The 70,207-nt window shown below is 55.6% G+C and overlaps 1 protein-coding gene across 2 annotated transcripts; it reads left to right on the top strand.

Annotated features, from left to right (window-relative positions):
• The first annotated feature begins 25,868 nt into the window (after positions 1-25,868).
• On the top strand, positions 25,869-68,262 carry AGPAT3 (1-acylglycerol-3-phosphate O-acyltransferase 3). Of its 2 annotated transcripts, none has more exons than XM_068271036.1 (9): positions 25,869-26,113; positions 45,195-45,426; positions 51,400-51,569; positions 55,349-55,510; positions 56,390-56,543; positions 60,290-60,392; positions 60,474-60,549; positions 63,831-64,029; positions 64,118-68,262. In XM_068271036.1, exons 2-9 carry the CDS (start codon positions 45,249-45,251, stop codon positions 64,204-64,206), a joined length of 1,131 nt encoding a protein of 376 aa, XP_068127137.1. In that variant the 5' UTR covers positions 25,869-26,113; positions 45,195-45,248; the 3' UTR covers positions 64,207-68,262. The 2 variants fall into 2 exon arrangements, with proteins under 2 accessions (XP_068127137.1, XP_068127138.1); XM_068271037.1 differs by lacking the exon at positions 25,869-26,113 and adding an exon at positions 39,547-40,232.
• The last annotated feature ends 1,945 nt before the right edge of the window (positions 68,263-70,207 follow it).

Here is a 70,207-nt window from a genome sequence, read left to right as displayed (position 1 = left end):
GACTATTAATGCTGTAGGAGTCCTGCACATACACTACCTGGGACTATTAATGCTGTAGGAGCCCTGCACATACACTGCCTGGGACTATTAATGCTGTAGGGGCCCTGCACATACACTGCCTGGGACTATTAATGCTGTAGGGGCCCTGCACATACACTGTCTGGGACTAATAATGCTGTAGGAGTCCTGCACATACACTGCCTGGGACTATTAATGCTGTAGGGGCCCTGCACATACACTTCCTGGGACTATTAATGCTGTAGGAGTCCTGCACATACACTGTCTGGGACTAATAATGCTGTAGGGGCCCTGCACATACACTGTCTGGGACTATTAATGCTGTAGGGGCCCTGCACATACACTGCCTGGGACTATTAATGCTGTAGGGGCCCTGCACATACACTGCCTGGGACTATTAATGCTGTAGGAGTCCTGCACATACACTGCCTGGGACTATTAATGCTGTAGGAGTCCTGCACATACACTGCCTGGGACTATTAATGCTGTAGGGGCCCTGCACATACACTGCCTGGGACTATTAATGCTGTAGGGGCCCTGCACATACACTGCCTGGGACTATTAATGCTGTAGGAGTCCTGCACATACACTGCCTAAGAGTATTAAGGCTGTAGGAGTCCTGCACATACACTGCCTGGGACTATTAATGCTGTAGGGGCCCTGCACATACACTGTCTGGGACTAATAATGCTGTAGGAGTCCTGCACATACACTGCCTGGGACTATTAATGCTGTAGGGGCCCTGCACATACACTGCCTGGGACTATTAATGCTGTAGGGGCCCTGCACATACACTGTCTGGGACTAATAATGCTGTAGGGGCCCTGCACATACACTGCCTGGGACTATTAATGCTGTAGGGGCCCTGCACATACACTGCCTGGGACTATTAATGCTGTAGGAGTCCTGCACATACACTGCCTAAGAGTATTAAGGCTGTAGGAGTCCTGCACATACACTGCCTGGGACTATTAATGCTGTAGGGGCCCTGCACATACACTGTCTGGGACTATTAATGCTGTAGGAGTCCTGCACATACACTACCTGGGACTATTAATGCTGTAGGGGCCCTGCACATACACTGCCTGGGACTATTAATGCTGTAGGGGCCCTGCACATACACTGTCTGGGACTAATAATGCTGTAGGAGTCCTGCACATACACTGTCTGGGACTAATAATGCTGTAGGAGCCCTGCACATACACTGCCTGGGAGTATTAATGCTGTAGGGGCCCTGCACATACACTGCCTGGGACTATTAATGCTGTAGGGGCCCTGCACATACACTGCCTGGGACTATTAATGCTGTAGGGGCCCTGCACATACACTGCCTGGGACTATTAATGCTGTAGGAGTCCTGCACATACACTGTCTGGGACTAATAATGCTGTAGGAGTCCTGCACATACACTGCCTGGGACTATTAATGCTGTAGGGGCCCTGCACATACACTGCCTGGGAGTATTCATGCTGTAGGGGCCCTGCACATACACTGTCTGGGACTAGTACTGCTGTAGGGGCCCTGCACATACACTGCCTGGGACTATTAATGCTGTAGGGGCCCTGCACATACACTGCCTGGGACTATTAATGCTGTAGGGGCCCTGCACATACACTGCCTGGGACTATTAATGCTGTAGGGGCCCTGCACATACACTGTCTGGGACTAGTACTGCTGTAGGGGCCCTGCACATACACTGTCTGGGACTATTAATGCTGTAGGGGCCCTGCACATACACTGCCTGGGACTAGTACTGCTGTAGGGGCCCTGCACATACACTGCCTGGGACTAGTACTGCTGTAGGGGCCCTTTCTCAGCCTTGCCTGCACTGGGGCTCCCTCATCACTGATCCGCTCCGTGCTTCTGATCTGGGAATGTTACTTTTGTCTCTACCCGATTTGCCTTGGTGCTGTTTACTGCTACCCTTAACTTTCTGGGCCACAACTACTTTGGTGCTGAATATGCCTCCCTGTATTTTCTGGGACACACTCCACACCCTGGTACCCCAGGCCTGCTACACCACAGCACTGGTGCAGTGCTTTGCTTCGCCACCACACTGGCTCTTCTCCCTGCTGCAGCTGCACCATTCTCCTCGTCCTCACGGGGAGGGCGTCATCACCCTCTCGAGATCGGAGCTCACTCAGTAGGAATACCACCCCGACAACGGGGCGGATGTCTCATTGCTGGGGGGGGGGCGCAATGTTTACACCCTCGCCCTGGGTGCAATTTTGCCTAGAAACTGCCCTGGACACACACAGTATGAATTAGCAATGCTGTCTAAACAACACAAGTGTATCACACACACAGGCAGTCACTGAATGTGCTGCTGCTGCTGCTGGCAGTGGGACACACAGTATGAATTAGCAATGCTGTCTAAGCAACACAAGTGTCTCACACACACAGGTAGTAGTCACTGAATGTGCTGCTGCTGCTGGCAGTGGGACACACAGTATGAATTAGCAATGCTGTCTAAGCAACACAAGTGTCTCACACACACAGGTAGTAGTCACTGAATGTGCTGCTGCTGCTGCTGGCAGTGGGACACACAGTATGAATTAGCAATGCTGTCTAAGCAACACAAGTGTCTCACACACACAGGCAGTCACTGAATGTGCTGCTGCTGCTGCTGGCAGTGGGACACACAGTATGAATTAGCAATGCTGTCTAAGCAACACAAGTGTCTCACACACACAGGTAGTCACTGAATGTGCTGCTGCTGCTGGCAGTGGGACACACATTATGAATTAGCAATGCTGTCCAAGCAACACAAGTGTCTCACACACACAGGTAGTAGTCACTGAATGTGCTGCTGCTGCTGCTGGCAGTGGGACACACAGTATGAATTAGCAATGCTGTCTAAGCAACACAAGTGTCTCACACACACAGGCAGTCACTGAATGTGCTGCTGCTGCTGCTGGCAGTGGGACACACAGTATGAATTAGCAATGCTGTCTAAGCAACACAAGTGTCTCACACACACAGGTAGTCACTGAATGTGCTGCTGCTGCTGGCAGTGGGACACACAGTATGAATTAGCAATGCTGTCAAAGCAACACAAGTGTATCACACACACAGGTAGTAGTCACTGAATGTGCTGCTGCTGCTGGCAGTGTGACACACAGTATGAATTAGCAATGCTGTCTAAGCAACACAAGTGTCTCACACACAGGTAGTCACTGAATGTGCTGCTGCTGCTGCTGGCAGTGGGACACAGAGTATGAATTAGCAATGCTGTCTAAGCAACACAAGTGTCTCACACACACAGGTAGTAGTCACTGAATGTGCTGCTGCTGCTGCTGGCAGTGGGACACACAGTATGAATTAGCAATGCTGTCAAAGCAACACAAGTGTCTCACACACACAGGTAGTAGTCACTGAATGTGCTGCTGCTGCTGGCAGTGGGACACACAGTATGAATTAGCAATGCTGTCTAAGCAACACAAGTGTATCACACACACAGGTAGTAGTCACTGAATGTGCTGCTGCTGCTGGCAGTGGGACACACATTATGAATTAGCAATGCTGTCCAAGCAACACAAGTGTCTCACACACACAGGTAGTAGTCACTGAATGTGCTGCTGCTGCTGCTGGCAGTCGGACACACAGTATGAATTAGCAATGCTGTCTAAGCAACACAAGTGTCACACACACACAGGTAGTAGTCACTGAATGTGCTGCTGCTGCTGGCAGTGGGACACACAGTATGAATTAGCAATGCTGTCTAAGCAACACAAGTGTCTCACACACACAGGTAGTCACTGAATGTGCTGCTGCTGCTGCTGGCAGTGGGACACACAGTATGAATTAGCAATGCTGTCTAAGCAACACAAGTGTATCACACACACAGGTAGTCACTGAATGTGCTGCTGCTGCTGCTGCTGGCAGTGGTACACACACATTATGAATTAGCAATGCTGTCTAAGCAACACAAGTGTCTCACGCACACAGGTAGTAGTCACTGAATGTGCTGCTGCTGCTGGCAGTGGGACACACAGTATGAATTAGCAATGCTGTCTAAGCAACACAAGTGTATCACACACACAGGTAGTCACTGAATGTGCTGCTGCTGCTGGCAGTGGGACACACAGTATGAATTAGCAATGCTGTCTAAGCAACACAAGTGTCTCACACACACAGGTAGTCACTGAATGTGCTGCTGCTGCTGGCAGTGGGACACACAGTATGAATTAGCAATGCTGTCTAAGCAACACAAGTGTCTCACACACACAGGCAGTCACTGAATGTGCTGCTGCTGCTGCCAGTGGGACACACACAGTATGAATTAGCAATGCTGTCTAAGCAACACAAGTGTCTCACACACACAGGTAGTAGTCACTGAATGTGCTGCTGCTGCTGGCAGTGGGACACACAGTATGAATTAGCAATGCTGTCTAAGCAGCACAAGTGTATCACACACACAGGTAGTAGTCACTGAATGTGCTGCTGCTGCTGGCAGTGGGACACACAGTATGAATTAGCAATGCTGTCTAAGCAACACAAGTGTCACACACACACAGGTAGTAGTCACTGAATGTGCTGCTGCTGCTGGCAGTGGGACACACAGTATGAATTAGCAATGCTGTCTAAGCAACACAAGTGTCTCACACACACAGGTAGTCACTGAATGTGCTGCTGAATGCTGGCAGTGGGACACACAGTATGAATTAGCAATGCTGTCTAAGCAACACAAGTGTCTCACACACACAGGTAGTAGTCACTGAATGTGCTGCTGCTGCTGGCAGTGGGACACACACAGTATGAATTAGCAATGCTGTCTAAGCAACACAAGTGTCTCACACACACAGGTAGTAGTCACTGAATGTGCTGCTGCTGCTGGCAGTGGGACACACACAGTATGAATTAGCAATGCTGTCTAAGCAACACAAGTGTCACACACACACAGGTAGTAGTCACTGAATGTGCTGCTGCTGCTGGCAGTCGGACACACAGTATGAATTAGCAATGCTGTCTAAGCAACACAAGTGTCTCACACACACAGGTAGTAGTCACTGAATGTGCTGCTGCTGCTGCTGGCAGTGGGACACACAGTATGAATTAGCAATGCTCTCTAAGCAACACAAGTGTCTCACACACACAGGTAGTAGTCACTGAATGTGCTGCTGCTGCTGGCAGTGGGACACACAGTATGAATTAGCAATGCTGTCTAAGCAACACAAGTGTCTCACACACAGGTAGTAGTCACTGAATGTGCTGCTGCTGCTGCCAGTGGGACACACAGTATGAATTAGCAATGCTGTCTAAGCAACACAAGTGTATCACACACACAGGTAGTCACTGGATGTGCTGCTGCTGCTGCTGGCAGTGGGACACACAGTATGAATTAGCAATGCTGTCTAAGCAACACAAGTGTCTCACACACACAGGTAGTAGTCACTGAATGTGCTGCTGCTGCTGGCAGTGGGACACACAGTATGAATTAGCAATGCTGTCTAAACAACACAAGTGTCTCACACACACAGGTAGTCACTGAATGTGCTGCTGCTGCTGGCAGTGGGACACACACAGTATGAATTAGCAATGCTGTCTAAGCAACACAAGTGTCTCACACACACAGGTAGTAGTCACTGAATGTGCTGCTAGGCTGCTGGCAGTGGGACACACACAGTATGAATTAGCAATGCTGTCTAAACAACACAAGTGTATCACACACACAGGTAGTAGTCACTGAATGTGCTGCTGCTGCTGGCAGTGGGACACACAGTATGAATTAGCAATGCTGTCTAAGCAACACAAGTGTCTCTCACACACACAGGTAGTCACTGAATGTGCTGCTGCTGCTGCTGGCAGTGGGACACACAGTATGAATTAGCAATGCTGTCTAAGCAACACAAGTGTCTCACACACACAGGTAGTCACTGAATGTGCTGCTGCTGCTGGCAGTGGGACACACATTATGAATTAGCAATGCTGTCTAAGCAACACAAGTGTCTCACACACACAGGTAGTAGTCACTGAATGTGCTGCTGCTGCTGGCAGTGGGACACACAGTATGAATTAGCAATGCTGTCTAAGCAACACAAGTGTCTCACACACACAGGTAGTAGTCACTGAATGTGCTGCTGCTGCTGGCAGTGGGACACACACAGTATGAATTAGCAATGCTGTCTAAGCAACACAAGTGTATCACACACACAGGTAGTAGTCACTGAATGTGCTGCTGCTGCTGGCAGTGGGACACACAGTATGAATTAGCAATGCTGTCTAAGCAACACAAGTGTCTCACACACACAGGTAGTCAATGTGCTGCTGCTGCAGGCAGTGGGACACACAGTATGAATTAGCAATGCTGTCTAAGCAACACCACAAGTGTCAGTTTCAAACACAGAAAAAAAAAATTGATCACACGAGCAGGATGAGCTCCGAAAAGAGCTTTTCTGGGGCGCTATTATAGCAATAAGATTCACCTAAGCAAGCTAAGAAGGCAAGAGCCTGACTAATCTGTCCCTAGGAGAACAAGTCTGCAGCAGCTGTCCCTATTCTGTCTCTAGCAGGCACACAAGTGAGGCTAATGGCCGCCGGAGCCTGCCTTATATAAGGGGGGGGGGGGGGGGGGGGGCTCCAGGGCTTAGTGTAACCAGATTGGCTACAATGCGCCTGCTGACTGTGATGCGGAGGGTCAAAGTTGACCCTCATAGAGCATTATGGGGCAAATCGAACTTCCGGGAAAGTTCGATGTTCGCCTGGAACCGTTCGCCAGCGAACCGTTCGGCCCACCCCTAATGATCATGTGATTTGGGCTGGTTAGGTAGGTTCAGTAGTACAAGTACGAGGCGGTCATAGGAAAGGAGCACATAATCATGTAGAACACACTAGGGAAGGGAGAGGGTACAAGTAATACAAGTATGAGGCAGTCATAGGAGAGGAGCACTCGATCATGTAGAATACACTGTTAGAATTTAAGTATTATATGATTGAATTCGTAGGCCTCAGTTACTTTAACTGAGCTTAGTTAAAAGACTTGATTTGCAGAGTCTCCCTTTAAGCAGCATTTCTAGGTACACTGGAACATGGTTTTGTGTGGGAGGCAGGGGGGATGGCCAGTCAGGGAGGGGAGTCAGGGGGGATGGCCAGTCAGGGAGGGGAGTCAGGGGGGATGGCCAGTCAGGGAGGGGAGTCAGGGAAGGTGGCTGGTCAGGGAGGGGTGGCCAGTCAGGGAGGGGAGGCAGGGGGGGTGGCTGGTCAGGGAGGGGTGGCCAGCCAGGGAGGGGTGGCAGGGGGATGGCCAGTCAGGGAGGGGAGGCAGGGGGATGGCCAGTCAGGGAGGGGAGGCAGGGAAGGTGGCCGGTCAGGGAGGGGAGGCAGGGAGGTGACCAGTCAGGGAGGGGAGGCGGGGGGTGGCAGGTCAGGGAGGGGAGGCAGGGAAGGTGGCCGGTCAGGGGGGGTGGCAGGGGGTGGCCAGTCAGGGAGGGGGGTTGGCCAGTCAGGGAGGGGGGGTGGCCGGTCAGGGAGGGGTGGCAGGGGGTGGCCAGTCAGGGAGGGGTGGCAGGGGGTGGCCAGTCAGGGAGGGGTGACAGGGGGATGGCCAGTCAGGGAGGGGTGACAGGGGGATGGCCAGTCAGGGAGGGGTGACAGGGGGATGGCCAGTCAGGGAGGGGAGGCAGGGGGATGGCCAGTCAGGGAGGGGAGGCAGGGGGATGGCCAGTCAGGGAGGGGTGACGGGGATGGCCAGTCAGGGAGGGATGGCCGGACAGGGAGGGAAGGCAGGGGGATGGCCGGTCAGGGAGAGGAGGTGGGGGTGGCCAGTCAGGAAGGGGAGGCAGGGGGGTGTCCAGTCAGGGAGGGGAGGCAGGGAAGGAGGCTGGTCAGGGAGGAGAGGCAGGGGGATGGCCAGTCAGGGAGGGGAGGCAGGGAGGTGACCAGTCAGGGAGGGGAGGCAGGGGGGGTGGCCAGTCAGGGAGGGGTGGCAGGGAGGTGGCCAGGGAGGGGTGACAGGGGGATGGCCAGTCAGGGAGGGGTGACAGGGGGATGGCCAGTCAGGGAGGGGTGACAGGGGGATGGCCAGTCAGGGAGGGGAGGCAGGGGGATGGCCAGTCAGGGAGGGGAGGCAGGGGGATGGCCAGTCAGGGAGGGGTGACGGGGATGGCCAGTCAGGGAGGGATGGCCGGACAGGGAGGGAAGGCAGGGGGATGGCCGGTCAGGGAGAGGAGGTGGGGGTGGCCAGTCAGGAAGGGGAGGCAGGGGGGTGTCCAGTCAGGGAGGGGAGGCAGGGAAGGAGGCTGGTCAGGGAGGAGAGGCAGGGGGATGGCCAGTCAGGGAGGGGAGGCAGGGAGGTGACCAGTCAGGGAGGGGAGGCAGGGGGGGTGGCCAGTCAGGGAGGGGTGGCAGGGAGGTGGCCAGTCAGGGAGGGGGAGTGTCAGGAACCCACCTGTGGCACGCCTGCGTATACGGTTCCCGACTGCGGGTTTGACCAGATCGAGAGGGGAAGCAGCCTTAGTCAAGCTACAAACAAGGCTGGGATCCCTTAAACACTTCTCACTGCCACCACTAGCTGTTGCTAGACACTTCCACTCGGCTGTCGAGTGCTCAGCGCGCAATCTGCGTTTTCGTATTTGGGTCAGCTTTGCGCATTAGGCCAGTTACGGGAACACCACGCACACACACGCACAATTAGCTAAATAGCTAAGCAAGCTAAGAAGGCAAGAGCCTGACTAATCTGTCCCTAGGAGAACAAGTCTGCAGCAGCTGTCCCTATTCTGTCTCTAGCAGGCACACAAGTGAGGCTAATGGCCGCCGGAGCCTGCCTTATATAAGGGGGGGGGGGGGGGGGGGGGGGGCTCCAGGGCTTAGTGTAACCAGATTGGCTACAATGCGCCTGCTGACTGTGATGCGGAGGGTCAAAGTTGACCCTCATAGAGCATTATGGGGCGAATCGAACTTCCGGGAAAGTTCGATGTTCGCCTGGAACCGTTCGCCAGCGAACCGTTCGGCCCACCCCTAATGATCATGTGATTTGGGCTGGTTAGGTAGGTTCAGTAGTACAAGTACGAGGCGGTCATAGGAAAGGAGCACATAATCATGTAGAACACACTAGGGAAGGGAGAGGGTACAAGTAATACAAGTATGAGGCAGTCATAGGAGAGGAGCACTCGATCATGTAGAATACACTGTTAGAATTTAAGTATTATATGATTGAATTCGTAGGCCTCAGTTACTTTAACTGAGCTTAGTTAAAAGACTTGATTTGCAGAGTCTCCCTTTAAGCAGCATTTCTAGGTACACTGGAACATGGTTTTGTGTGGGAGGCAGGGGGGATGGCCAGTCAGGGAGGGGAGTCAGGGGGGATGGCCAGTCAGGGAGGGGAGTCAGGGGGGATGGCCAGTCAGGGAGGGGAGTCAGGGAAGGTGGCTGGTCAGGGAGGGGTGGCCAGTCAGGGAGGGGAGGCAGGGGGGGTGGCTGGTCAGGGAGGGGTGGCCAGCCAGGGAGGGGTGGCAGGGGGATGGCCAGTCAGGGAGGGGAGGCAGGGGGATGGCCAGTCAGGGAGGGGAGGCAGGGAAGGTGGCCGGTCAGGGAGGGGAGGCAGGGAGGTGACCAGTCAGGGAGGGGAGGCGGGGGGTGGCAGGTCAGGGAGGGGAGGCAGGGAAGGTGGCCGGTCAGGGGGGGTGGCAGGGGGTGGCCAGTCAGGGAGGGGGGTTGGCCAGTCAGGGAGGGGGGGGTGGCCAGTCAGGGAGGGGTGGCAGGGGGTGGCCAGTCAGGGAGGGGTGGCAGGGGGTGGCCAGTCAGGGAGGGGTGACAGGGGGATGGCCAGTCAGGGAGGGGTGACAGGGGGATGGCCAGTCAGGGAGGGGTGACAGGGGGATGGCCAGTCAGGGAGGGGAGGCAGGGGGATGGCCAGTCAGGGAGGGGAGGCAGGGGGATGGCCAGTCAGGGAGGGGTGACGGGGATGGCCAGTCAGGGAGGGATGGCCGGACAGGGAGGGAAGGCAGGGGGATGGCCGGTCAGGGAGAGGAGGTGGGGGTGGCCAGTCAGGAAGGGGAGGCAGGGGGGTGTCCAGTCAGGGAGGGGAGGCAGGGAAGGAGGCTGGTCAGGGAGGAGAGGCAGGGGGATGGCCAGTCAGGGAGGGGAGGCAGGGAGGTGACCAGTCAGGGAGGGGAGGCAGGGGGGGTGGCCAGTCAGGGAGGGGTGGCAGGGAGGTGGCCAGGGAGGGGTGACAGGGGGATGGCCAGTCAGGGAGGGGTGACAGGGGGATGGCCAGTCAGGGAGGGGTGACAGGGGGATGGCCAGTCAGGGAGGGGAGGCAGGGGGATGGCCAGTCAGGGAGGGGAGGCAGGGGGATGGCCAGTCAGGGAGGGGTGACGGGGATGGCCAGTCAGGGAGGGATGGCCGGACAGGGAGGGAAGGCAGGGGGATGGCCGGTCAGGGAGAGGAGGTGGGGGTGGCCAGTCAGGAAGGGGAGGCAGGGGGGTGTCCAGTCAGGGAGGGGAGGCAGGGAAGGAGGCTGGTCAGGGAGGAGAGGCAGGGGGATGGCCAGTCAGGGAGGGGAGGCAGGGAGGTGACCAGTCAGGGAGGGGAGGCAGGGGGGGTGGCCAGTCAGGGAGGGGTGGCAGGGAGGTGGCCAGTCAGGGAGGGGGAGTGTCAGGAACCCACCTGTGGCACGCCTGCGTATACGGTTCCCGACTGCGGGTTTGACCAGATCGAGAGGGGAAGCAGCCTTAGTCAAGCTACAAACAAGGCTGGGATCCCTTAAACACTTCTCACTGCCACCACTAGCTGTTGCTAGACACTTCCACTCGGCTGTCGAGTGCTCAGCGCGCAATCTGCGTTTTCGTATTTGGGTCAGCTTTGCGCATTAGGCCAGTTACGGGAACACCACGCACACACACGCACAATTAGCTAAATAGCTAAGCAAGCTAAGAAGGCAAGAGCCTGACTAATCTGTCCCTAGGAGAACAAGTCTGCAGCAGCTGTCCCTATTCTGTCTCTAGCAGGCACACAAGTGAGGCTAATGGCCGCCGGAGCCTGCCTTATATAAGGGGGGGGGGGGGGGGGCTCCAGGGCTTAGTGTAACCAGATTGGCTACAATGCGCCTGCTGACTGTGATGCGGAGGGTCAAAGTTGACCCTCATAGAGCATTATGGGGCGAATCGAACTTCCGGGAAAGTTCGATGTTCGCCTGGAACCGTTCGCCAGCGAACCGTTCGGCCCACCCCTAATGATCATGTGATTTGGGCTGGTTAGGTAGGTTCAGTAGTACAAGTACGAGGCGGTCATAGGAAAGGAGCACATAATCATGTAGAACACACTAGGGAAGGGAGAGGGTACAAGTAATACAAGTATGAAGCAGTCATAGGAGAGGAGCACTCGATCATGTAGAATACACTGTTAGAATTTAAGTATTATATGATTGAATTCGTAGGCCTCAGTTACTTTAACTGAGCTTAGTTAAAAGACTTGATTTGCAGAGTCTCCCTTTAAGCAGCATTTCTAGGTACACTGGAACATGGTTTTGTGTGGGAGGCAGGGGGGATGGCCAGTCAGGGAGGGGAGTCAGGGGGGATGGCCAGTCAGGGAGGGGAGTCAGGGGGGATGGCCAGTCAGGGAGGGGAGTCAGGGAAGGTGGCTGGTCAGGGAGGGGTGGCCAGTCAGGGAGGGGAGGCAGGGGGGGTGGCTGGTCAGGGAGGGGTGGCCAGCCAGGGAGGGGTGGCAGGGGGATGGCCAGTCAGGGAGGGGAGGCAGGGGGATGGCCAGTCAGGGAGGGGAGGCAGGGAAGGTGGCCGGTCAGGGAGGGGAGGCAGGGAGGTGACCAGTCAGGGAGGGGAGGCGGGGGGTGGCAGGTCAGGGAGGGGAGGCAGGGAAGGTGGCCGGTCAGGGGGGGTGGCAGGGGGTGGCCAGTCAGGGAGGGGGGTTGGCCAGTCAGGGAGGGGGGGTGGCCGGTCAGGGAGGGGTGGCAGGGGGTGGCCAGTCAGGGAGGGGTGGCAGGGGGTGGCCAGTCAGGGAGGGGTGACAGGGGGATGGCCAGTCAGGGAGGGGTGACAGGGGGATGGCCAGTCAGGGAGGGGTGACAGGGGGATGGCCAGTCAGGGAGGGGAGGCAGGGGGATGGCCAGTCAGGGAGGGGAGGCAGGGGGATGGCCAGTCAGGGAGGGGTGACGGGGATGGCCAGTCAGGGAGGGATGGCCGGACAGGGAGGGAAGGCAGGGGGATGGCCGGTCAGGGAGAGGAGGTGGGGGTGGCCAGTCAGGAAGGGGAGGCAGGGGGGTGTCCAGTCAGGGAGGGGAGGCAGGGAAGGAGGCTGGTCAGGGAGGAGAGGCAGGGGGATGGCCAGTCAGGGAGGGGAGGCAGGGAGGTGACCAGTCAGGGAGGGGAGGCAGGGGGGGTGGCCAGTCAGGGAGGGGTGGCAGGGAGGTGGCCAGGGAGGGGTGACAGGGGGATGGCCAGTCAGGGAGGGGTGACAGGGGGATGGCCAGTCAGGGAGGGGTGACAGGGGGATGGCCAGTCAGGGAGGGGAGGCAGGGGGATGGCCAGTCAGGGAGGGGAGGCAGGGGGATGGCCAGTCAGGGAGGGGTGACGGGGATGGCCAGTCAGGGAGGGATGGCCGGACAGGGAGGGAAGGCAGGGGGATGGCCGGTCAGGGAGAGGAGGTGGGGGTGGCCAGTCAGGAAGGGGAGGCAGGGGGGTGTCCAGTCAGGGAGGGGAGGCAGGGAAGGAGGCTGGTCAGGGAGGAGAGGCAGGGGGATGGCCAGTCAGGGAGGGGAGGCAGGGAGGTGACCAGTCAGGGAGGGGAGGCAGGGGGGGTGGCCAGTCAGGGAGGGGTGGCAGGGAGGTGGCCAGTCAGGGAGGGGGAGTGTCAGGAACCCACCTGTGGCACGCCTGCGTATACGGTTCCCGACTGCGGGTTTGACCAGATCGAGAGGGGAAGCAGCCTTAGTCAAGCTACAAACAAGGCTGGGATCCCTTAAACACTTCTCACTGCCACCACTAGCTGTTGCTAGACACTTCCACTCGGCTGTCGAGTGCTCAGCGCGCAATCTGCGTTTTCGTATTTGGGTCAGCTTTGCGCATTAGGCCAGTTACGGGAACACCACGCACACACACGCACAATTAGCTAAATAGCTAAGCAAGCTAAGAAGGCAAGAGCCTGACTAATCTGTCCCTAGGAGAACAAGTCTGCAGCAGCTGTCCCTATTCTGTCTCTAGCAGGCACACAAGTGAGGCTAATGGCCGCCGGAGCCTGCCTTATATAAGGGGGGGGGGGGGGGGGCTCCAGGGCTTAGTGTAACCAGATTGGCTACAATGCGCCTGCTGACTGTGATGCGGAGGGTCAAAGTTGACCCTCATAGAGCATTATGGGGCGAATCGAACTTCCGGGAAAGTTCGATGTTCGCCTGGAACCGTTCGCCAGCGAACCGTTCGGCCCACCCCTAATGATCATGTGATTTGGGCTGGTTAGGTAGGTTCAGTAGTACAAGTACGAGGCGGTCATAGGAAAGGAGCACATAATCATGTAGAACACACTAGGGAAGGGAGAGGGTACAAGTAATACAAGTATGAGGCAGTCATAGGAGAGGAGCACTCGATCATGTAGAATACACTGTTAGAATTTAAGTATTATATGATTGAATTCGTAGGCCTCAGTTACTTTAACTGAGCTTAGTTAAAAGACTTGATTTGCAGAGTCTCCCTTTAAGCAGCATTTCTAGGTACACTGGAACATGGTTTTGTGTGGGAGGCAGGGGGGATGGCCAGTCAGGGAGGGGAGTCAGGGGGGATGGCCAGTCAGGGAGGGGAGTCAGGGGGGATGGCCAGTCAGGGAGGGGAGTCAGGGAAGGTGGCTGGTCAGGGAGGGGTGGCCAGTCAGGGAGGGGAGGCAGGGGGGGTGGCTGGTCAGGGAGGGGTGGCCAGCCAGGGAGGGGTGGCAGGGGGATGGCCAGTCAGGGAGGGGAGGCAGGGGGATGGCCAGTCAGGGAGGGGAGGCAGGGAAGGTGGCCGGTCAGGGAGGGGAGGCAGGGAGGTGACCAGTCAGGGAGGGGAGGCGGGGGGTGGCAGGTCAGGGAGGGGAGGCAGGGAAGGTGGCCGGTCAGGGGGGGTGGCAGGGGGTGGCCAGTCAGGGAGGGGGGTTGGCCAGTCAGGGAGGGGGGGTGGCCGGTCAGGGAGGGGTGGCAGGGGGTGGCCAGTCAGGGAGGGGTGGCAGGGGGTGGCCAGTCAGGGAGGGGTGACAGGGGGATGGCCAGTCAGGGAGGGGTGACAGGGGGATGGCCAGTCAGGGAGGGGTGACAGGGGGATGGCCAGTCAGGGAGGGGAGGCAGGGGGATGGCCAGTCAGGGAGGGGAGGCAGGGGGATGGCCAGTCAGGGAGGGGTGACGGGGATGGCCAGTCAGGGAGGGATGGCCGGACAGGGAGGGAAGGCAGGGGGATGGCCGGTCAGGGAGAGGAGGTGGGGGTGGCCAGTCAGGAAGGGGAGGCAGGGGGGTGTCCAGTCAGGGAGGGGAGGCAGGGAAGGAGGCTGGTCAGGGAGGAGAGGCAGGGGGATGGCCAGTCAGGGAGGGGAGGCAGGGAGGTGACCAGTCAGGGAGGGGAGGCAGGGGGGGTGGCCAGTCAGGGAGGGGTGGCAGGGAGGTGGCCAGGGAGGGGTGACAGGGGGATGGCCAGTCAGGGAGGGGTGACAGGGGGATGGCCAGTCAGGGAGGGGTGACAGGGGGATGGCCAGTCAGGGAGGGGAGGCAGGGGGATGGCCAGTCAGGGAGGGGAGGCAGGGGGATGGCCAGTCAGGGAGGGGTGACGGGGATGGCCAGTCAGGGAGGGATGGCCGGACAGGGAGGGAAGGCAGGGGGATGGCCGGTCAGGGAGAGGAGGTGGGGGTGGCCAGTCAGGAAGGGGAGGCAGGGGGGTGTCCAGTCAGGGAGGGGAGGCAGGGAAGGAGGCTGGTCAGGGAGGAGAGGCAGGGGGATGGCCAGTCAGGGAGGGGAGGCAGGGAGGTGACCAGTCAGGGAGGGGAGGCAGGGGGGGTGGCCAGTCAGGGAGGGGTGGCAGGGAGGTGGCCAGTCAGGGAGGGGGAGTGTCAGGAACCCACCTGTGGCACGCCTGCGTATACGGTTCCCGACTGCGGGTTTGACCAGATCGAGAGGGGAAGCAGCCTTAGTCAAGCTACAAACAAGGCTGGGATCCCTTAAACACTTCTCACTGCCACCACTAGCTGTTGCTAGACACTTCCACTCGGCTGTCGAGTGCTCAGCGCGCAATCTGCGTTTTCGTATTTGGGTCAGCTTTGCGCATTAGGCCAGTTACGGGAACACCACGCACACACACGCACAATTAGCTAAATAGCTAAGCAAGCTAAGAAGGCAAGAGCCTGACTAATCTGTCCCTAGGAGAACAAGTCTGCAGCAGCTGTCCCTATTCTGTCTCTAGCAGGCACACAAGTGAGGCTAATGGCCGCCGGAGCCTGCCTTATATAAGGGGGGGGGGGGCTCCAGGGCTTAGTGTAACCAGATTGGCTACAATGCGCCTGCTGACTGTGATGCGGAGGGTCAAAGTTGACCCTCATAGAGCATTATGGGGCGAATCGAACTTCCGGGAAAGTTCGATGTTCGCCTGGAACCGTTCGCCAGCGAACCGTTCGGCCCACCCCTAATGATCATGTGATTTGGGCTGGTTAGGTAGGTTCAGTAGTACAAGTACGAGGCGGTCATAGGAAAGGAGCACATAATCATGTAGAACACACTAGGGAAGGGAGAGGGTACAAGTAATACAAGTATGAGGCAGTCATAGGAGAGGAGCACTCGATCATGTAGAATACACTGTTAGAATTTAAGTATTATATGATTGAATTCGTAGGCCTCAGTTACTTTAACTGAGTTTAGTTAAAAGACTTGATTTGCAGAGTCTCCCTTTAAGCAGCATTTCTAGGTACACTGGAACATGGTTTTGTGTGGGAGGCAGGGGGGATGGCCAGTCAGGGAGGGGAGTCAGGGGGGATGGCCAGTCAGGGAGGGGAGTCAGGGGGGATGGCCAGTCAGGGAGGGGAGTCAGGGAAGGTGGCTGGTCAGGGAGGGGTGGCCAGTCAGGGAGGGGAGGCAGGGGGGGTGGCTGGTCAGGGAGGGGTGGCCAGCCAGGGAGGGGTGGCAGGGGGATGGCCAGTCAGGGAGGGGAGGCAGGGGGATGGCCAGTCAGGGAGGGGAGGCAGGGAAGGTGGCCGGTCAGGGAGGGGAGGCAGGGAGGTGACCAGTCAGGGAGGGGAGGCGGGGGGTGGCAGGTCAGGGAGGGGAGGCAGGGAAGGTGGCCGGTCAGGGGGGGTGGCAGGGGGTGGCCAGTCAGGGAGGGGGGTTGGCCAGTCAGGGAGGGGGGGGTGGCCAGTCAGGGAGGGGTGGCAGGGGGTGGCCAGTCAGGGAGGGGTGGCAGGGGGTGGCCAGTCAGGGAGGGGTGACAGGGGGATGGCCAGTCAGGGAGGGGTGACAGGGGGATGGCCAGTCAGGGAGGGGTGACAGGGGGATGGCCAGTCAGGGAGGGGAGGCAGGGGGATGGCCAGTCAGGGAGGGGAGGCAGGGGGATGGCCAGTCAGGGAGGGGTGACGGGGATGGCCAGTCAGGGAGGGATGGCCGGACAGGGAGGGAAGGCAGGGGGATGGCCGGTCAGGGAGAGGAGGTGGGGGTGGCCAGTCAGGAAGGGGAGGCAGGGGGGTGTCCAGTCAGGGAGGGGAGGCAGGGAAGGAGGCTGGTCAGGGAGGAGAGGCAGGGGGATGGCCAGTCAGGGAGGGGAGGCAGGGAGGTGACCAGTCAGGGAGGGGAGGCAGGGGGGTGGCCAGTCAGGGAGGGGTGGCAGGGAGGTGGCCAGTCAGGGAGGAGGAGTGTCAGGAACCCACCTGTGGCACGCCTGCGTATACGGTTCCCGACTGCGGGTTTGACCAGATCGAGAGGGGAAGCAGCCTTAGTCAAGCTACAAACAAGGCTGGGATCCCTTAAACACTTCTCACTGCCACCACTAGCTGTTGCTAGACACTTCCACTCGGCTGTCGAGTGCTCAGCGCGCAATCTGCGTTTTCGTATTTGGGTCAGCTTTGCGCATTAGGCCAGTTACGGGAACACCACGCACACACACGCACAATTGAAATCTTACACTGTAGTGAAGCAAAACCACTAATAGTCGTTCCGAACAATACTGTTAGCCACTGCTGTCGAGCTACTCGCACTGACGTTTTCGTACGTTGGGTCAGCTGCGCGCTTTAGGCCAACGTATGACAAACGCCCCACACACAATGCAATTACAATTTCATACGGTAGGGTTGCTCAAACGTAAAATCAGGCATGGACTTATACACAGTTACACTTCAGTCTCTTCTAGGCTATGAGTGTTAGTTTAGTACAGCAGAAGTCAAACTTATTAAATAATAATTTAATATTCCAGGAAAAAAATGTAACAATGCAGAAAATAATATATAGAAAGATTTACAAAAACAGTAAAAAGTTTCAAAGTAAAAGTTACAACGATACACACAAAGCTATTTGCTTATCAAAATAAACGGGGAAAAATAAACGTTACCAGTGTTGTCTGAACGTCATTGGCTCAGTGCGAAGTGCCCATTAAAGCCTATGGGACTTAGCACGCGCATAGGACTTTGCGCACGCAAAACTTTGCGCACAAACCCTTGTGCGCGATCTGATTGAGAAATCTGGTGCTAACCTACTTAGCACCCTGGTTAGCACGTCTAAAGACTTTAGTCTAAAGAGTTTAGACGTGCTAAGTAGGTTAGCACCGCTTTGTGAATCAAGCCCCTAGCTTCTTTGCTATCTCCAAAGAGCTACAAGTTGTGATTATCCTAGCTGCTGTTTTATATCCCGATTTGGGGCCTCGGGCAATGGATGTTCCGTCCCACAGTCTAATGCAATTTTCCCAAAGTGTGACATCACCGCCTGCTGAGCCACTTGTCACATCTGGGCTAGCTGTGACATGCAAATGTCAGAGCTTTCAGCATTCCCTTGCTCTAATTTCCACAGGCAAAAATTGTATCTTGAGAACAACAAGTATCCTGTTTACACGTACAGATTTCAAAGCAATTCCACTTCCAGCCCACTATTCAGACTAAGAGGTAGCCGACCACCTGTGTGGGATTCAACCTGGTCGGGTAATTGTCTAAGTGTTTCCTTGCTAGTGGCTAGGTAGACAGTTCCTAATTACTGTCCAGGTTCCTTTGCCTATTGAAGGTGACTGGTCTATTCAATGAAGACAACAGCAGTTCCCTTGATCTCTGCCCTGAATGCAAATGTAATCTACATACAGACTAACACATTAGCATTCAGTTTCCTGGAGCCAGGTGACACCTTCAAAAGCCAGACTAGCTTTTAGCAGACATACATATCTGAGGTAGTGCAGACAGAAAAATGACAAAATATGTCCCTGTATTATCCCAACATCGTCCGCATCATAACTAGCTGCTATATTCCTGACAGGGAGCCTCCCCTCCCTGACTGGCCATCCCCCTGCCTCCCCTCCCTGACTGGTCCCCTCCCTGACAATGACCAGTCAGGGAGGGGAGACAGCAGGGCCGGATTACCAACCAGGCAAAAAAAGCAGTCGCTTGGGGCCCCTATTCAGAGTCAAAGGGGCCCCATCAGCACATAAACCAGCCCTCGCCATCCTGTCAGCGGTGGCTGGATGGTATAAAGGTTAAAGGGACTTTGAGCAGTGCAGTAACTATGGAAAGACAGGAAAGAGCCAATCGCACTCTTCTGGCACACCACCCTTTGTCAGAAAAAAGGGGGGTGAGGTGTGCAGGACTTGTCTCCGGATACCAAAGAGATTTAAGTATATAGATCAAGTGGAAGTCTGCACCGCCTCTTAGGGTAAATCATGTTTTATTAGTATCAAAACAAACACATTAAAAAGAACCACTAGGCAAGACAGTCCGCTGTTTCGGGCTCCTGCCCTTCTTCATGTTGCCAGGTTCTGAATAAATGTTCACACATAACACATATATATACAACAGAGTAGCCAATCAGATCAAGTGTTCAAAAGAGAGGACCTGATGGGGAACTACTTATTTAAATACAAAACTCCACCTCCCCATATGACTCTATGGGACACTAGTATATATTGATAACACACTAGGTGTATAAAATATAAACTTCAGTTCTATTCTATAATGGTCCAATATACCTGTAGTCAGTGTCCCCATACCTCATGAGGTTCCTCTGGCCATAGATCGCATCTATGTGCATAAAGTAATATATCGCTGGCTTGTAAACAAACCTACGTAGCCGCTGTCCAATCGGAGCGCTATGCCCATCAACGTCATGGCCGAAAGTACGCCCACAATACATTGATACTCGCGCTGGCCAATCAAAAAGAAAAGCGTCAAATGACGCTTATGACGCGACCCATTGTCCGCATGGAAAAATATGCCGACCAATGGGATCTTGCGTTGCCCGCCGGCCAATCAAAGAGAGAAATGCACTCCGTCTCGTAAGACTAACGTAAAAAACGCCGACCAATACCCAACGATAAGGACGCAAGACCTCCCCCAGACAAGACACCGCTATGTCAAAGGGGAGGGTATGCGCCACAATGTAAACAAAAATACATGCTGGAAACCACATGCAAGACATGATATTAATCAGCATGTCCAGCAAAATGCGATAATATATTGCCAGAAGAACACTCATTAATTTATACTGATTATTATACTCTGAAATTTAAAAAAACTAATATAACTAAGAACCCTTAGTGAACTTTAAACAAACATATATACAACATGAACAGACCAATTACCAATCCAGGCGTAAGTCATAGTCCCTATTTAATCCAGAATTAATCGTATTCAATTCCCTGATCCACCTAGATTCCATTTTAAGAAGTTTGGACAATCTATCACCTCCTCTTTTATCCAACGGAACACTACCAATAATACATACTTTAAGTTGACTTACATTATGTCTAAAAAGAGTGAAATGTTCTGATACTGCTTGATCCTTATTATGATTTCGTATAGCAGATTTGTGCGATGCCAGTCTATCTTTTAGTCTTTGGGTCGTTTGACCAACATAACATTTGCCACAAGGGCACTTAAGTAAGTAGACTACCCAACTGGAATCGCACGAAAATCTGCCATGTATTTTATACCTCTTTCCACTGGTAGGATGTGAAAAAGTGTCACCCCGAATGAGGCTATTACAAATGTGGCAGTTAAGACATGGAAAGATACCACAGCGTCCCCTATATATGGCTTGATTTGAAACATCTGAATGTACTAGTTTACTACGAAGAGAAGGAGGTCTCTTATAACAGAACATTGGGGGCCGTTTAAATTCAGGTATATATGGCAATGAATCACCTAAAATGTTCCAATTACGTCTAATACATTTTTCAACATGATGACTAACAGTGTTATAGGTGGAAACCAACATAACCCTGTCCGTTTTCGATTTTTTCGATTTTTTGTTCCTGTGTTGTTTCTGTAACTGTTCATTGAGTACCTTATCAGGATAGCCCCTCTGTCTAATCCTCCCCACCATCTCAGGAAGTCTTATATCTTGTTTGTCTTTTTCACTGACAATTCTATTTATTCTTTGAAACTGTCCTCCCGGAATGTTATTAACCATATGTTTGGGATGGAAGCTGCTGAAATGTAGGATCGCATTACGATCTGTTTGTTTTCTATATAGGTCAGTCACCAATTTACCATCTTTTTTATACACCATGGTATCCAAGTATGCGATGCCCTCGAGGTCAGAATTGGTAGTCAACCTAATCTCATGACACCTCTCATGCAGTAAGTCAATAAATTCCAAAAGGGTCGAGTGTGGCCCCGCCCACAAACAGAAGACATCATCGATGTAGCGAAACCAACACCTGAGAAAACAATGGGGAAGTATACACAAAGGCCTCTTCATAGAGAGCATACACAGGGGCCACACTCGACCCCATGGCTGTACCCCTGCATTGTAAAAAGAAGTTGTTATTGAAGAGAAAATAATTCTCCCTCAATGATAGATTGTCCAAACTTCTTAAAATGGAATCTAGGTGGATCAGGGAATTGAATACGATTAATTCTGGATTAAATAGGGACTATGACTTACGCCTGGATTGGTAATTGGTCTGTTCATGTTGTATATATGTTTGTTTAAAGTTCACTAAGGGTTCTTAGTTATATTAGTTTTTTTAAATTTCAGAGTATAATAATCAGTATAAATTAATGAGTGTTCTTCTGGCAATATATTATCGCATTTTGCTGGACATGCTGATTAATATCATGTCTTGCATGTGGTTTCCAGCATGTATTTTTGTTTACATTGTGGCGCATACCCTCCCCTTTGACATAGCGGTGTCTTGTCTGGGGGAGGTCTTGCGTCCTTATCGTTGGGTATTGGTCGGCGTTTTTTACGTTAGTCTTACGAGACGGAGTGCTTCCTCTCTTTGATTGGCCGGCGGATAACGCAAGATCCCATTGGTCGGCATATTTTTCCATGCGGACAATGGGTCGCGTCATAAGCGTCATTTGACGCTTTTCTTTTTGATTGGCCAGCGCGAGTATCAATGTATTGTGGGCGTACTTTCGGCCATGACGTTGATGGGCATAGCGCTCCGATTGGACAGCGGCTACGTAGGTTTGTTTACAAGCCAGCGATATATTACTTTATGCACATAGATGCGATCTATGGCCAGAGGAACCTCATGAGGTATGGGGACACTGACTACAGGTATATTGGACCATTATAGAATAGAACTGAAGTTTATATTTTATACACCTAGTGTGTTATCAATATATACTAGTGTCCCATAGAGTCATATGGGGAGGTGGAGTTTTGTATTTAAATAAGTAGTTCCCCATCAGGTCCTCTCTTTTGAACACTTGATCTGATTGGCTACTCTGTTGTATATATATGTGTTATGTGTGAACATTTATTCAGAACCTGGCAACATGAAGAAGGGCAGGAGCCCGAAACAGCGGACTGTCTTGCCTAGTGGTTCTTTTTAATGCGTTTGTTTTGATACTAATAAAACAGGATTTACCCTAAGAGGCGGTGCGGACTTCCACTTGATCTATGTAACTATGGAAAGATGCATATCATTTTAAAGCTCTCTTTCTCCTCTTTCCAACGATATATAAACCGCCAACGTATGCCTTTTAATTTTTGCTATTTTCGCGATCGAAATCGCGCCCACTGCAATTTTGATGGCGAAAATAGCGAAAACTAAAAGGCGTAGGGTTGCAGTTTATCTGTCATTGGAAAGAGGAGAAAGAGAGCTTCAAAATGATATGCATCTTTCCATAGTTACATTGTATTACACAGGATGACTTTTCTCCAAGGATCGGCACCTCGATTCAGCACAATGCAATGAAATATAAGGAACCCAGGGGGATATAATTACAAACATCATGCTGGTAGGTGTGAGGATGTAATTAATTAGTTGTGGGTATGCTTAAAGGCATACCCACAGGCACTGCTTGGAGTCCCTTTAAAGAGACACTGAAGCGGAAAAAAAAAATTATGATATTATGATTTGTATGTGTAGTACAGCTAAGAAATAAAACATTAAGATCAGATACATCAGTCTAATTGTTTCCAGTACAGGAAGAGTTAAGAAACTCCAGCTGTTATCTCTATGCAAAAAAAGCCATTAATCTCTGCGACTTTCAAAGTCATGGAGAGGGCTGTTATCTGACTTTTATTATCTCAACTGTTTACTTTTTCTCTGCCAGAGGAGAGGTCATTAGTTCACAGACTGCTCTGAAAGAATCATTTTGGATGCTGAGTGTTGTGTAATCTGCACATATTATAGAATGATGCAATGTTAGAAAAAACACTATATACCTGAAAATAAAAATATGAGAACATTTTCTTTGCTGCTAATCTTCTAGTAATTATTCATAGTACACAACCAATTCATTATATCATATTTTTTTTCCGCTTCAGTGTCTCTTTAAGGGCTCTGCCTCTGACACAGGAGCCCAGGGTTCAAATCTCAGCTCTGCCTGTTCAGTAAGCCAGCACCTATTCAGTAGGAGACCTTAGGCATGTCTCTCTAACACTGCTACTGCCTATAGGGCGCGTCCTAGTGGCTGCAGCTCTGGCGCTTTGTGTCCGCCAGGAGAAAAGCGCAATATAAATGTTATTTGTCTTGTCAAATGATGCCGTGCGCTGCTGATTGTCTTCAGAGCCAGGCTCTCCTCCTAGGTCCCCCTCCTGCTACTGTGCGCTCTGCCACTACCCACTCCTCCCTCCCTTCCCACAGAGAACCACAGCTGCAGCAAGAATGTTAGCAGCAGATGGCAAACTCTTACTCACCTATCCATGATCCAAGCGATAGAGATCCCGTCATCTGAAACCCATCTGTCTCTTCTACAGTGCAGCCGCTCGCTCTGAACTTCCTGATTCTCAGATCAGACAGGAAGTAGGAAGTAGTAATAGTAGTAGTAACAGAGCGGCAGCACTCTAGAGGAGACAGATGGGCTCCGGATGACGGGACCTCTATTGCTTGGATCGCAATAGGTGAATGTGAGTCATCTGGTGCTGTCATTTTCCCCCGCTGCGGCTGCCTTCTCTGCTGGACTATCGTATTCACTGGGATGGAGGCTGCATGGTGGCTGTCTAGTTTGGGAGGAAATTGGTTGTTCGGTGGTGGGGGTGGTTATGTAATTCTGTTTAGGGAACGTCTTCCGGTTTGGCGGTGTCCAGAGCTTTCTGCTATTGCCAGGCTGGAGATGCAGGGAGAAAGTGCTGCTGCTGTGATATCTGGCGCCCTCTTCACAGGGGTGGCAGCCCCTGAGTGCAAATGTCCCAGCCATTCATCTCTCACTCTGCATTTTGCCGCTGCTATTCCCTGCATTGTGCACCCACAGAGGAAAGCGGGCTGTTCCCATAGCAACCAGTAGCTCGGCTGCCCCGGTGTGTGCGGCATGTTGCTGTGCAGCTGCATCTTCTGATTCTATTACGACATGATGGGGGGGCCCAAATCAGTTACTTTGCTTAGGGCCCCATTTAGCCTTAATTCGGCTCTGATTCTGGCTACCCGATACTAAGAGACCTGTGGCTACCTATGACAGGCAAGGGAAGTAAGGGAGAAGTGACAGCTGGGGCAGCCAGCACACTTGTAGTGTGATCCGGCGGGGTTGTTTGTAGATTCATGGAGGGTCTAGAGAATCAGGACATCTGTGCCTATAACTCTGGGCCTCCCCTATGGACTGTATATCCCAGCCCCCCATACTGTCCTTTATATCCCCCCTCCCTATGGACTATATCCCCCCTCCCTATGGACTGTATCCCCCCTCCCTATGGACTGTATATCCCAGCCCCCCATACTGTCCTTTATATCCCCCCTCCCTATGGACTATATCCCCCCTCCCTATGGACTGTACATCCCAGCCCACCATACTGTCCTTTATATCCCCCCTCCCTATGGACTATATCCCCCCTACCTATGGACTGTATATCCCAGCCCCCCATACTGTCCTTTATATCCCCCCTCCCTATGGACTATATCCCCCCTCCCTATGGACTGTATCCCCCCTCCCTATGGACTGTATATCCCAGCCCCCCATACTGTCCTTTATATCCCCCCTCCCTATGGACTATATCCCCCCTCCCTATGGACTGTATATCCCAGCCCCCCATACTGTCCTTTATATCCCCCCTCCCTATGGACTGTATATCCCAGCCCACCATACTGTCCTTTATATCCCCCCTCCCTATGGACTATATCCCCCCTACCTATGGACTGTATATCCCAGCCCCCCATACTGTCCTTTATATCCCCCCTCCCTATGGACTGTATCCCCCCTCCCTATGGACTGTATATCCCAGCCCACCATACTGTCCTTTATATCCCCCCTCCCTATGGACTATATCCCCCCTACCTATGGACTGTATATCCCAGCCCCCCATACTGTCCTTTATATCCCCCCTCCCTATGGACTGTATATCCCAGCCCACCATACTGTCCTTTATATCCCCCCTCCCTATGGACTATATCCCCCCTACCTATGGACTGTATATCCCAGCCCCCCATACTGTCCTTTATATCCCCCCTCCCTATGGACTGTATCCCCCCTCCCTATGGACTGTATATCCCAGCCCACCATACTGTCCTTTATATCCCCCCTCCCTATGGACTATATCCCCCCTACCTATGGACTGTATATCCCAGCCCCCCATACTGTCCTTTATATCCCCCCTCCCTATGGACTGTATCCCCCCTCCCTATGGACTGTATATCCCAGCCCACCATACTGTCCTTTATATCCCCCCTCCCTATGGACTGTATCCCCCCTCCCTATGGACTGTATATCCCAGCCCACCATACTGTCCTTTATATCCCCCCTCCCTATGGACTGTATCCCCCCTCCCTATGGACTGTATAACCCAGCCCCCCCATACTGCCCCCTGTACTCCCCTCCCCTATGGACTGTATATCCCAGCCCTCCCCCATACTGCCCCCTGTACTCCCCTCCCCTCCTCCCTCCCACACTGATGGAATGTATGTTGCTGCATCACACTGGGGGGGGAGGGGTACCATGTAGAAGCTGCTCCATACATGATCACTGAATGTGGGAGGAGCCTCAGCGCTGCGACTCCTCTGGGAGGAAAGCGCTATACAAATGTTATTGTATTATTGTAGAACGGGCAGTCGCACGCAGATGACGTCACATATGTGGACCAAGGGGGAGGCGCCCTCTGACAGGGCTGGGCGGGGCTAACCTCCCTGCATAGACGGAGCGAGTGTGGCGAGGGGCGGAGACACTTAGTTCCCACAGTGTCAGGGCGGAGCTACACATGAGTGACGTCCATGTGGGCGGGGAGAAGGCGTGGCGAGTGGGAAGGATATAATGGCGGACAAGGTTAGTCAGTAATAAGCAGGCGGAGTCAGGGAGAGGAACGCTACGGCGCTAGCCCCGCCTACTCCGATTACGTCACACCAGTGATCGAATAACAGCCCGACCTCCTCCTGGCAGCAGCTAGCCCCGCCCCCCAGAGACAGTGACGCGGAGGGCGGGACAGGCGGACAGGTGAGGGGCGGGTCCAGCGCGAGACCTTCCCGGGGCGGAGACTAAATAGAAGCTGATGGTTGGTTGTCGCTCCACGTGCGGAAAGTCTTCCGGTTCCGGCCGGGATTTCCGGTTCTCAGGTGTCACATCTGCGGGAGAGAAGGTAAGAGAAGCGAGCCGCTGCAGCCCCGCCCCCCGCCTGGTTATGCTCCGCCCCTTACCCTAAATACCCCAGCCACTGTCCCTCCCCCCTCTGTCTCTCTATAGAGTGTCCCCATTAGTGCCCCTCCCCCACTGTGTCCCCCCATTACTGCCCCTCCCCCACTGTCTCCATATACAGTGTCCCCCATTACTGCCCCTCCCCCACTGTCTCCATATACAGTGTCCCCCATTACTGCCCCTCCCCCACTGTCTCCATATACAGTGTCCCCCATTACTGCCCCTCCCCCACTGTCTCCATATACTGTGTCCCCCCATTACTGCCCCTCCCCCACTGTCTCCCTATAGTGTCCCCCCATTACTGCCCCTCCCCCACTGTCTCCCTATAGTGTCCCCCCATTACTGCCCCTTCCCCACTGTCTCCCTATAGTGTCCCCCCATTACTGCCCCTCCCCCACTGTCTCCCTATAGTGTCCCCCCATTACTGCCCCTCCCCCACTGTCTCCCTATAGTGTCCCCCCATTACTGCTCTTCCCCCTCTGTGTCCCTGTAGAGGATCCCCCAGGTGTGAGGAGCCATAGATGGGAGTGTGAGAAGCTTGTGTGGTGTGAGGAGCCATAGATGGGAGTGTGAGGAGCTTGTGTGGTGTGAGGAGCCATAGACGGGAGTGTGAGGAGCTTGTGTGGTGTGAGGAGCCATAGACGGGAGTGTGAGGAGCTTGTGTGGTGTGAGGAGCCATAGATGGGAGTGTGAGGAGCTTGTGTGGTGTGAGGAGCCATAGACGGGAGTGTGAGGAGCTTGTGTGGTGTGAGGAGCCATAGACGGGAGTGTGAGGAGCTTGTGTGGTGTGAGGAGCCATAGATGGGAGTGTGAGGAGCTTGTGTGGTGTGAGGAGCCATAGATGGGAGTGTGAGGAGCTTGTGTGGTGTGAGGAGCCATAGACGGGAGTGTGAGGAGCTTGTGTGGTGTGAGGAGCCATAGATGGGAGTGTGAGGAGCTTGTGTGGTGTGAGGAGCCATAGATGGGAGTGTGAGGAGCTTGTGTGGTGTGAGGAGCCATAGACGGGAGTGTGAGGAGCTTGTGTGGTGTGAGGAGCCATAGACGGGAGTGTGAGGATCTTGTGTGGTGTGAGGAGCCATAGACAGAAGTGTGAGGAGCTTGTGTGGTGTGAGGAGCCATAGACGGGAGTGTGAGGAACTTGTGTAGTGTGAGGAGCCATAGATGGGAGTGTGAGGAGCTTGTGTGGTGTGAGGAGCCATAGACGGGAGAGTGAGGAGCTTGTGTGGTGTGAGGAGCCATAGATGGGAGTGTGAGGAGCTTGTGTGGTGTGAGGAGCCATAGATGGGGAGTGTGAGGAGCTTGTGTGGTGTGAGGAGCCATAGATGGGAGTGTGAGGAGCTTGTGTGGTGTGAGGAGCCATAGATGGGAGTGTGAGGAGCTTGTGTGGTGTGAGGAGCCATAGATGGGAGTGTGAGAAGCTTGTGTGGTGTGAGGAGCCATAGACGGGAGTGTGAGGAGCTTGTGTGGTGTGAGGAGCCATAGATGGGAGTGTGAGGAGCTTGTGTAGTGTGAGGAGCCATAGACGGGAGTGTGAGGAGCTTGTGTGGTGTGAGGAGCCATAGATGGGAGTGTGAGGAGCTTGTGTGGTGTGAGGAGCCATAGATGGGGAGTGTGAGGAGCCATAGATGGGAGTGTGAGGAGCCATAGACGGGAGTGTGAGGAGCTTGTGTGGTGTGAGGAGCTTGTGTGGTGTGAGGAGCCATAGATGGGAGTGTGAGGAGCCATAGACGGGAGTGTGAGGAGCTTGTGTGGTGTGAGGAGCCATAGACGGGAGTGTGAGGAGCTTGTGTGGTGTGAGGAGCCATAGATGGGAGTGTGAGGAGCTTGTGTGGTGTGAGGAGCCATAGATGGGGAGTGTGAGGAGCCATAGATGGGAGTGTGAGGAGCCATAGACGGGAGTGTGAGGAGCTTGTGTGGTGTGAGGAGCTTGTGTGGTGTGAGGAGCCATAGATGGGAGTGTGAGGAGCCATAGACGGGAGTGTGAGGAGCTTGTGTGGTGTGAGGAGCCATAGACGGGAGTGTGAGGAGCTTGTGTGGTGTGAGGAGCCATAGATGGGAGTGTGAGGAGCTTGTGTGGTGTGAGGAGCCATAGATGGGAGTGTGAGGAGCTTGTGTGGTGTGAGGAGCCATAGATGGGAGTGTGAGGAGCTTGTGTGGTGTGAGGAGCCATAGATGGGAGTGTGAGGCGCTTGTGTGGTGTGAGGAGCCATAGACGGGAGTGTGAGGAGCTTGTGTGGTGTGAGGAGCCATAGACGGGAGTGTGAGGAGCTTGTGTGGTGTGAGGAGCCATAGACGGGAGTGTGAGGAGCTTGTGTGGTGTGAGGAGCTTGTGTGGTGTGAGGAGCTTGTGTGGTGTGAGGAGCCATAGACGGGAGTGTGAGGAGCTTGTGTTGTGTGAGGAGCCATAGATGGGAGTGTGAGGAGCTTGTGTGGTGTGAGGAGCCATAGACGGGAGTGTGAGGAGCTTGTGTGGTGTGAGGAGCCATAGACGGGAGTGTGAGGAGCTTGTGTGGTGTGAGGAGCCATAGACGGGAGTGTGAGGAGCTTGTGTGGTGTGAGGAGCCATAGACGGGAGTGTGAGGAGCTTGTGTGGTGTGAGGAGCCATAGATGGGAGTGTGAGGAGCTTGTGTGGTGTGAGGAGCCATAGATGGGAGTGTGAGGAGCTTGTGTGGTGTGAGGAGCCATAGATGGGAGTGTGAGGAGCTTGTGTGGTGTGAGGAGCCATAGATGGGAGTGTGAGGAGCTTGTGTGGTGTGAGGAGCCATAGATGGGAGTGTGAGGCGCTTGTGTAGTGTGAGGAGCCATAGATGGGAGTGTGAGAAGCTTGTGTGGTGTGAGGAGCCATAGACGGGAGTGTGAGGAGCTTGTGTGGTGTGAGGAGCCATAGATGGGAGTGTGAGGCGCTTGTGTGGTGTGAGGAGCCATAGACGGGAGTGTGAGGCGCTTGTGTGGTGTGAGGAGCCATAGACGGGATTGTGAGGAGCTTGTGTTGTGTGAGGAGCTTGTGTTGTGTGAGGAGCCATAGATGGGAGTGTGAGGAGCTTGTGTGGTGTGAGGAGCCATAGACGGGATTGTGAGGAGCTTGTGTGGTGTGAGGAGCCATAGATGGGAGTGTGAGGAGCTTGTGTGGTGTGAGGAGCCATAGACGGGATTGTGAGGAGCTTGTGTGGTGTGAGGAGCCATAGATGGGAGTGTGAGGCGCTTGTGTGGTGTGAGGAGCCATAGACGGGAGTGTGAGGAGCCATAGACGGGATTGTGAGGAGCTTGTGTTGTGTGAGGAGCTTGTGTTGTGTGAGGAGCCATAGATGGGAGTGTGAGGAGCTTGTGTGGTGTGAGGAGCCATAGATGGGAGTGTAAGGAGCTTGTGTGGTGTGACGAGCCATAGATGGGAGTGTGAGGAGCTTGTGTGGTGTGAGGAGCCATAGATGGGAGTGTGAGGAGCTTGTGTGGTGTGAGGAGCCATAGACGGGAGTGTGAGGAGCTTCTGTGGTGTGAGGAGCCATAGATGGGAGTGTGAGGCGCTTGTGTAGTGTGAGGAGCCATAGATGGGAGTGTGAGAAGCTTGTGTGGTGTGAGGAGCCATAGACGGGAGTGTGAGGAGCTTGTGTGGTGTGAGGAGCCATAGATGGGAGTGTGAGGCGCTTGTGTGGTGTGAGGAGCCATAGACGGGAGTGTGAGGCGCTTGTGTGGTGTGAGGAGCCATAGACGGGATTGTGAGGAGCTTGTGTTGTGTGAGGAGCTTGTGTTGTGTGAGGAGCCATAGATGGGAGTGTGAGGAGCTTGTGTGGTGTGAGGAGCCATAGACGGGATTGTGAGGAGCTTGTGTGGTGTGAGGAGCCATAGATGGGAGTGTGAGGAGCTTGTGTGGTGTGAGGAGCCATAGACGGGATTGTGAGGAGCTTGTGTTGTGTGAGGAGCCATAGATGGGAGTGTGAGGAGCTTGTGTGGTGTGAGGAGCCATAGACGGGAGAGTGAGGAGCTTGTGTGGTGTGAGGAGCCATAGACGGGAGTGTGAGGAGCGTGAGGAGCCATAGATGGGAGTGTGAGGAGCTTGTGTGGTGTGAGGAGCCATAGATGGGAGTGTGAGGAGCTTGTGTGGTTTGAGGGGCCATAGATGGGAGTGTGATGAGATTGTGTGGTGTGAGGAGCCATAGACGGGAGTGTGAGGAGCTTGTGTGGTGTGAGGAGCCATAGACGGGAGTGTGAGGAGCTTGTGTGGTGTGAGGAGCCATAGATGGGAGTGTGAGGAGCTTGTGTGGTGTGAGGAGCCATAGACGGGGGGTGTGAGGAGCTTGTGTGGTGTGAGGAGCCATTGACGGGAGTGTGAGGAGCTTGTGTGGTGTGAGGAGCCATAGACGATAGTGTGAGGAGCTTGTGTGGTGTGAGGAGCCATAGATGGGAGTGTGAGGAGCTTGTGTGGTGTGAGGAGCCATAGATGGGAATGTGAGGCGCTTGTGTGGTGTGAGGAGCCATAGACGGGAGTGTGAGGAGCTTGTGTGGTGTGAGGAGCCATAGACAGGAGTGTGAGGCGCTTGTGTGGTGTGAGGAGCCATAGACGGGAGTGTGAGGAGCGTGAGGAGCCATAGATGGGAGTGTGAGGAGCTTGTGTGGTGTGAGGAGCCATAGATGGGAGTGTGAGGAGCTTGTGTGGTGTGAGGAGCCATAGACGGGAGTGTGAGGAGCTTGTGTGGTGTGAGGAGCCATAGATGGGAGTGTGAGGAGCTTGTGTGGTGTGTGAGGAGCTTGTGTGGTGTGAGGAGCCATAGATGGGAGTGTGAGGAGCTTGTGTGGTGTGAGGAGCCATAGACGGGAGTGTGAGGAGCTTGTGTGGTGTGAGGAGCCATAGATGGGAGTGTGAGGAGCTTGTGTGGTGTGTGAGGAGCTTGTGTAGTGTGAGGAGCCATAGATGGGAGTGTGAGGAGCTTGTGTAGTGTGAGGAGCCATAGATGGGAGTGTGAGGAGCTTGTGTGGTGTGAGAAGCCATAGACGGGAGCGTGAGGAGCTCGTGTGGTGTGAGGAGCCATAGACGGGAGTGTGAGGAGCCTGTGTGGTGTGAGGAGCAATAGATAGGAGTGTGAGGCGCTTGTGTGGTGTGAACAGCCATAGACGGGAGTGTGAGGAGCTTGTGTCTTGTGAGGAGCCATAGACGGGGGTGTGAGGAGCTTGTGTGGTGTGAGGAGCCATAGACGGGAGAGTGAGGAGCTCGTGTGGTGTGAGGAGCCATAGATGGGAGTGTGAGGAGCTTGTGTGGTGTGAGGAGCTTGTGTTGTGTGAGGAGCCATAGACGGGAGTGTGAGGAGCTTGTGTGGTGTGAGGAGCCATAGACTGGAGTGTGAGGAGCTTGTGTGGTGTGAGGAGCCATAGATGGGAGTGTGAGGAGCTTGTGTGGTGTGAGGAGCTTGTGTTGTGTGAGGAGCCATAGACGGGAGTGTGAGGAGCTTGTGTGGTGTGAGGAGCCATAGATGGGAGTGTGAGGAGCTTGTGTGGTGTGAGGAGCCATAGATGGGAGTGTGAGGAGCTTGTGTAGTGTGAGGAGCCATAGACTGGAGTGTGAGGAGCTTGTGTGGTGTGAGGAGCCATAGACGGGAGTGTGAGGAGCTTGTGTGGTGTGAGGAGCCATAGACGGGGGTGTGAGGAGCTCGTGTGGTGTGAGGAGCCATAGACGGGAGTGTGAGGAGCTAGTGTGGTGTGAGGAGCCATAGATGGGAGTGTGAGGAGCTTGTATAGTGTGAGGAGCCATAGATGGGAGTGTGAGGCGCTTGTGTGGTGTGAGGAGCCATAGACGGGAGTGTGAGGAGCTTGTGTGGTGTGAGGAGCCATAGACGGGAGTGTGAGGAGCTTGTGTGGTGTGTGAGGAGCTTGTGTGGTGTGAGGAGCCATAGATAGGAGTGTGAGGAGCTTGTGTAGTGTGAGGAGCCATAGATGGGAGTGTGAGGAGCTTGTGTGGTGTGAGGAGCCATAGACGGGAATGTGAGGAGCTTGTGTGGTGTGAGGAGCCATAGACGGGAGTGTGAGGTGCTTGTGTGGTGTGTGAGGAGCTTGTGTGGTGTGAGGAGCCATAGATGGGAGTGTGAGGAGCTTGTGTAGTGTGAGGAGCCATAGATGGGAGTGTGAGGAGCTTGTGTGGTGTGAGGAGCCATAGATGGGAGTGTGAGGAGCCATAGACGGGGGTGTGAGGAGTTTGTGTGGTGTGAGAAGCCATAGACGGGAGCGTGAGGAGCTCGTGTAGTGTGAGGAGCCATAGGCGGGAGTGTGAGGAGCTTCTGTGGTGTGAGGAGCCATAGATGGGAGTGTGAGGAGCTTGTGTAGTGTGAGGAGCCATAGATGGGAGTGTGAGGAGCTTGTGTGGTGTGAGGAGCCATAGATGGGAGTGTGAGGAGCCATAGACGGGGGTGTGAGGAGTTTGTGTGGTGTGAGAAGCCATAGACGGGAGCGTGAGGAGCTCGTGTAGTGTGAGGAGCCATAGGCGGGAGTGTGAGGAGCTTCTGTGGTGTGAGGAGCCATAGATGGGAGTGTGAGGAGCTTGTGTGGTGTGAGGAGCCATAGACGGGAGTGTGAGGAGCTTGTGTGGTGTGAGGAGCCATAGACGGGAGTGTGAGGAGCTTGTGTGGTGTGAGGAGCCATAGATGGGAGTGTGAGGAGCTTGTGTAGTGTGAGGAGCCATAGACGGGAGTGTGAGGAGCTTGTGTAGTGTTAGGAGCCATAGATGGGAGTGTGAGGAGCTTGTGTGGTGTGAGGAGCCATAGACGGGAGTGTGAGGAGCTTGTGTGGTGTGAGGAGCCATAAACGGGAGTGTGAGGAGCTTGTGTGGTGTGAGGAGCCATAGACGGGAGTGTGAGGAACTTGTGTGGTGTGTGAGGAACTTGTGTGGTGTTAGGAGCCATAGATGGGAGTGTGAGGAGCTTGTGTGGTGTGAGGAGCCATAGATGGGAGTGTGAGGAGCTTGTGTGGTGTGAGGAGCCATAGACTGGAGTGTGAGGAGCTTGTGTGGTGTGAGGAGCCATAGACGGGAGTGTGAGGAGCTTGTGTGGTGTGAGGAGCCATAGACGGGAGTGTGAGGTGCTTGTGTGGTGTGAGGAATCATAGATGGGAGTGTGAGGAGCTTGTGTGGTGTGAGGAGCCATAGACGGGAGTGTGAGGAGCTTGTGTGGTGTGAGGGGCCATAGACGGGAGTTTGAGGAGCTTGTGTGGTGTGAGGAGCCATAGACGGGAGTGTGAGGCGCTTGTGTTATGTGAGGAGCCATAGACGGGAGTGTGAGGAGCTTGTGTAGTGTGAGGAGCCATAGATGAGTGTGAGGAGCTTGTGTGGTGTGAGGAGCCATAGACGGGAGTGTAAGGAGCTTGTGTGGTGTGTGAGGAGCTTGTGTGGTGTGAGGAGCTTGTGTGGTGTGAGGAGCCATAGATGGGAGTGTGAGGAGCTTGTGTAGTGTGAGGAGCCATAGATGGGAGTGTAAGGAGCTTGTGTGGTGTGAGGAGCCATAGACGGGAGTGTGAGGAGCTTGTGTGGTGTGAGGAGCCATAGATGGGAGTGTGAGGAGCTTGTGTGGTGTGAGGAGCCATAGACGGGAGTGTGAGGAGCTTGTGTGGTGTGAGGAGCCATAGATGGGAGTGTGAGGAGCTTGTGTGGTGTGAGGAGCCATCGACGGGAGTGTGAGGAGCTTGTGTGGTGTGAGGAGCCATAGCTGGGAGTGTGAGGAGCTTGTGTTATGTGAGGAGCCATAGACGGGAGTGTGAGGAGCTTGTGTAGTGTGAGGAGCCATAGATGAGAGTGTGAGGAGCTTGTGTGGTGTGAGGAGCCATAGATGGGAGTGCGAGGAGCTTGTGTGGTGTGAGGAGCCATAGACGGGAGTGTGAGGAGCTTGTGTGGTGTGAGGAGCCATAGACGGGAGTGTGAGGAGCTTGTGTGGTGTGAGGAGCCATAGACGGGAGTGTGAGGAGCTTGTGTGGTGTGTGAGGAGCTTGTGTAGTGTGAGGAGCCATAGATGGGAGTGTGAGGAGCTTGTGTGGTGTGAGGAGCCATAGACGGGAGTGTGAGGAGCTTGTGTGGTTTGAGGAGCCATAGACGGGAGTGTGAGGAGCTTGTGTGGTGTGAGGGGCCATAGACGGGAGTTTGAGGAGCTTGTGTGGTGTGAGGAGCCATAGACGGGGGTGTGAGGAGCTTGTGTGGTGTGAGGAGCCATAGACGGGAGTGTGAGGTGCTTGTGTGGTGTGAGGAATCATAGATGGGAGTGTGAGGAGCTTGTGTGGTGTGAGGAGCCATAGACGGGAGTGTGAGGAGCTTGTGTGGTGTGAGGGGCCATAGACGGGAGTTTGAGGAGCTTGTGTGGTGTGAGGAGCCATAGACGGGAGTGTGATGAGATTGTGTGGTGTGAGGAGCCATAGACGGGAGTGTGAGGTGCTTGTGTGGTGTGAGGAATCATAGATGGGAGTGTGAGGAGCTTGTGTGGTGTGAGGAGCCATAAACGGGAGTGTGAGGAGCTTGTGTGGTGTGAGGAGCCATAGACGGGAGTGTGAGGAGCTTGTGTGGTGTGAGGAGCCATAGACGGGAGTGTGAGGCGCTTGTGTGGTGTGAGGAGCCATAGACTGGAGTGGGAGGAGCTTGTGTGGTGTGAGGAGCTTGTGTGGTGTGAGGAGCCATAGACGGGAGTGTGAGGAGCTTGTGTGGTGTGAGGAGCTTGTGTGGTGTGAGGAGCCATAGACGGGAGTGTGAGGAGCTTGTGTGGTGTGAGGAGCCATAGACGGGAGTGTGAGGAGCCATAGACGGGAGTGTGAGGAGCTTGTGTGGTGTGAGGAGCCATAGACGGGAGTGTGAGGAGCTTGTGTGGTGTGAGGAGCCATAGACGGGAGTGTGAGGAGCTTGTGTGGTGTGAGGAGCCATAGACGGGAGTGTGAGGAGCTTGTGTGGTGTGAGGAGCCATAGACGGGAGTGTGAGGAGCTTGTGTGGTGTGAGGAGCCATAGACGGGAGTGTGAGGAGCTTGTGTGGTGTGAGGAGCCATAGGCGGGAGTGTGAGGCGCTTGTGTGGTGTGAGGAGCCATAGACAGGAGTGTGAGGAGCTTGTGTGGTGTGAGGAGCCATAGATGGGAGTGTGAGGAGCTTGTGTGGTGTGAGGAGCCATAGATGGGAGTGTGAGGAGCTTGTGTGGTGTGAGGAGCCATAGATGGGAGTGTGAGGAGCTTGTGTGGTGTGAGGGGCCATAGATGGGAGTGTGAGGGGCTTGTGTGGTGTGAGGAGCCATAGATGGGAGTGTGAGGAGCTTGTGTAGTGTGAGGAGCCATAGACGGGAGTGTGAGGAGCTTGTGTGGTGTGAGGAGCCATAGATGGGAGTGTGAGGAGCTTGTGTGGTGTGAGGAGCCATAGATGGGAGTGTGAGGAGCTTGTGTGGTGTGAGGAGCCATAGACGGGAGTGTGAGGAGCTTGTGTGGTGTGAGGAGCCATAGACGGGAGTGTGAGGAGCTTGTGTGGTGTGAGGTGCCATAGACGGGAGTGTGAGGAGCTTGTGTGGTGTGAGGAGCCATAGATTTGAGTGTGAGGAGCTTGTGTGGTGTGAGGAGCCATAGACGGGAGTGTAAGGAGCTTGTGTGGTGTGAGGAGCCATAGATGGGAGTGTGAGGAGCTTGTGTGGTGTGAGGAGCCATAGACGGGAGTGTGAGGAGCATGTGTAGTGTGAGGAGCCATAGACGGGAGTGTGAGGAGCTTGTGTGGTGTGAGGAGCTTGTGTGGTGTGAGGAGCCATAGATGGGAGTGTGAGGAGCTTGTGTGGTGTGAGGAGCCATAGACGGGAGTGTGAGGAGCTTTTGTGGTGTGCGGAGGCATAGACGGGAGTGTGAGGAGCTTGTGTGGTGTGAGGAGCCATAGATGGGAGTGTGAGGAGCTTGTGTAGTGTGAGGAGCCATAGACGGGAGTGTGAGGAGCTTGTGTGGTGTGAGGAGCCATAGATGGGAGTGTGAGGAGCTTGTGTGGTGTGAGGAGCCATAGATGGGAGTGTGAGGAGCTTGTGTGGTGTGAGGAGCCATAGACGGGAGTGTGAGGAGCTTGTGTGGTGTGAGGAGCCATAGACGGGAGTGTGAGGAGCTTGTGTGGTATGAGGTGCCATAGACGGGAGTGTGAGGAGCTTGTGTGGTGTGAGGAGCCATAGATTTGAGTGTGAGGAGCTTGTGTGGTGTGAGGAGCCATAGACGGGAGTGTAAGGAGCTTGTGTGGTATGAGGAGCCATAGATGGGAGTGTGAGGAGCTTGTGTGGTGTGAGGAGCCATAGACGGGAGTGTGAGGAGCATGTGTAGTGTGAGGAGCCATAGACGGGAGTGTGAGGAGCTTGTGTGGTGTGAGGAGCTTGTGTGGTGTGAGGAGCCATAGATGGGAGTGTGAGGAGCTTGTGTGGTGTGAGGAGCCATAGACGGGAGTGTGAGGAGCTTTTGTGGTGTGCGGAGGCATAGACGGGAGTGTGAGGAGCTTGTGTGGTGTGAGGAGCCATAGATGGGAGTGTGAGGAGCTTGTGTGGTGTGAGGAGCTTGTGTGGTGTGTGAGGAGCTTGTGTGGTGTGTGAGGAGCTTGTGTGGTGTGTGAGGAGCTTGTGTGGTGTGTGAGGAGCTTGTGTGGTGTGAGGAGCTTGTGTGGTGTGAGGAGCCATAGATGGGAGTGTGAGGAGCTTGTGTGGTGTGAGGAGCCATAGATGGGAGTGTGAGGAGCCTGTGTGTTGTGAGGAGCCATAGATGGGAGTGTGAGGAGCTTGTGTGGTGTGAGGAGCCATAGATGGGAGTGTGAGGAGCTTGTGTGGTGTGAGGAGCCATAGATGGGAGTGTGAGGAGCCTGTGTGGTGTGAGGAGCCATAGATGGGAGTGTGAGGAGCTTGTGTGGTGTGCGGAGCTTGTGTGGTGTGAGGAGCCATAGATGGGAGTGTGAGGAGCTTGTGTGGTGTGAGGAGCCATAGATGGGAGTGTGAGGAGCCTGTGTGGTGTGAGGAGCCATAGATGGGAGTGTGCGGAGCTTGTGTGGTGTGAGGAACTTGTGTGGTGTGAGGAGCCATAGATAGGAGTGTGCGGAGCTTGTGTGGTGTGAGGAGCCATAGATGGGAGTGTGAGGAGCTTGTGTGGTGTGAGGAGCCATAGATGGGAGTGTGAGGCGCTTGTGTGGTGTGAGGAGCCATAGACGGGAGTGTGAGGAGCTTGTGTGGTGTGAGGAGCCATAGACGGGAGAGTGAGGAGCTTGTGTGGTGTGAGGAGCCATAGACGGGAGTGTGAGGAGCTTGTGTGGTTTGAGGGGCCATAGATGGGAGTGTGAGGAGCTTGTGTGGTGTGAGGAGCCATAGATGGGAGTGTGAGGAGCCATAGACGGGAGTGTGAGGAGCTTGTGTGGTGTGAGGAGCCATAGACGGGAGAGTGAGGAGTTCGTGTGGTGTGAGGAGCTTGTGTGGTGTGAGGAGCCATAGACGGGAGTGTGAGGAGCTTGTGTGGTGTGAGTAGACATAGATGGGAGTGTGAGGAGCTTGTGTGGTGTGACAAGCCATAGACGGGAGTGTGAGGAGCTTGTGTGGTGTGCGGAGGCATAGACGGGAGTGTAAGGAGGTTGTGTGGTGTGAGGAGCCATAGATGGGAGTGTGAGGAGCTTTTGTTGTGTGAGGAGCCATAGATGGGAGTGTGAGGAGCTTGTGTGGTGTGAGAAGCCATAGACGGGGGTGTGAGGAGCTTGTGTGGTGTGAGGAGCCATAGACGGGAGTGTGATGAGATTGTGTGGTGTGAGGAGCCATAGATGGGAGTGCGAGGCGCTTGTGTGGTGTGAGGAGCCATAGATGGGGGTGTGAGGAGCTTGTGTGGTGTGAGGAGCCATAGATGGGAGTGTGAGGAGCTTGTGTGGTGTGAGGAGCCATAGATGGGAGTGTGAGGAGCCTGTGTGGTGTGAGGAGCCATAGATGGGAGTGTGAGGAGCTTGTGTGGTGTGCGGAGCTTGTGTGGTGTGAGGAGCCATAGATGGGAGTGTGCGGAGCTTGTGTGGTGTGAGGAACTTGTGTGGTGTGAGGAGCCATAGATAGGAGTGTGCGGAGCTTGTGTGGTGTGAGGAGCCATAGATGGGAGTGTGAGGAGCTTGTGTGGTGTGAGGAGCCATAGATGGGAGTGTGAGGCGCTTGTGTGGTGTGAGGAGCCATAGACGGGAGTGTGAGGAGCTTGTGTGGTGTGAGGAGCCATAGACGGGAGAGTGAGGAGCTTGTGTGGTGTGAGGAGCCATAGACGGGAGTGTGAGGAGCTTGTGTGGTTTGAGGGGCCATAGATGGGAGTGTGAGGAGCTTGTGTGGTGTGAGGAGCCATAGATGGGAGTGTGAGGAGCCATAGACGGGAGTGTGAGGAGCTTGTGTGGTGTGAGGAGCCATAGACGGGAGAGTGAGGAGTTCGTGTGGTGTGAGGAGCTTGTGTGGTGTGAGGAGCCATAGACGGGAGTGTGAGGAGCTTGTGTGGTGTGAGTAGACATAGATGGGAGTGTGAGGAGCTTGTGTGGTGTGACAAGCCATAGACGGGAGTGTGAGGAGCTTGTGTGGTGTGCGGAGGCATAGACGGGAGTGTAAGGAGGTTGTGTGGTGTGAGGAGCCATAGATGGGAGTGTGAGGAGCTTTTGTTGTGTGAGGAGCCATAGATGGGAGTGTGAGGAGCTTTTGTTGTGTGAGGAGCCATAGATGGGAGTGTGAGGAGCTTGTGTGGTGTGAGAAGCCATAGACGGGGGTGTGAGGAGCTTGTGTGGTGTGAGGAGCCATAGACGGGAGTGTGAGGAGCTTGTGTGGTGTGAGGAGCCATAGATGGGAGTGTGAGGAGCTTGTGTGGTGTGAGGAGCCATAGACGGGAGTGTGAGGAGCTTGTGTGGTGTGAGGAGCTATAGATGGGAGTGTGAGGAGCTTGTGTGGTGTGAGGAGCTTGTGTGGTGTGAGGAGCTTGTGTGGTGTGAGGAGCCAAAGACGGGAGTGTGAGGAGCTTGTGTGGTGTGAGGAGCCATAGACGGGAGTGTGAGGAGCTTGTGTGGTGTGAGGAGCCATAGATGGGAGTGTGAGGAGCTTGTGTGGTGTGAGGAGCCATAGACTGGAGTGTAAGGAGCATGTGTAGTGTGAGGAGCCGTGGACGGGAGTGTGAGGAGCCATAGACTGGAGTTTGAGGAGCTTGTGTGGTGTGAGGAGCCATAGATGGGAGTGTGAGGAGCTTGTGTGGTGTGAGGAGCCATAGATGGTAGTTTGAGGTGCTTGTGTGGTGTGAGGAGCTTGTGTGATTGACGTGAGGTGTGTGGCAGTCCTCGTATGTCCCCTCGCAGTGGGTAGGACAAAGCCCCCCTCCCCAGTGTCTGTGTTTGTCTGCATTCATTAATCAGATTAACAGATTTCAGCCTGTCCCGGACTTTAACTGCTTAGCTTCCTGCTTCATTTTCTCCTTTATCCCGTTATTTTCCCTGCCTGGAGGTGTTCCTGGCTCTCGGTGGGAGGTTTGGCGGTTTATCGGGGTGTTGGGTGGACCTTTTTTTGGGGCGATGTTACTTTTTCGTTCTAGGTTTTGCTGACACTGCAGATCTCTGCCCTTACAATCTCTAATCCTCTGGGATTTTCTGGTTTAGTAAGACTATCACCTGTCAGGACTACGTGTCGTAATGCAGAGCAGAGAGGTCATTAGAAGACCCTGAAGACACCCCATGCTGCGTAGAGACACCCCAATTACCGCACAGAAGCCTCTTTTGGTGTAGATTTTCAGAATTTGTGTGGATGGGGGAAGACCTTCTCTGCTGTAGAAGGAGGTCCTCGGTCTGCTGTGAAGGGAAGAACTCTGATGACCTGGGGGAGGACTTGATTCCGGGAGAAGGGAACCATTATACAAAGAATGGAATTCATTGAACATTCTGTGTCCTGAACGAATCGTTCCGCTCTTACAGTTTATGGTGGACGTTGTCCATCAATGTGATTTCAATTTCACCGTTTCTTAAGTGCTCATTGCCATTCATCACTGGCCAGTATGCTGGCCAATCAGTCTGCTGTCTGTCTTTTCTCTGGAGTGTGTGCCACGTTGTTTGCCTTGGCTCTGGTGTACTACTTGTACTGGTGAGTTGTGTTGTGGCTGCTTGTGTGTGTGGGTGGGTGAGGGGGGGGGGGGGGAGACCTTCTCTTTTATATACTGTTATTTGTTTGTTGTTGTCAGTGGCTGGTCTGCTTTCAGTGGTACAGTGTGTACAGGTGTGGTCAGGGGTACAGCAGTGTGTGTGTGGTGTCAGTGGTACAACAGTTTTTACACGTGTGTGGGGTCAGTGGTACAGCAGTGTTTACGTGTGTGTGTGGTTGGTAGTACAGCAGTGGGTACATGTGTGGTTGGTGGTATAATAGTAGGTACATTTGTGTGCGGTCAGTGGCTCTGAAATACTTTGGTCAGGCTGTGTTAGTGGTCCTGGCTGGATAGTAAGCCATAGTGGGAATCTGCCTAGCAGGCTGAGTTTGAAGTGCTGCGATGGACTTGGAGAAGATACCTACAGAACTCTGGATGGAAGAATTCTGTTGGGTCGGAGTTCCATTTTGATTGGTCAGGGTAGATGGCCAGTCCCTGGAGTCCTCCAGCTGTTGGAGTTTGTGAGATGTGGTTCTGTTGGTTTGGTTCATATAGGTTGGTATGAAAGTTTGCCAGCAGTTTTTGGAGTTTGGCAGTTTTGGTCATGTTGGTGTATTCGGTGGCAGACTGTTTGGGCCATTTGAGGGGTGGTGGCAGTTTGTAGAGACCGGTCTGGTGAGGCTGCTGTGCGGTTGGTTTATCGGTGGATTTCAGGTACAGCAAGATTTGGTTGTGTTTCAGGGGTGACTATGAGGGCATTGATATTTATGGGGTCTGTGTCTGTGATGGCATAATCTACCACACTGCTGCCTACGTGGGAGTTCATAGTAAATCTCCCAAGAGAGTCACCCCTGGTTCGCCCATTCATTATGTATAGGCCGAGGCCCCAACAGGTTGAACAGGGCTTTCCCACTTTTGTTTACTGCCTTGTTATAGCTATTTCTTGCCGTCTGCATTGGTTCCTGGTAGTAGCTCTCTCCTCCAAGTATGTATGTGTTTCCCTCAGAGGTCAGATAGTCCTTCTCTGTGCCTGTTCTAGCATTGAACCTGCCTCTCCTCCCCTCCCAGTACAGCACCTACTTGCCCCTCCTGCCATATCCCCGCCTGGTACAGCACATACTTGCCCCTCCTCCCATATCCCCTCCTGGTACAGCACATACTTGCCCCTCCTCCCATATCCCCTCCTGGTACAGCACCTACTTGCCCCTCCTGCCATATCCCCTCCCAGTACAGCACATACTTGCCCCTCCTCCCATATCCTCTCCCAGTACAGCACATACTTGCCCCTCCTCCCATATCCCCTCCTGGTACAGCACATACTTGCCCCTCCTCCCATATCCTCTCCTGGTACAGCACATACTTGCCCCTCCTCCCATATCCTCTCTCAGTACAGCACATACTTGCCCCTCCTCCCATATCCCTTCCTAGTACAGCACATACTTGCCCCTCCTCCCATATCCTCTCCCAGTACAGCACATACTTGCCCCTCCTGCCATATCCCCTCCTGGTACAGCACATACTTGCCCCTCCTCCCATATCCTCTCCCAGTACAGCACATACTTGCCCCTCCTCCCATATCCCCTCTTGGTACAGCACATACTTGCCCCTCCTCCCATATCCCCTCCCAGTACAGCACATACTTGCCCCTCCTCCCATATCCCCTCCCGGTACAGCACATACTTGCCCCTCCTCCCATTTCCCCTCCCAGTACAGCACATACTTGCCCCTCCTCCCATTTCCCCTCCCTGGTACAGCACATACTTGCCCCTCCTCCCATATCCCCTCCCAGTACAGCACATACTTGCCCCTCCTCCCATATCCCCTCCCGGTACAGCACATACCTGCCCCTCCTCCCATATCCCCTCCCGGTACAGCACATACCTGCCCCTCCTCCCATATCCCCTCCCGGTACAGCACATACCTGCCCCTCCTCTCATATCCCCTCCCGGTACAGCTCACACTTGCCCCCTCCTCTCATATCCCCTCCCAGTACAGCACATACTTGCCCCTCCTCTCATATCCCCTCCCAGTACAGCATACCTGCCCCCTCCTCTCATATCCCCTCTCAGTACAGCATACCTGCCCCCTCCTCCCATATCCCCTCCCAGTACAGCACATACCTGCCCACTCCTCTCATATCCCCTCGGAGTACAGCACATACCTGCCCACTCCTCTCATATCCCCTCGGAGTACAGCACATACCTGCCCCCTCCTCTCATATCCCCTCGGAGTACAGCACATACCTGCCCCCTCCTCTCATATCCCCTCGGAGTACAGCACATACCTGCCCCCTCCTCTCATATCCCCTCGGAGTACAGCACATACCTGCCCCCTCCTCTCATATCCCCTCGGAGTACAGCACATACCTGCCCCCTCCTCTCATATCCCCTCGGAGTACAGCACATACCTGCCCCCTCCTCTCATATCCCCTCGGAGTACAGCACATACCTGCCCACTCCTCTCATATCCCCTCGGAGTACAGCACATACCTGCCCCCTCCTCTCATATCCTCTCCCGGGAAAAGCACATACCTGCCTCCTCCTCTCATATCCCCTCTCAGTACAGCATACCTGCCTCATCCTCTCATATCCCCTCGGAGTACAACACATACCTGCCTCCTCCTCTCATATCCCCTCTCAGTACAGCACATACCTGCCTCCTCCTCTCATATCCCCTCGGAGTACAGCACATACCTGCCTCCTCCTCTCATATCCCCTCGGAGTACAGCACATACCTGCCTCCTCCTCTCATATCCCCTCTCAGTACAGCATACCTGCCTCCTCCTCTCATATCCCCTCGGAGTACAACACATACCTGCCTCCTCCTCTCATATCCTCTCGGAGTACAGCACATACCTGCCTCCTCCTCTCATATCCCCTCTCAGTACAGCATACCTGCCTCCTCCTCTCATATCCCCTCTCAGTACAGCATACCTGCCCCCTCCTCCCATATCCCCTCCCAGTACAGCACATACCTGCCTCCTCCTCTCATATCCCCTCGGAGTACAGCACATACCTGCCTCCTCCTCTCATATCCCCTCGGGGTACAGCACATACCTGCCTCCTCCTCTCATATCCCCTCGGAGTACAGCACATATCTGCCTCCTCCTCTCATATCCCCTCGGGGTACAGCACATACCTGCCTCCTCCTCTCATATCCCCTCGGAGTACAACACATACCTGCCCACTCCTCTCATATCCCCTCGGAGTACAACACATACCTGCCCACTCCTCTCATATCCCCTCGGAGTACAGCACATACCTGCCTCCTCCTCTCATATCCCCTCGGAGTACAACACATACCTGCCTCCTCCTCTCATATCCCCTCGGGGTACAACACATACCTGCCTCCTCCTCTCATATCCCCTCAGAGTACAACACATACCTGCCTCCTCCTCTCATATCCCCTCGGAGTACAACACATACCTGCCTCCTCCTCTCATATCCCCTCGGGGTACAACACATACCTGCCTCCTCCTCTCATATCCCCTCGGAGTACAACACATACCTGCCTCCTCCTCTCATATCCCCTCGGAGTACAACACATACCTGCCTCCTCCTCTCATATCCCCTCGGGGTACAACACATACCTGCCTCCTCCTCTCATATCCCCTCGAAGTACAGCACATACCTGCCCCCTCCTCTCATATCCCCTCGGGGTACAGCACATACCTGCCTCCTCCTCTCATATCCCCTCGGAGTACAACACATACCTGCCTCCTCCTCTCATATCCCCTCGGAGTACAGCACATACCTGCCTCCTCCTCTCATATCCCCTCTCAGTACAGCATACCTGCCTCCTCCTCTCATATCCCCTCGGGGTACAGCACATACCTGCCTCCTCCTCTCATATCCCCTCGGAGTACAGCACATACCTGCCTCCTTCTCTCATATCCCCTCGGAGTACAGCACATGCCTGCCCCCTCCTCTCATATCCCCTCTCACTACAGCATACCTGCCTCCTCCTCTCATATCCCCTCGGAGTACAGCACATACCTGCCTCCTCCTCTCATATCCTCTCCCGGGAAAAGCACATACCTGCCCCTTCCTCCCATATCCCCTCTTAGTACAGCACATACCTGCCCCCTCCTCCCCTTTCTGGTACCGCACTAGCCCTAACCTATATTGTATGTACTGTATTCAAGGCACCGCCCATTCTTAAAGGACTACTGTAGGGGGGAAAATAGTTGAACTTACCTGGGGTTTCTAATGGTCCCCCACAGACGTCCTGTGCTCTCGCAGCCAGTCACCAATGCTCCGGTCCCCGCTGGCTTTAAAGTCGCAAACCCACCGCGCTTGCGTGGCTGTGTACTCCTGCTGACGTCACTGGAAGCGTAATGCGCAGGCACAGTGTGTTTGCGACTTTAAAGTTGCAAATTCCGGAAGTGAACCGTCGGCAAGACCAGAGCATCGGTGAGTGGCTGCAAGGGCTTAGGTGTCTGCGGGGGACCATTAGAAGCCCCAGGAATCTTTTGTTTTTTTTTCCTACCTAGCCCCTACAGTAGTTCTTTAAGCCTCCTGCTATTTCTGCAGCCCACCGCCAAACCCCCCATGCGCCCCCCAGCACATCCTGCGCCCCTCGCACTCCTCTCCCCCCCCCCCTCCCGGCACATCCTATGCCCCCACACTCCTCTCTGCCCCCCCTGTACATCCTGCGCCCCTGACACTCCTTCCCCCCCCCCTCTACATCCTGCACCCCTCACGCTCCTCCCCCCCCCCCCCCCGCCGCCACATCCTGCACCCCACACTCCTCTCTCGCCCCTCCTCCCGGCACATCCTTCGCCCCCCGTACCTCCTGCGCCCCTCACACTCCTCTCTCGCCCCTCCTCCCGGCACATCCTGCGCCCTCCTCTCTCACGCCCCCTCCCGTACCTCCTGCCCCCCCCCCGTACCTCCTGCGCTCCTCACTCCCCCCCCCCCCCTTCCTCTACATCCTGCACCCCTCACGCTCCTCTCTTCTCTCAGGACGGTGGCGCTGAGCGAGGGCCCGTGTAAGCGGCACTGAGTCCCGGCAGCAGGATGGGGCTTTGGGCCTTTCTGAAGACGCAGTTTGTGATCCACCTGCTCATTGGATTTGTGTTTGTCATAAGTGGCCTCATCATCAACTTCATCCAGCTCTGTACCCTCCCACTATGGGGCGTCAACAAGCAGCTGTACCGCCGCATCAACTGCCGCATGTCTTACTCACTGTGGAGTCGTAAGTATCGCCTACGCCATTGTTCCCGGTCTCCTGCATGTGCCAGGGAGTTCCTGCATGTGTCCTTCAGGGAGGGATGGGCTCTGTGTAATGGGTGTGGCTACTGGGCAGAGACTGGACCTCAGGAGCACAGAGATCTCATCACACTAAGGGAATTCATTGGGGAGGGGCTCTGTGTAATGGGTGTGGCTACCGGGCAGAGACTGGACCTCAGGAGCACAGAGATCTCACCATACTAGAGGAATTCAGCAGGGAGGGAGGAGCTCTGTGTAATGGGTGTGGCTACTGGGCAGAGACTGGACCTCAGGAGCACAGAGATCTCATCACACTAAGGGAATTCAGCAGGGAGGGAGGGGCTCTGTGTAATGGGTGTGGCTACTGGGCAGAGACTGGACCTCGGGAGCACAGAGATCTCATCACACTAAGGGAATTCATTGGGGAGGGAGGAGCTCCGTGTAATGGGTGTGGCTACTGGGCAGAGACTGGACCTCAGGAGCACAGAGATCTCACCATACTAGGGGAATTCAGCAGGGAGGGAGGAGCTCTGTGTAATGGGTGTGGCTACTGGGCAGAGACTGGACCTCAGGAGCACAGAGATCTCACCACACTAGAGGAATTCAGCAGGGAGGGAGGAGCTCTGTGTAATGGGTGTGGCTACTGGGCAGAGACTGGACCTCAGGAGCACAGAGATCTCATCACACTAAGGGAATTCAGCAGGGAGGGAGGGGCTCTGTGTAATGGGTGTGGCTACTGGGCAGAGACTGGACCTCAGGAGCACAGAGATCTCATCACACTAAGGGAATTCAGCAGGGAGGGATGGGCTCTGTGTAATGGGTGTGGCTACTGGGCAGAGACTGGACCTCAGGAGCACAGAGATCTCACCATACTAGAGGAATTCAGCAGGGAGGGAGGAGCTCCGTGTAATGGGTGTGGCTACTGGGCAGAGACTGGACCTCAGGAGCACAGAGATCTCACCACACTAAGGGAATTCAGCAGGGAGGGAGGGGCTCTGTGTAATGGGTGTGGCTACTGGGCAGAGACTGGACCTCAGGAGCACAGAGATCTCACCACACTAGGGGAATTCAGCAGGGAGGGAGGGGCTCTGTGTAATGGGTGTGGCTACTGGACAGAGACTGGACCTCAGGAGCACAGAGATCTCACCACACTAAGGGAATTCAGCAGGGCGGGAGGGGCTCTGTGTAATGGGTGTGGCTACTGGGCAGAGACTGGACCTCAGGAGCACAGAGATCTCACCATACTAAGGGAATTCATTGGGCAGGGAGGAGCTCTGTGTAATGGGTGTGGCTACTGGGCAGAGACTGGACCTCAGGAGCACAGAGATCTCACCATACTAGGGGAATTCAGCAGGGAGGGAGGAGCTCCGTGTAATGGGTGTGGCTACTGGGCAGAGACTGGACCTCAGGAGCACAGAGATCTCACCACACTAAGGGAATTCAGCAGGGAGGGAGGGGCTCTGTAATGGGTGTGGCTACTGGACAGAGACTGGACCTCAGGAGCACAGAGATCTCACCACACTAAGGGAATTCAGCAGGGTGGGAGGGGCTCTGTGTAATGGGTGTGGCTACTGGGCAGAGACTGGACCTCAGGAGCACAGAGATCTCACCATACTAGAGGAATTCAGCAGGGAGGGAGGAGCTCTGTGTAATGGGTGTGGCTACTGGGCAGAGACTGGACCTCAGGAGCACAGAGATCTCACCATACTAGGGGAATTCAGCAGGGAGGGAGGAGCTCTGTGTAATGGGTGTGGCTACTGGGCAGAGACTGGAGCACAGAGATCTCACCACACTAAGGGAATTCAGCAGGGAGGGAGGGGCTCTGTGTAATGGGTGTGGCTACTGGGCAGAGACTGGACCTCAGGAGCACAGAGATCTCACCACACTAAGGGAATTCAGCAGGGCGGGAGGAGCTCCGTGTAATGGGTGTGGCTACTGGACAGAGACTGGACCTCAGGAGCACAGAGATCTCACCATACTAGAGGAATTCAGCAGGGAGGGAGGAGCTCCGTGTAATGGGTGTGGCTACCGGGCAGAGACTGGACCTCAGGAGCACAGAGATCTCATCACACTAAGGGAATTCAGCAGGGAGGGAGGAGCTCTGTGTAATGGGTGTGGCTACTGGACAGAGACTGGACCTCAGGAGCACAGAGATCTCATCACACTAAGGGAATTCAGCAGGGAGGGAGGAGCTCCGTGTAATGGGTGTGGCTACTGGGCAGAGACTGGACCTCAGGAGCACAGAGATCTCACCATACTAGAGGAATTCAGCAGGGAGGGAGGAGCTCCGTGTAATGGGTGTGGCTACTGGGCAGAGACTGGACCTCAGGAGCACAGAGATCTCACCACACTAAGGGAATTCAGCAGGGAGGGAGGGGCTCTGTGTAATGGGTGTGGCTACTGGGCAGAGACTAGAGCACAGAGATCTCACCACACCAAGGGCATTCAGCAGGGAGGGAGGGGCTCTGTGTAATGGGTGTGGCTACTGGGCAGAGACTGGAGCACAGAGATCTCACCACACTAAGGGAATTCAGCAGGGAGGGAGGAGCTCCGTGTAATGGGTGTGGCTACTGGGCAGAGACTGGACCTCAGGAGCACAGAGATCTCACCACACTAGAGGAATTCAGCAGGGAGGGAGGAGCTCCGTGTAATGGGTGTGGCTACTGGACAGAGACTGGACCTCAGGAGCACCGAGATCTCACCATACTAGGGGAATTCAGCAGGGAAGGAGGGGCTCTGTGTAATGGGTGTGGCTACTGGGCAGAGACTGGACCTCAGGAGCACAGAGATCTCACCACACTAAGGGAATTCAGCAGGGCGGGAGGGGCTCCGTGTAATGGGTGTGGCTACTGGGCAGAGACTGGACCTCAGGAGCACAGAGATCTCACCACACTAAGGGAATTCAGCAGAGAGGGAGGGGCTCCGTGTAATGGGTGTGGCTACTGGGCAGAGACTGGACCTCAGGAGCACAGAGATCTCACCACACTAAGGGAATTCAGCAGAGAGGGAGGGGCTCTGTGTAATGGGTGTGGCTACTGGGCAGAGACTGGACCTCAGGAGCACAGAGATCTCACCATACTAGGGGAATTCAGCAGGGAAGGAGGGGCTCTGTGTAATGGGTGTGGCTACTGGACAGAGACTGGACCTCAGGAGCACAGAGATCTCACCACACTAAGGGAATTCAGCAGGGAGGGAGGAGCTCTGTGTAATGGGTGTGGCTACTGGGCAGAGACTGGACCTCAGGAGCACAGAGATCTCACCACACTAAGGGAATTCAGCAGGGAGGGAGGAGCTCCGTGTAATGGGTGTGGCTACTGGGCAGAGACTGGACCTCAGGAGCACAGAGATCTCACCACACTAAGGGAATTCAGCAGGGAGGGAGGGGCTCTGTGTAATGGGTGTGGCTACTGGGCAGAGACTGGAGCACAGAGATCTCACCACACTAAGGGAATTTAGCAGGGAGGGAGGAGCTCTGTGTAATGGGTGTGGCTACTGGGCAGAGACTGGACCTCAGGAGCACAGAGATCTCACTATACTAGAGGAATTCAGCAGGGAGGAGCTCTGTGTAATGGGTGTGGCTACTGGGCAGAGACTGGACCTCAGTAGCACAGAGATCTCACCACACTAGAGGAATTCAGCAGGGAGGGAGGAGCTCTGTGTAATGGGTGTGGCTACTGGGCAGAGACTGGACCTCGGGAGCACAGAGATCTCACCACACTAGGGGAATTCAGCAGGGAGGGAGGGGCTCTGTGTAATGGGTGTGGCTACTGGGCAGAGACTGGACCTCAGGAGCACAGAGATCTCACCATACTAGAGGAATTCAGCAGGGAGGGAGGGGCTCTGTGTAATGGGTGTGGCTACTGGGCAGAGACTGGAGCACAGAGATCTCACCACACTAAGGGAATTCAGCAGGGAGGGAGGAGCTCTGTGTAATGGGTGTGGCTACTGGGCAGAGACTGGACCTCAGGAGCACAGAGATCTCACCACACTAAGGGCATTCAGCAGGGAGGGAGGAGCTCTGTGTAATAGGTGTGGCTACTGGGCAGAGACTGGACCTCAGGAGCACAGAGATCTCATCACACTAAGGGCATTCAGCAGGGAGGGAGGGGCTCTGTGTAATGGGTGTGGCTACTGGGCAGAGACTGGACCTCAGGACCACAGAGATCTCACCACACTAAGGGAATTCATTGGGCAGGGAGGAGCTCTGTGTAATGGGTGTGGCTACTGGGCAGAGACTGGACCTCAGGACCACAGAGATCTCACCACACTAAGGGAATTCAGCAGGGAGGGAGGGGCTATGTGTAATGGGTGTGGCTACTGGGCAGAGACTGGACCTCAGGAGCACAGAGATCTCACCACACTAAGGGAATTCAGCAGGGAGGGAGGAGCTCCGTGTAATGGGTGTGGCTACTGGGCAGAGACTGGACCTCAGGAGCACAGAGATCTCACCATACTAGAGGAATTCAGCAGGGAGGGAGGAGCTCCGTTTAATGGGTGTGGCTACTGGGCAGAGACTGGACCTCAGGAGCACAGAGATCTCACCACACTAAGGGAATTCAGCAGGGAGGGAGGAGCTCTGTGTAATGGGTGTGGCTACTGGGCAGAGACTGGACCTCAGGAGCACAGAGATCTCACCACACTAAGGGAATTCAGCAGGGAGGGAGGAGCTCCGTGTAATGGGTGTGGCTACTGGGCAGAGACTGGACCTCAGGAGCACAGAGATCTCACCATACTAGAGGAATTCAGCAGGGAGGGAGGAGCTCCGTTTAATGGGTGTGGCTACTGGGCAGAGACTGGACCTCAGGAGCACAGAGATCTCACCACACTAAGGGAATTCAGCAGGGAGGGAGGAGCTCTGTGTAATGGGTGTGGCTACTGGGCAGAGACTGGACCTCAGGAGCACAGAGATCTCACCACACTAAGGGAATTCAGCAGGGAGGGAGGGGCTCTGTAATGGGTGTGGCTACTGGGCAGAGACTGGACCTCAGGAGCACAGAGATCTCACCATACTAGAGGAATTCAGCAGGGAGGGAGGAGCTCTGTGTAATGGGTGTGGCTACTGGGCAGAGACTGGAGCACAGAGATCTCACCACACTAAGGGAATTCAGCAGGGAGGGAGGGGCTCTGTGTAATGGGTGTGGCTACTGGGCAGAGACTGGAGCATAGAGATCTCACCACACTAAGGGCATTCAGCAGGGAGGGAGGGGCTCTGTAATGGGTGTGGCTACTGGGCAGAGACTGGACCTCAGGAGCACAGAGATCTCACCATACTAGAGGAATTCAGCAGGGAGGGAGGAGCTCTGTGTAATGGGTGTGGCTACTGGGCAGAGACTGGAGCACAGAGATCTCACCACACTAAGGGCATTCAGCAGGGAGGGAGGAGCTCTGTGTAATGGGTGTGGCTACTGGGCAGAGACTGGACCTCAGAAGCACAGATCTCACCACACTAAGGGAATTCATTGGGGTGGGAGGAGCTCTGTGTAATGGGTGTGGCTACTGGGCAGAGACTGGACCTCAGGAGCACAGAGATCTCGCCACACTAAGGGAATTCATTGGGGTGGGAGGAGCTCTGTGTAATGGGTGTGGCTACTGGGCAGAGACTGGACCTCAGGAGCACAGAGATCTCACCACACTAAGGGAATTCAGCAGGGAGGGAGGGGCTCTGTAATGGGTGTGGCAAATGAACACCGCTGGGGACTCAGGAGCACAGAGATCTCATCGCTCTCCTAGAGCTAGAAGAATGCAGCAGGAGGGTGGGTTGTCCTCCATTTGCAGGTGTGCAGAGCTGGCGACTGAGAAACTGATCTTGCCACCAGAGTCTTTAAGAGATGGAATACCCCCAAGATGGGGGGGGGCTCTATCAGACGCTGACCCTTCATTTCATGGGGTTAGATGTGGGTGGAGGCATTGTGTGGCAGGCGGAGTAGCTGATTCTGTGCCCCGCCTCTTTTGCATGCAGAGCTGGTGATGCTGTTGGAATGGTGGTCGGGGACCCAGTGCACGCTCTTCACAGATCAGGAGACGGTGGACCATTTCGGCAAGGAGCACGTCATCATCATCCTCAACCACAACTTTGAGATAGACTTCCTGTGCGGCTGGACCATGTGTGAGCGGTTCGGAGTCCTGGGGGTAAGTGCGTCAAACATACAGACATGGTGGGCAGAAAACTCACTGACAAGTGTTCCCCCTGCCTCAGGATGAGACCTTAGAGCTGGTTTTACCCTCTGCTCAGTTTCTTTATATACTAAACTGAAATAAAGTGATATTTTAGGTAGTTTAGAGATGTGACAGATTTGTGTAGACTTTTGGAAATGTCACCATTTTCTGGTCTCCTGTGGTGGCCTTGTCATTCCTGTTGGGGTACATTGTGACGTTTCTCCTCTGGTCTCCTGTGGTGGCCTTGTCATTACTGTTGGGGACACATTGTGACGTTTCTCCTCTGGTCCCCTGTGGTGGCCTTGTCATTACTGTTGGGGACACATTGTGACGTTTCTCCTCTGGTCTCCTGTGGTGGCCTTGTCATTCCTGTTGGGGTACATTGTGACGTTTCTCCTCTGGTCTCCTGTGGTGGCCTTGTCATTACTGTTGGGGACACATTGTGACGTTTCTCCTCTGGTCCCCTGTGGTGGCCTTGTCATTCCTGTTGGGGTACATTGTGACGTTTCTAATCTGGTCTCCTGTGGTGGCCTTGTCATTCCTGTTAGGGTACATTGTGACGTTTCTCCTCTGGTCTCCTGTGGTGGCCTTGTCATTACTGTTGGGGACACATTGTGAAGTTTCTCCTCTGGTCCCCTGTGGTGGCCTTGTCATTCCTGTTGGGGTACATTGTGACGTTTCTCCTCTGGTCCCCTGTGGTGGCCTTGTTATTCCTGTTGGGGTACATTGTGACGTTTCTCCTCTGGTCTCCTGTGGTGGCCTTGTCATTACTGTTGGGGACACATTGTGACGTTTCTCCTCTGGTCTCCTGTGGTGGCCTTGTCATTACTGTTGGGGACACATTGTGACGTTTCTCCTCTGGTCTCCTGTGGTGGCCTTGTCATTCCTGTTGGGGTACATTGTGACGTTTCTCCTCTGGTCCCCTGTGGTGGCCTTGTCATTCCTGTTGGGGTACATTGTGACGTTTCTCCTCTGGTCTCCTGTGGTGGCCTTGTCATTCCTGTTAGGGTACATTGTGACGTTTCTCCTCTGGTCTCCTGTGGTGGCCTTGTCATTACTGTTGGGGACACATTGTGACGTTTCTCCTCTGGTCTCCTGTGGTGGCCTTGTCATTACTGTTGGGGTACATTGTGACGTTTCTCCTCTGGTCCCCTGTGGTGGCCTTGTCATTCCTGTTGGGGTACATTGTGACGTTTCTCCTCTGGTCCCCTGTGGTGGCCTTGTCATTCCTGTTGGGGTACATTGTGACGTTTCTCCTCTGGTCTCCTGTGGTGGCCTTGTCATTCCTGTTGGGGACACATTGTGACGTTTCTCCTCTGGTCTCCTGTGGTGGCCTTGTCATTACTGTCGGGGACACATTGTGACGTTTCTCCTCTGGTCCCCTGTGGTGGCCTTGTCATTACTGTTGGGGACACATTGTGACGTTTCTCCTCTGGTCCCCTGTGGTGGCCTTGTCATTCCTGTTGGGGACACATTGTTACGTTTCTCCTCTGGTCCCCTGTGGTGGCCTTGTCATTCCTGTTAGGGTACATTGTGACGTTTCTCCTCTGGTCTTCTGTGGTGGCCTTGTCATTCCTGTTGGGTGCATATTGTGAAGTTTCTCCTCTGGTCCCCTGTGGAGGCCTTGTCATTACTGTTGGGGACACATTGTGACGTTTCTCCTCTGGTCTCCTGTGGTGGCCTTGTCATTACTGTCGGGGACACATTGTGACGTTTCTCCTCTGGTCTCCTGTGGTGGCCTTGTCATTACTGTTGGGGTACATTGTGACGTTTCTCCTCTGGTCTCCTGTGGTGGCCTTGTCATTCCTGTTGGGGTACATTGTGACGTTTCTCCTCTGGTCTCCTGTGGTGGCCTTGTCATTCCTGTTGGGGACACTCTGCAACGTTTCTCTTCGGGTCCCCTGTGGTGGCTTTGTCATTCCTGTTGGGGTACATTGTGACGGTTCTCCTCTGGTCTCCTGTGGTGGCCTTGTCATTCCTGTTAGGGTACATTGTGACGTTTCTCCTCTGGTCTTCTGTGGTGGCCTTGTCATTCCTGTTGGGTGCATATTGTGAAGTTTCTCCTCTGGTCCCCTGTGGTGGCCTTGTCATTCCTGTTAGGGTACATTGTGACGTTTCTCCTCTGGTCTCCTGTGGTGGCCTTGTCATTACTGTTGGGGACACATTGTGAAGTTTCTCCTCTGGTCCCCTGTGGTGGCCTTGTCATTCCTGTTGGGGTACATTGTGACGTTTCTCCTCTGGTCCCCTGTGGTGGCCTTGTCATTCCTGTTGGGGTACATTGTGACGTTTCTCCTCTGGTCTCCTGTGGTGGCCTTGTCATTCCTGTTGGGGTACATTGTGACGTTTCTCCTCTGGTCCCCTGTGGTGGCCTTGTCATTCCTGTTGGGGACACATTGTGACGTTTCTCCTCTGGTCTCCTGTGGTGGCCTTGTCATTACTGTCGGGGACACATTGTGACGTTTCTCCTCTGGTCCCCTGTGGTGGCCTTGTCATTACTGTTGGGGACACATTGTGACGTTTCTCCTCTGGTCCCCTGTGGTGGCCTTGTCATTCCTGTTGGGGACACATTGTGACGTTTCTCCTCTGGTCCCCTGTGGTGGCCTTGTCATTACTGTCGGGGACACATTGTTACGTTTCTCCTCTGGTCCCCTGTGGTGGCCTTGTCATTCCTGTTAGGGTACATTGTGACGTTTCTCCTCTGGTCTTCTGTGGTGGCCTTGTCATTCCTGTTGGGTGCATATTGTGAAGTTTCTCCTCTGGTCCCCTGTGGTGGCATTGTCATTACTGTTGTGGACACATTGTGACGTTTCTCCTCTGGTCTCCTGTGGTGGCCTTGTCATTACTGTCGGGGACACATTGTGACGTTTCTCCTCTGGTCTCCTGTGGTGGCCTTGTCATTACTGTTGGGGTACATTGTGACGTTTCTCCTCTGGTCCCCTGTGGTGGCCTTGTCATTCCTGTTGGGGTACATTGTGACATTTCTCCTCTGGTCTCCTGTGGTGGCCTTGTCATTCCTGTTGGGGTACATTGTGACGTTTCTCCTCTGGTCTCCTGTGGTGGCCTTGTCATTCCTGTTGGGGTACATTGTGACGTTTCTCCTCTGGTCTCCTGTGGTGGCCTTGTCATTCCTGTTGGGGACACTCTGCAACGTTTCTCTTCGGGTCCCCTGTGGTGGCTTTGTCATTCCTGTTGGGGTACATTGTGACGGTTCTCCTCTGGTCCCCTGTGGTGGCCTTGTCATTCCTGTTGGGGTACATTGTGACGTTTCTCCTCTGGTCCCCTGTGGTGGCCTTGTCATTCCTGTTGGGGTACATTGTGACGTTTCTCCTCTGGTCCCCTGTGGTGGCCTTGTCATTCCTGTTGGGGTACATTGTGACGTTTCTCCTCTGGTCTCCTGTGGTGGCCTTGTCATTCCTGTTGGGGACACATTGTGACGTTTCTCCTCTGGTCTCCTGTGGTGGCCTTGTCATTCCTGTTGGGGTACATTGTGATGTTTCTCCTCTGGTCTCCTGTGTTGGCCTTGTCATTACTGTTGGGGACACATTGTGACGTTTCTCCTCGGGTCTCCTGTGGTGGCCTTGTCATTCCTGTTGGGGACACATTGTGAATCTTCTCTGGTCCCCTGTGGTGGCCTTGTCATTCCTGTTGGGGTACGTTGTGATGTTTCTCCTCTGGTCTTATGTGGTGGCCTTGTCATTCCTATTGGGGACACATTGTGACATTTCTTCTTGTTCTGATTACTTGTATTACAGAGCTCCAAGGTGCTTGCCAAGAAGGAGCTCCTGATGGTTCCCCTCATTGGCTGGACATGGTACTTCCTGGAAATTGTCTTCTGTAAAAGGAAGTGGGAAGAAGACCGGGATACAGTCATCCAGGGACTGCAGGACCTGCGGGATTACCCGGAGTACATGTGGGTAAGTCCAGGGAACGCAAAGTAGGTAAAAGCAGCTCCAGAGCTTTCGGCGCCACCATTGGCCGTAATAGGAATTACAGCTATAGTGACGCTCACAGTAATTTGGACACCATTAAAAGACGGCGCTCAAATTACTATAGAAACAGCATAATTAGGCCGCCAGCAATAGCTGGAAGCTGAATTACATCTTAAACCATCCATGGTGGCATGGAGGGGGAATAGTAATTAACGCTGTGGAGACTTCTGCCAATCATCATTAGTCTCAGTGCCTTCCAGCACATTACAAATTCATAGCGCACTGCCCCTCTGACCGGCGTCCACACCTCTCTGACCAGCGTCCGCCCCGCCCCTCTGACCGGCGTCCATGCAGCACCCCTCTGACCGGCGTCCGCCCCCTCTGACTGGCTTCGTGCCCCTCTGACCAGCTTCCGCCCCCTCTAACATCCTCGCCCCGCCCCTCTGACCGGCGTCCACACCTCTCTGACTGGCTTAGTGCTCCTCTGACCAGCATCCGCCCCCTCTAACATCCTCGCCCCGCACCTCTGACTGGCTTAGTGCTCCTCTGACCAGCGTCCTTACACTGCCGCTCTGACCGGCGTCCATGCAGCGCCCCTCTGACCGGCATCCACCCCCCTTTGACCAGCATCCTCGCCCCACCCCTCTGACCGGCCTAACGTCCCTCTGACCGGCGTCCATGCAGCGCCCCTTTGACCGGCATCCACCCCCCTCTGACCAGCATCCTCGCCCCACCCCTCTGACCGGCCTAACGTCCCTCTGACCAGCGTCCGTGCAGCACCCCTCTGACTGGCGTCCACGCCCCTCTGACTGGCGTCCTCACCCCCGCCCCTCTGACCAGTGGGTTCTGTGCTTTTCTCTGCAGTTCTTGCTGTACTGTGAGGGCACGCGCTTCACAGAGACCAAGCATAAGATCAGTATGGAGGTGGCTGATAAGAAGGGTCTGGCTCGGCTGAAACACCATCTGCTGCCTCGTACCCGGGGATTCACCACGGCGGTGCAGTGCCTTCGTGGGACAGGTAATGACAAATTGCCTCCCCGCCACATTTGTGTTTAGTGGCCGTGGTAGACGGGCTGTCTGTAGGGGTGGTAGACGGGCTGTCTGTAGGGGTGGTAGACGGGTTGTCTGTAGGGGCGGTAGGCGGGCTGTCTGTAGGGGCGGTAGGCGGGCTGTCTGTAGGGGCGGTAGGAGGGCTGTCTGTAGGGGCGGTAGGAGGGCTGTCTGTAGGGGTGGTAGGAGGGCTGTCTGTAGGGGTGGTAGGCGGGCTGTCTGTAGGGGTGGTAGATGGGCTGTCTGTAGGGGTAGGGGTGGTAGACGGGCTGTCTGTAGGGGTGGTAGACGGGCTGTCTGTAGGGGCGGTAGGCGAGCTGTCTGTAGGGGCGGTAGGGGGGCTGTCTGTAGGGGTGGTAGGAGGGCTGTCTGTAGGGGTGGTAGGCGGGCTGTCTGTAGGGGTGGTAGGCGGGCTGTCTGTAGTAGGGGTGGTAGACGGGCTGTCTGTGGGGGTGGTAGGCGGGCTGTCTGTAGAGGTGGTAGACGGGCTGTCTGTAGGGGTGGTAGATGGGCTGTCTGTAGGGGTGGTAGATGGGCTGTCTGTAGGGGTAGGGGTGGTAGACGTCTGTAGGGTTGGTAGACGGGCCGTCTGTAGGGTTGGTAGACGGGCCGTCTGTAGGGTTGGTAGACGGGCCGTCTGTAGGGTTGGTAGACGGGCCGTCTGTAGGGTTGGTAGACGGGCCGTCTGTAGGGTTGGTAGACGGGCCGTCTGTAGGGTTGGTAGACGGGCCGTCTGTAGGGTTGGTAGACGGGCCGTCTGTAGGGTTGGTAGACGGGCCGTCTGTAGGGTTGGTAGACGGGCCGTCTGTAGGGGTGGTAGACGGGCCATCTGGGGGCTGTCTGTAGGGGTGGTAGGCGGGCCGTCTGTAGGGGTGGTAGGCGGGCCGTCTGTAGGGGTGGTAGGCGGGCCGTCTGTAGGGGTGGTAGGCGGGCCGTCTGTAGGGGTGGTAGGCGGGCCGTCTGTAGGGGTGGTAGGCGGGCCGTCTGTAGGGGTGGTAGGCGGGCCCGTCTGTAGGGGTGGTAGACGGGCAGTCTGTAGGGGTGGTAGGCAGGCTGTCTGTAGGGGTGGTAGGCGGGCTGTCTGTAGCGGTGGCAGGCGGGCTGTCTGTAGCGGTGGCAGGCGGGCTGTCTGTAGTGTAGGTAGGTGGGCTGTCTGTAGGGGTGGTAGGCGGGCTGTCTGTAGTGGTGGTAGGCGGCTTGCAGTGGTAGGTGGGCTGTTTGTGGCGGTGGTAGGCAGGCTGTCTGTAGTGGTGGTAGGCGGGCTTTCTGTAGTGGTGGTAAGTGGGCTTGCAGTGGTAGGCGGACTCTCAGTAGCGTTGATAGGCGGGCTCTCGGTAGCAGTGGAGGTAGGCGGGCTCTCGGTAGCAGTGGTAGGCGGACTCTCAGTAGCAGTGGTGGGTGGGCTCTCGGTAGCGGTGGTAGGCGGGCTCTCGGTAGCGGTGGTAGGCAGGCTCTCGGTAGCGGTGGTAGGCAGGCTCTCAGTCGTGTTGGTAGGTGTGATGTCTGTAAGGGTGGTAAGTGGGCTGTCTGTGGGGGGGGGGGGGGGTAGGCAGGCTGTAGGGGAGGTAGGTGGGCTCTCGGTAGCGATGGTAGACAGGCTGTCTGTAGCGGAGGTAGGTGGGCTGTCGGTAGCGTTGGTAGGTGGGCTGTCTTTAAGGGTGGCAAGCGGGCTGTCTGTAGTGGTGGTAGGCGGGCTGTCTGTAGCGGAGGTAAGCGGGTTGTCTGTAGGCGGGCTGTCTGTAGTTGGGCTCTCGGTGGCAGTGGTAGGCGAGCTGTCTGTAGTGCTGGCAAGTGGGCTGTCTGTAGCGTTGGTAAGAAAGCTGTCTGTAGCAGTGGCAAGCGGGCTGTCTGTAGCGGTGGTAGGCGGGCTTTCTGTAGCGGTGGTAGGCGGGCTTTCTGTAGCGGTGGTAGGCGGGCGGTCTGTAGCGGTGGTAGGCGGGCTGTCTGTAGGGTAGGTAGGTAGGCGGGAGGTCTGTAGCGGTGGTAGGCGGGCTGTCTGTAGGGTAGGTAGGCGGGCTGTGTCTGTATTGGTGGTAGGCGGCTTGCAGTGGTAGGTGGAGTGTCTGTGGTGATGATAGGCGGGCTGTCGGTAGTGGTGGTAAGTGGGCTTGCACTGGTAGGCGGGCTGTCAGTAGCATTGGTTGGCAGGCTGTCTGTAGCGGTGGTAGGCAGGCTCTCGGTAGCCTTGATAGGCAGGCTGTCTGTAGGAGCGGAGGTAGGCAGGTTGTCTGTAGTGGTGGTAGGCAGGCTGTCTGCAGCAGATAGGCGGTCTCTCGGTAGCGGAGGAAGGTGGGCTGTCTGTATGGGTGGTAGGCGGGTTGTCTGTCGGGGTGGTAGGTGAGCTTTCTTTAGGGAGGTAAGCGGGCTCTCAGTAGCGGTGGTAGGCATGTCTCAGTAGCAGCCGCAGGAGGGCTCTCGGTAGCGGAGGTGGGCGGGCTCTCGGTAGCGGAGGTGGGCGGGCTCTCTGTAGCGGGCTGTCTGTAGCGGAGGTGGGCGGGCCGTCTGTAGCGGAGGTAGGCGGGCTGTCTGTTGGAGGGGGGTATGCAGGCTGTAGGGGAGGTGGGCTCTCGGTAGCAGTGGTAGACAGACTGTAGCGGTGGCAGGCGGGCTGTCTGTAGCGGTGGCATGCGGGCTGTCTGTAGTATAGGTAGGTGGGCTGTCTGTAGGGGTGGTAGGCGGGCTGTCTGTAGTGGTGGTAGGCGGCTTGCAGTGGTCGGTGGGCTGTTTGTGGCGGTGGTAGGCAGGCTGTCTGTAGTGGTGGTAGGCGGGCTTTCTGTAGTGGTGGTAAGTGGGGTTGCAGTGGTAGGCGGACTCTCAGTAGCATTGATAGGCGGGCTGTCTGTAGGAGCAGTGGTAGGCGGGCTCTCGATAGCAGTGGTAGGCGGGCTCTCGGTAGCAGTGGTAGGCGGGCGCTCGGTAGCAGTGGTAGGCGGGCTCTCGGTAGCATTTATTAGGCGGGCTCTCGGTAGCAGTGGTAGGCGAGCTGTCTGTAGGAGCGGTAGGTGGGCTATCTGTAGGGGTGGTAGTCTGGCTCTCGGTAGCGGTGGTAGGCAGGCTCTCAGTAGCGTTGGTAGGTGTGATGTCTGTAAGGGTGGTAGGCAGGCTGTCTGTGGGGGCGGGGGGTAGGCAGGCTGTAGGGGGAGGTAGGTGGGCTCTCGGTAGCGGAGGTGGGCGGGCTGTCTGTAGCGGAGGTGGGCGGGCTGTCTGTAGCAGAGGTGGGCGGGCTGTCTGTAGCAGTGGTAGGCGAGCTGTCTGTAGGAGCGGTAGGTGGGCTGTCTGTAGGGGTGGTAGTCTGGCTCTCGGTAGCGGTGGTAGGCAGGCTCTCTGTAGCGTTGGTAGGTGTGATGTCTGTAAGGGTGGTAGGCAGGCTGTCTGTGGGGGCGGGGGGTAGGCAGGCTGTAGGGGGAGGTAGGTGGGCTCTCGGTAGCGGTGGTAGACAGGCTGTCTGTAGCGGAGGTGGGCGGGCTGTCTGTAGCGGAGGTGGGCGGGCTGTCTGTAGCAGAGGTGGGCGGGCTGTCTGTAGCTGAGGTGGGCGGGCTGTCTGTAGCGGAGGTGGGTGGGCGGGCTGTCTGTAGCGGAGGTGGGCGGGCTGTCTGTAGCGGAGGTGGGCGGGCTGTCTGTAGCGGAGGTGGGCGGGCTGTCTGTAGCGGAGGTGGGCGGGCTGTCGGTTGCGGTGGTAGGCGGGTTATCACTGGCTTGTTCTTTGTGTTGCAGTCTCAGCTGTTTATGACGTGACACTGAACTTCAGAGAGAAGAAGAACCCATCGCTGTTGGGGATTTTGTACGGGAAGAAATATGAAGCAGACATGTGTGTAAGGTGTGTAGCCTGTTCTTCTTACTATGCTATATTCTTGTCCCCGCCCCCTGGCCACGGCTGACCTCTGACCTCTGCATTTAGACGTTTCCCTCTGGAAGAGATCCCCGAAGATGAAAAGGAGGCGGCTAGCTGGCTGCATAAGCTCTACCAGGAAAAGGTAAGAAAGGGGGTGCCACACTAGACCAAGTATTCAATCTGATTCGCCCATTGCGCGTCACTGTCATCTCTACATACCGTATTTTTTGGAATGTAAGACGCACTTTTTCTCCCCCAAAAATAGGGAGAAAAAGTTCCTCGTCTTATATACCAAAGGCTGGGAATCCCCGACTTCAGAACCGCCTGCCGACCGCCGCATTGTCGGGGACTCCCTGCCTTGTCCCCCTGTGTGGTCCGCCTGCCCCCAGCATGTCTCCGCTCCCCCTTGGCGACAAATGACAGCAGAGCAACTCAACTTCCTATGAATTCCAGCGCTGTGTGGTCCTCCGCCCCCAGCATGTCAGCGCTACACCTGTAAAGGAAAAGTTAGCGGCTCACCTACCCAGCGCGATGATCTGCGGCTTCCCCTAGTGACGGCTCCTGTAAATGACTCATTGAATCATTAACAGGAGCCGTCACTAGGGGAAGCCGCCCTGGACGCGAGGTGTTCGCAGATCGCCGCTGCTGGGTAGGTGAGCTTCTCTACCACTAACTTTTTCTTTTACAGGTGTAGCGCTGACATGCTGGGGGTGGAAGACCACACAGCGCTGGAATCCATAGGAAGGTGAGTTGCTCTGCGTCATTGTTGCCAAGGGGGACATGGACAAAGGACAGGATGGGGACTGGGGGGGGGGGCACACACATGGACATGCTCAGGAGACATGGACATGCACAGGAGGGGACACACACACACACACACACAGGAGGAAAGGAGGGGACACAGGGACTGGAGGACCACACGAGGGGGGGGGGTTAAGGGGACACAGAAATACGCACAAGGGGGGCAGGAGGACACAAGGGGGCTGGAGGACACACACAGGATAGGAGAGGACACAGGGACTGGAGGACCACACGGGGGGGTGAAGGGGACACAGAAATGCACACAAGGGGGGCAGGAGGGGACACAGATACACACAGACAGGGGGACAGGAGTGGACACAAGGGAGCTGGAGGACACACATGGGTCAGGAGGACCACACAGGGTGGCAGGAAGGGATGACACACAGGAGGACAGAAAGGGACGCATAGTGGACACAGGAGGACAATGGGGGAGGACATGTACAAGACGCTCCTGGAACATGGACGCACCAGGTTTACTATATACTGTATACATTTTTTTCCCCTGATTTTTGCCCTCTAAACCTAGGTGCGTCTTATATTCCGAAAAATACGGTAGATGCCAATGTGAAGGGGGCATGTCCACTCGCCCTCCCAGTGTAATGTGGGCACGCCCACGACACGTGGAGTGGGCGTGCCCGCCCGGACTCCCAGTGCGATAGGAGCGTGCCCCCGCCCGGACTCCCAGTGCGATAGGAGCGTGCCCCCGCCCGGACTCCCAGTGCGATAGGAGCGTGCCCCCGCCCGGCCTCCCAGTGCAATAGGAGCGTGCCCCCACCCGGACTCCCAGTGCGATAGGAGCGTGCCCCCGCCCGGACTCCCAGTGCGATAGGAGCGTGCCCCCGCCTGGCCTCCCAGTGCAATAGGAGCGTGCCCCCACCCGGACTCCCAGTGCGATAGGAGCGTGCCCCCGCCCGGGCCTCCCAGTGCGATAGGAGCGTGCCCCCGCCCAGGCCTCCCAGTGCGATAGGAGCGTGCCCCCGCCCGGCCTCCCAGTGCGATAGCAGCGTGGCCTCCCAGTGCGATAGGAGCGTGCCCCCGCCCGGCCTCCCAGTGCGATAGGAGCGTGCCCCCGCCCGGGCCTCCCAGTGCGATAGCAGCGTGGCCTCCCAGTGCGATAGGAGCGTGCCCCCGCCCGGCCTCCCAGTGCGATAGGAGCGTGCCCCCGCCCGGCCTCCCAGTGCGATAGGAGCGTGCCCCCGCCCGGGCCTCCCAGTGCGATAGCAGCGTGGCCTCCCAGTGCGATAGGAGCGTGCCCCCGCCCGGCCTCCCAGTGCGATAGGAGCGTGCCCCCTCCCGGCCTCCCAGTGCGATAGGAGCGTGCCCCCTCCCGGCCTCCCAGTGCGATAGGAGCGTGCCCCCGCCCGGGCCTCCCAGTGCGATAGCAGCGTGCCCCCGCCCGGCCTCCCAGTGCGATAGGAGCATGCCCCCGCCCGGCCTCCCAGTGCGATAGGAGCGTGCCCCCGCCCGGCCTCTCAGTGCGATAGGAGCGTGCCCCCTCCCGGCCTCCCAGTGCGATAGGAGCGTGCCCCCGCCCGGGCCTCCCAGTGCGATAGGAACGTGCCCCCTCCCGGCCTCCCAGTGCGATAGGAGCGTGCCCCCGCCCGGCCTCCCAGTGCGATAGGAGCGTGCCCCCTCCCGGCCTCCCAGTGCGATAGGAGCGTGCCCCCTCCCGGCCTCCCAGTGCGATAGGAGCGTGCCCCCTCCCGGCCTCCCAGTGCGATAGGAGCGTGCCCCCGCCCGGGCCTCCCAGTGCGATAGGAGCGTGCCCCCGCCCGGGCCTCCCAGTGCGATAGGAGCATGCCCCCGCCCGGCCTCCCAGTGCGATAGGAGCGTGCCCCCGCCCGGCCTCTCAGTGCGATAGGAGCGTGCCCCCTCCCGGCCTCCCAGTGCGATAGGAGCGTGCCCCCGCCCGGGCCTCCCAGTGCGATAGGAACGTGCCCCCTCCCGGCCTCCCAGTGCGATAGGAGCGTGCCCCCGCCCGGCCTCCCAGTGCGATAGGAGCGTGCCCCCTCCCGGCCTCCCAGTGCGATAGGAGCGTGCCCCCTCCCGGCCTCCCAGTGCGATAGGAGCGTGCCCCCTCCCGGCCTACCAGTGCGATAGGAGCGTGCCCCCGCCCGGGCCTCCCAGTGCGATAGGAACGTGCCCCCTCCCGGCCTCCCAGTGCGATAGGAGCGTGCCCCCGCCCGGCCTCCCAGTGCGATAGGAGCGTGCCCCCTCCCGGCCTCCCAGTGCGATAGCAGCGTGGCCTCTCAGTGCGATAGGAGCGTGCCCCCGCCCGGACTCCCAGTGCGACAGCAGCGTGGCCTCTCAGTGCGATAGGAGCGTGCCCGGCCTCCCAGTGCGATAGCAGCGTGCCCCCGCCCGGCCTCCCAGTGCGATAGCAGCGTGGCCTCTCAGTGCGATAGGAGCGTGCCCGGCCTCCCAGTGTAATGTGGACACTCCCATGACACGTGGCGAGGGCACTCCCACCGGGTCTCCCAGTGCGATGGGTACACATTCACCGGGTCTCCCAGTGCGATGGGTACACATTCACCGGGACTCCCCAGTAGCAATCTGGTTTGATCTGCACTGAGGTCTTTCTGTGGCCTTCCTTAATTACATTTTGTCTTCTCGGCCTTGTAGGACGCCCTGCAGGAACAGTATATCCAGGAGGGCACCTTTCCTGGGACCCAGATCATCCCGCCCCGCCGGCCATGGACTCTGCTGAACTTCCTGTTCTGGGCCACTCTCCTCCTGTCCCCCCTCATCTCATTTGCAATTGGTATATTTGCCAGTGGCTCCCCCCTCCTCATCCTGTCCTTCCTGGGATTTATGTGGACAGGTAAGGCTCCTGAGGGCGGCACACTCCCCTGCTTTCCTGCTATGTAGTTTCTTCTGCTAACAGGTTTGTGTGTCTCCTTCCTCTTCAGCCTCGTTTGCCGTGCGGCGTCTCATCGGGGTGACGGAGATTGAGCGAGGCTCTAGCTATGGGAACTTGGAGGAGAAGAAGAGGATGTAGCTGCAGGCGGCAAGCAATATGGAGGCATTATGGACTTTCTCTGGGTTTATATTTCTTACTAACATGAACTGAGGGGGAGGAGCTGCCTTTCCAGCTGTTCGTCAGGGAACAGCACATGCAGCCAATAGGAATTTGCCATTTCCTGCTGCTCAGAGTGCAGCATTAGAGGCTGTGCTATCACTGAATCTCCACCCTGCCCTGGAAACACCATTATCTGTATTACATCCGATTCCACCTTCATCTGTATTACCCTTATTGCACCCTCTCTATGGCTGGATCTCTAGCCCCGCCCCTCACTCCGTCCTGCCCTCTCTATGGCTGGATTTATGACCCCACCCTGCCCTCTCTTTGGCTGTATCTTTAACTCCATCCCTCAATCTACCCTGCCCTCTCTATGACTAGATCTACAGCCCCACCCCTCACTCCACACTGCCCTCTACAACTGGATCTATAGCCCCACCCCCACTCCACTATGTCCTCTCTATGGCTGTATCTATAACTCCACCCTGCCCTCTATGACTGGATCAGTAGCCCCACCCCTCACTCCACCCTGCCCTCTATGGCTGGATCTATAGCCCCACCACTTGCTCTACCCTGCCCTCTCTATGACTGGATCTATAGCCCCACCCCTCACTCTACCCTGCCCTCTCTATGACTGGATCTATAGCCCCACCCCTCACTCTACCCTGCCCTCTATGGCTGTATCTATAGCCCATCCCTCAAACCACCCTGCCCACACTAGGACAGAATCTATAGCCACACCCATCACTTCATCCTGCCCTCTCTAAGCCTTTTGTCTCTAGCTCCACCTTGCCCTCTCTATGGCTGGATCTGTAACCCCACCCCTTACTCCACCCTGCCCTCTCTACAACTGGATCTATAACCCCACCCCTCACTCCACCCTGCACCACTATAGTTGGATCCCTGTCTGCATTCCTCCATGTGTACTGCCCCCTACTGTACACTCTGACCAGTGGTAAGACACTAAATTCTGGTCTCCAGACTTTTGTACATTCTGGTTTGTCTCATTATTTTCTGTGGATGTGTTAAGCCACTCCTTCTCTACAGGTACCCTCCCCTCTTCCTACACCTCCCCCATACTTCCTGCTGCTCCGAGTCTGATTCTGTCCCCCAGTGCCCTCCCCTCCCCCAGTCCTGCCTCATATTTCCTGCCTGAGTCTCTGATTCCTCCCTCGTTGCCCTCCCCACCTCCTACTTCCTGCCGGAGTCTCTGATTCCTCCCCTCCCCAGTCCTGCCTCATACTTCCTGCGTGAGTCTCTGATTCCTCCCCTCCCCCAGTCCTGCCTCATACTTCCTGCCTGAGTCTCTGATTCCTCCCCACCTCCTACTTCCTGCCGGAATCTGTTTACGTCCCCCAAGACCCTCCCCTCATACTTCCTGTCTGAATCTCTGATTCCGTCCCTGACTGCCCTCCCCTCCCCCAGTCCCCCCTCATAGTTCCTGCCTGAGTTTCCGTCCCCCAGGGCCACGCCTTGCAGCTGCTGGGCCAGTCTTGCACCTCCTACATTCCTCGCTGCCTCTTCCTCTTATGTGTACAGTGCGCACACTGCGCCTCACTTCAGCAGCACAGATTGGGGGGGGGGTCCTTGTTGCCCTGCTATACAGGTAATCTGAGCCGGACCCCCGGGCTTCGGGATTTCACATGTAGCCGGAATATTCCAGCATGGAATCTGGCAATGGCTGTGCGCACAACCTTCATACATCACCCATAATGCTCTGCAGTCTGGGAGAACCCAGCAGCTGCTGCGAATGTTTCTCACCTACACAAACCACTCCATTACTGTGCAAGAATGGTGGGACTCTCTGGGCTCCTGAAGATGAGAGACTGCTGGAATCCTGTGGAGCCCTCACATCCTGTCCCTGCAGACTCTGGTGGCCTGTGGCCCTTCATACAGAGGTATCTGCATGGCCACGTGGCTGCCTCTGCCGGGGTATCTGCATGGCCACGTGGCTGCCTCTGCTGGGGTATCTGCATGGCCCACGTGGCTGCCTCTGCTGGGGTATCTGCATGGCCACGTGGCTGCCTCTGCCGGGGTATCTACATGACCCACGTGGCTGCCTCTGCTGGGGTATCTGCATGGCCACGTGGCTGCCTCTGCCGGGGTATCTACAGGGCCACGTGGCTGCCTCTGCTGGGGTATCTACAGGGCCACGTGGCTGCCTCTGCTGGGGTATCTACAGGGCCACGTGGCTGCCTCTGCCGGGGTATCTACATGGCCACGTGGCTGCCTCTGCTGGGGTATCTACAGGGCCACGTGGCTGCCTCTGCCGGGGTATCTACATGGCCACGTGGCTGCCTCTGCTGGGGTATCTACATGGCCCATGCCTCTGCCGCGGTATCTGCATGGCCACGTGGCTGCCTCTGCTGGGGTATCTACAGGGCCACGTGGCTGCCTCTGCCGGGGTATCTGCATGGCCACGTGGCTGCCTCTGCTGGGGTATCTACAGGGCCACGTGGCTGCCTCTGCTGGGGTATCTACAGGGCCACGTGGCTGCCTCTGCTGGGGTATCTACAGGGCCACGTGGCTGCCTCTGCTGGGGTATCTACAGGGCCACGTGGCTGCCTCTGCTGGGGTATCTACAGGGCCACGTGGCTGCCTCTGCTGGGGTATCTACAGGGCCACGTGGCTGCCTCTGCTGGGGTATCTACAGGGCCACGTGGCTGCCTCTGCTGGGGTATCTACACGGGCCACGTGGCTGCCTCTGCTGGGGTATCTACACGGGCCACGTGGCTTCCTCTGCCTGGGTATCTACATGGCCACGTGGCTGCCTCTGCTGGGGTATCTACACGGGCCATGTGACTGCCTCTGCCGGGGTATCTACATGGCCACGTGGCTGCCTCTGCTGGGGTATCTACAGGGCCACGTGGCTGCCTCTGCCGGGGTATCTGCACGGGCCATGTGGCTGCCTCTGCCGGGGTATCTACGCGGGCCATGTGGCTGCCTCTGCCGGGGTATCTACATGGCCACGTGGCTGCCTCTGCTGGGGTATCTACAGGGCCACGTGGCTGCCTCTGCCGGGGTATCTGCATGGCCACGTGGCTGCCTCTGCTGGGGTATCTACATGACCACGTGGCTGCCTCTGCTTGGGTATCTGCATGGCCCACGTGGCTGCCTCTGCCGGGGTATTTGCATGGCCACGTGGCTGCCTCTGCCGGGGTATCTGCATGGCCACGTGGCTGCCTCTGCTGGGGTATCTACAGGGCCACGTGGCTGCCTCTGCTGGGGTATCCACACGGGCCATGTGGCTGCCTCTGCTGGGGTATCCACACGGGCCATGTGGCTGCCTCTGCTGGGGTATCCACACGGGCCATGTGGCTGCCTCTGCCGGGGTATCTACATGACCACGTGGCTGCCTCTGCTGGGGTATCTACATGACCACGTGGCTGCCTCTGCTGGGGTATCTACATGACCACGTGGCTGCCTCTGCTGGGGTATCTACATGACCACGTGGCTGCCTCTGCTGGGGTATCTACAGGGCCACGTGGCTGCCTCTGCTGGGGTATCTACATGACCACGTGGCTGCCTCTGCTGGGGTATCTACATGGCCACGTGGCTGCCTCTGCTGGGGTATCTACATGACCACGTGGCTGCCTCTGCTGGGGTATCTACATGACCACGTGGCTGCCTCTGCTGGGGTATCTACATGACCACGTGGCTGCCTCTGCTGGGGTATCTACATGACCACGTGGCTGCCTCTGCTGGGGTATCTACATGACCACGTGGCTGCCTCTGCCAGGGTTTAGTGCTTTAGTTCCTAACTCACCACTAGCATGTACCAACCAGAGATGGTTCTATGCATTAATTTCACATATGATTTACTGTCAGGCATATCACCCCTTAGGGAGGAGTTGCTGCATGTAGGGGCTGATCCTGTGCGTTCACGTGTGGCACATAACCACAGCCTCTGACCGCTGAGGAGGCTCGTGCCATGTGAACGCTATAGAATGCTATCATGTTGATGCCCATCCGATCACCTCTGCCCTTTACTGAGAAACTAGGAGTAATCAATAAAGACATGAATTGAAGAGTGGTGATGGTGGTCCGTGTATTGTTCATTTCACCTGTGTATGTGTGTAGTACCGGGGAGTGGCCTGCTGGAGGCGTGTTATGGGGGTGTGGTCTGCATGGAATTTACCTTACATGTGTGTAATACCGGGGAGTGGCCTGCTGGAGGCATGTTATGGGGGTGTGGTCTGCATGGAATTTACCTTACATGTGTGTAGTACCGGGGAGTGGCCTGGTGGAGGCGTGTGATGGGGGTGTGGTCTGCATGGAATTTACCTTACATGTGTGTAGTACCGGGTAATGGCCTGGTGGAGGCGTGTGATAGCGGTGTAGTCTGCATGGAATTTACCTTACATGTGTGTAGTACCGGGGAGTGGCCTGGTGGAGGCGTGTGATGTGGGTGTGGTCTGCATGGAATTTACCTTACATGTGTGTAGTACCGGGTAATGGCCTGGTGAGGGCGTGTGATAGGGGTGTGGTCTGCAGGGTATTTAGCGGGAAATGGCCTGGGCACTGAGTGGTGGAGGCGTGTGATAGGGATGTGACAACACCTGCCAACCCCAACTTACTGTCCCACAGTTGCCACACAGGTCTCATCCACTAGGTGCTTCTAAAGGCGAATACCCTGTGAGCACAGTAAACAATTAAGACTGGTTGGTGTGCCCAAACATGATACCGTCTTGATTGAATGGACAATCGGTTAAAGTTATCAATTTTTGGGCTAGAAGTCAAGGTAATATGCTGCCACCTCTCTCCAGATTGAAACGAGATGAAAAGACCTCGGAACTAGCTATTCCTAAAAGGAAGGAACGGTTAATTGCAACCTAACAATCAATCAACATCAATTTATGAAGGTAAGACAATGCGGTAGTGTCTCTCCTGAGAACAGAGAGTTCTAGCATGGCTCAGAGATCAGACAATGCGGTAGTGTGTCTCTTCTGAGGACAGAGAGCTCTAGCATGGATCAGAGATCAGACAATGTGGTAGTGTGTCTCTTCTGAGGACAGAGAGCTCTAGCATGGATCAGAGATCAGACAATGTGGTAGTGTGTCTCTTCTGAGGACGGAGAGCTCTAGCATGGATCAGAGATCAGACAATGCGGTAGTGTGTAGCTTCTGAGGACAGAGAGTTCTAGCATGGAGCAGAGATCAGACAATGCGGTAGTGTGTAGCTTCTGAGGACAGAGAGCTCTAGCATGGATCAGAGATCAGACAATGCGGTAGTGTCTCTTCTGAGGACAGAGAGTTCTAGCATGGAGCAGAGATCAGACAATGCGGTAGTGTGTAGCTTCTGAGGACAGAGAGCTCTAGCATGGATCAGAGATCAGACAATGCGGTAGTGTCTCTTCTGAGGACAGAGAGGTCTAGCATGGATCAGAGATCAGACAATGCAGTAGTGTGTCTCCTCTGAGGACAGAGAGCTCTAGCATGGATCAGAGATCAGACAATGCGGTAGTGTGTCTCTCCTGAGGACAGAGAGCTCTAGCATGGATCAGAGATCAGACAATGCGGTAGTGTGTCTCTCCTGAGGACAGAGGTCTAGCATGGATCAGAGATCAGACAATGCGGTAGTGTGTAGCTTCTGAGGACAGAGAGTTCTAGCATGGATCAGAGATCAGACAATGCGGTAGTGTGTAGCTTCTGAGGACAGAGAGCTCTAGCATGGATCAGAGATCAGACAATGTGGTAGTGTGTAGCTTCTGAGGACAGAGAGTTCTAGCATGGATCAGAGATCAGACAATGCAGTAGTGTGTCTCTTCTGAGGACAGAGAGCTCTAGCATGGATCAGAGATCAGACAATGCAGTAGTGTGTCTCCTCTGAGGACAGAGAGCTCTAGCATGGATCAGAGATCAGACAATGCGGTAGTGTGTCTCTCCTGAGGACAGAGAGCTCTAGCATGGATCAGAAATCAGACAATGCGGTAGTGTGTCTCTCCTGAGGACAGAGGTCTAGCATGGATCAGAGATCAGAC

This window comes from Hyperolius riggenbachi, chromosome 2, assembly GCF_040937935.1.
Source record: "Hyperolius riggenbachi isolate aHypRig1 chromosome 2, aHypRig1.pri, whole genome shotgun sequence".
NCBI classification, from domain to species: Eukaryota; Metazoa; Chordata; class Amphibia; order Anura; family Hyperoliidae; genus Hyperolius; species Hyperolius riggenbachi.
This window is presented reverse-complemented; position numbering and strand designations above follow the sequence as displayed.

Bases quoted from the DNA above. Each gene is read 5' to 3' on its own strand.
- AGPAT3 (XM_068271036.1), top strand. From the start codon at position 45,249: ATGGGGCTTTGGGCCTTTCTGAAGACGCAGTTTGTGATCCACCTGCTC. The intron at 45,427-51,399 runs GTAAGTATCGCC...TTTTGCATGCAG, and splicing joins GTCTTACTCACTGTGGAGTC to AGCTGGTGATGCTGTTGGAA. The intron at 60,550-63,830 runs GTAAGAAAGGGG...TCGGCCTTGTAG, and splicing joins ATAAGCTCTACCAGGAAAAG to GACGCCCTGCAGGAACAGTA.